The sequence below is a fragment of the Salvelinus sp. IW2-2015 genome, unplaced genomic scaffold (genome assembly GCF_002910315.2).
Source record: "Salvelinus sp. IW2-2015 unplaced genomic scaffold, ASM291031v2 Un_scaffold928, whole genome shotgun sequence".
NCBI classification, from domain to species: Eukaryota; Metazoa; Chordata; class Actinopteri; order Salmoniformes; family Salmonidae; genus Salvelinus; species Salvelinus sp. IW2-2015.
Window position 1 is genome coordinate 40,739 of NW_019942652.1, and position 72,089 is coordinate 112,827.

Here is a 72,089-nt window from a genome sequence, read left to right on the forward strand (position 1 = left end):
TAGGAAAAACCCCAAGGGGGATTAATACTTTTGCAAGGCACTGTATCTCTGTCMCTACTGTGGCAGCCTGGAGAAAAGGAACATGAGGGGAGAGAAATTAGGTTTCATATCAGTGCACTCAATGTAAAATGTGCTACCTGACGCTAGGGGGCAGTAGATACTAAAACAAGCTCGTGATGGTGGTTCAACGTGATGACAGAGCAGAAGAGAGCTCACATCATCACGCAAGCCATTATTTATAGGGATTATATATGTGTGTCTCTTCATTGGCCTGGGCTATTGTTTGCATTCAAGACCAGGTCGATTTTATTGCTCTCAGTTTGTCACTGTCAGAGTAGCAACTCATTTCTGTCATGTGTGTGGTATTGAAAAATATTCAGCTGATGTCTAATGTAAATGACATATAATTGCTAAAAGGCCAATTTTGTCTTTCCCAGACCCGGCTAAATAATGTTCCCCATGAGTGAAAATCCTAAAAACTTGACTGCTCAACTGTATGCCAGTACACATGCATTTATAGATGCATACAATGCTATATTGTAAAGGGGATTTTTTTGCACTCCCCTGGCAGCACCCCCAACAGGCCATGTATCTGTCTAAACGCAGCCAAAGAGACTTTTGATGTAACCCACGCATCCACACGTTTAGTCGTCCTTCAAATAGTTTCCCCCGATCCAATGCACAAACAACAATTGCCGACTACAAATACAGGGATACGGCAACATTTTAATTATAGAGCAAATAAGTTGCATTTTCCTATCTTCATCAGCCTAACTCACTTCATCTGGTTTGTGTGCATTCAACCTCATAGCAATTGAGCATCCCTGAGATTACAGTGCTTTCAGAAAGTATTCAGACCCCTCGACTTTTTCCACATTTTGTGGAGAAAGCCTCCACAGCCTTATTCTAAAATTGATTGAAAAGTTTTTTTTACTCACCAATTTACATACAGGATATGTCATAATGACAAAGCAAAAAATGGTTTTGACATTTTTGCTAATTTATATAAAAAAAACATTAAAAAAACATTTAAATAAGTATTCAGATCCTTTACTTAGTACTTTGTTGAGGCACCTTTGACAGAAATTACAACCTCGAGTCTTCTTGGTTATGACGCTATAAGCTTGACACACCTGTGTTTGGGGAGTTTCTCCCATTCTTCTCTGCAGATCCTCTCAAGCTCTGTCTGTTGGATGGGGAGCATTGCTGCACAGCTACAGTATTTTCAGGTCTCTCCAGAGATGTTTGATCGAGTTCAAGTCCAGGCTCTGACTGGGCCACTCAAGGGCATTCAGAGACTTGTCCCGAAGTCACTCCTGCGTTGTCCTGGCTGTGTAATTAGGGTCGTTGTCCTGTTGGAAGGTGAACTTTCGCCCCAGTCTGAGGTCCTGACTGCCCTGGAGTAGTTTTTCATCAAGGATCTCTGTACTTCGTTAATCTTTACCTCGATCCTAACTAGTCTCCCTGTCCCTGAAAAACATCCCCACAGGATGATGCTCCCACCACCATGCTTCAGCGTAGGCATGGTGCCAGGTTTCCTCCAGATGTGAAGCTTGGCATTCAGGACAAATAATTTAATCTTGGTTTCATCAGACTATGTGCCTTTTACTGAGGAGTGACTTCCGTCTGGCCACTCTACCATAAAGGCCTAATTGGTGGAGTGCTGCAGAGATGATTGTCCTTCTAAAAGGTTCTCCCATCTTCACAGAGGAACTCTAGAGCTCTGTCAGAGTGACCATTGGGTTCTTGGTCACATCCCTAACCAAGGCCCTTCTCCCCCGATTGCTCAGTTTGGCCGGGCGGCCAGCTCTAGGAAGAGTCTTGGCGTTTCCAAACTTCTTCCATTTCAAAATGATGGAGGCCACTGTGTTCTTGGGGACCTTCAATTCTGCAGAAATGTTTTGGTACCCTTCCCCAGATCTGTGCCGCAACACAATCCTGTCTCGGAGCTCTATGGACAATTCACTCGACCTCATGGCTTGGTGAATGCCTTTCCAAATCATGTCCAATCAATTGAATTTACCACAGGTGGACTCCAATCAAGTTGTAGAAACATCTCAAGGATGATCAATGTAAACAGGATATACAGTTGAAGTCAGAAGTTTACATACATCTTAGCCAAATACATTTAAACTCAGGTTTTCACAATTCCTGACATTTAATCCTAGTAAAAATTCCCTGTCTTAGGTCAGTTAGGATCACCACTTTATTTTAAAAATGTGAAATGTCAGAATAATAGTAGAGAGAATGATTTATTTCAGCTTTTATTTCTAAGTCAGAAGTTTACATACACTCAATTAGTATTTGTTAGCATTGCCTTTAAAATGTTTAACTTGGGTCAAACGTTTTGGATAGCCTTCCACAAGCTTCCCACAATAAATTGGGTGAATTTTGGCCCATTCCTCCTGACAGAGCTGGTGTAACTGAGTCAGGTTTGTACGCCTCCTTTCTCGCATACGCTTTTTCAGTTCTGCCCACAAATGTTCTATGGGATTGAGGTCAGGGCTTTGTGATGGCCACTCCAATACCTTGACTTTGTTGTCCTTAAGCCATTTTGCCACAACTTTGGAAGCTTGCTTGTAGTCATTGTCCATTTTGAAGACCCATTTGCGACCAAGCTTTAACTTCCTGACTGAGGTCTTGAGATGTTGTTCAATATATCCACATAATTGTCCACCCTCATGATGCCATCTAATTTGTGAAGTGTACCAGTCCCTCCTGCAGCAAAGCACCCCCACAACATGATGCTTCCACTCCCGTGCTTCACGGTTGGGATGGTGTTCTTTGGCTTGCAAGTCTCCCCCTTTTTTCCTCTAAACATAATAATGGTCATTATGGCCAAACAGTTCTATTTTTGTTTCATCAGACCAGAGGACATTTCTCCAAAAAGTACAATCTTTGTCCCCATGTGCAGTTGCAAACCGTAGTCTGGCTTTTTTATGGCCATTTTTGGAGCAGTGGCTTCTTGTTTACTGACAGATTAAACAGCATGATCATTACACAGTTACACCTTGTGTTGGGGACAATAAAAGTCCACTCTAAAATGCGCACACAACACAATGCCACAGATGTCTCAAGTTTTAAGGGAGCGTGCAATTGGCATGTTGATTGCAGGAATGTCCACCAGAGCTGTTGCCAGAAAATTTCTTATTCATTTTTCTACCATAAGCCGCCTCCATCGTCATTTTAGAGAATTTGGCAGTACATCCAATCGGACGACGTGTATGGCGTTGTGTTGGCGAGCGGTTTTCTGATGTCATTATTGTAAACAGAGTGCCCCATGGTGGCGGTGGGGATATTGTATGGGCAGGCATAAACTACGGACAACGAACACAATTTAATTTTGTTGATGGCAATATGAATGCACAAAAATACATGACGAAATAGGGAGACCCATTGTGAGGCCCATTTTTTTAAGGTATTTGTTACCAACATATACATATCTGTAATCCCACTCAAATAAAATAAAATAAAATTTTATTTGTCACATACACATGGTTAGCAGATGTTAATGTGAGTGTAGCGAAATGCTTGTGCTTCTAGTTCCGACAATGCAGTAATAACACAGCTATCTAACTAACAATTCCACAACTACTACCTTATACACACAAGTGTAAAGGGTAAAGAATATGTACATAAAGATATATGAATGAGTGATGGTACAGAACGGCATAGGCAAGATGCAGTAGATGGTATAGAGTACAGTATATACATATGAGATGAGTAATGTAGGGTATGTAACAAAGTGGCATAGTTTAAAGTGGCTAGTGATACATGTATTACATAAAGATGGCAAGATGCAGTAGATGATATAGAGTACAGTATATACATATACATATGAGATGAGTAATGTAGGGTATGTAAACATTATATTAAGTGGCATTGTTTAAAGTGGCTAGTGGTACATTTTTACATAATTTCCATCAATTCCCATTATTAAAGTGGCTGGAGTTGAGTCAGTATGTTGGCAGCGGCTAAATGTTAGTGGTGGCTGTTAACAGTCTGATGGCCTTGAGATAGAAGCTGTTTTTCAGTCTCTCGGTCCTGCTTTGATGCACCTGTACTGACCTCGCCTTCTGGATGATAGCGGGGTGAACAGGCAGTGGCTTGGGTGGTTGTTGTCCTTGATGATCTTTATGGCTTCTGTGACATCGGGTGTGTAGGTGTCCTGGAGGGCAGGTAGTTTGCCCCGTGATGCGTTGTGCAGACCTCACTACCTCTGGAGAGCCTTACGGTTGTGGACGGAGCAGTTGCCGTACAGGCGGTGATACAGCCACAGGATGCTCTCGATTGTGCATCTGTAGAAGTTTGTGAGTGTTTTTGGTGACAAGCCTAATTTCTTCAGCCCCTGAGGTTGAAGAGGCGCTGCTGCGCCTTCTTCCACACGCGGTCTGTGTGGGTGGACCAATGTCAGTTTGTCCGTGATGTGTACACCAAGGAACTTAAAACTTTCCCCTTCTCCACTACTGACCGCGTCGATGTGGATAGGGGGGTGCTCCCTCTGCTGTGTTCCTGAAGTCCACAATCATCTCCTTTGTTTTGTTGACGTTGAGTGTGAGGTTATTTTCCTGACCACACTCCGAGGGCCCTCACCTCCTCTGGTAGGCCGTCTCGTCGTTGTTCGGTAATCAAGCCTCCACTGTAGTGGTCCCCGCAAACTTGAATGATTGAGTTGGAGGCGGCATGCCATCCAGTCGTGGGTGAACAGGGAGTACAGGAGAGGGCTCAGAAAGCACCTTGTGGGGCCCCAGTGTTGAGGATCAGCGGGGTGGAGATGTTGTTACCTACCTCACCACCTGGGGGGGCCGTCAGGAAGTCAGGACCCAGTTGCACAGGGCGGGGTCGAGCCCAGGGTCTGAGCTTGATGACGAGTTTGGAGGGTACTATGGTGTTAAATCTGAGCTGTAGTCGATGAACAGCATTCTCACAGTAGGTATTCTCTTGTCCAGATCGGTGTTTAGGGCAGTGTGCAGTGTGGTTGCGATTGGCGTCATCTGTGGACTATTGGGTCGGTAGCAAATTGGAGTGGGTCTAGGGTGTCGGTAGGGTGGAGGTGATATGTCCTTGACTAGTCTCTCAAAGCACTTCATGATGACGGAAGTGAGTGCTATGGGATGGTAGCGTTTAGCTCAGTTTACCTTAGCTTTCTTGGGAACAGGAACAATGGTGGCCCTCTTGAAGCATGTGGGAACAGCAGACTGGGATAAGGATTGATTGAATATGTCTGTAAACACACCAGCCAGCTGGTCTGCGCATGCTCTGAGGACGCGGCTGGGAATGCCGTCTGGGCCTGCAGCCTTGCGAGGGTTAACACGTTTAAATGTTTTACTCACCTCGGCTGCAGTGAAGGAGAGCCCGCAGGTTTTGGTAGCGGGCCGCTAATCGTTAGCTGTCTTATCGGCTGCTATCTGAATAAGTCTATCGGACAATTTTTCTTGGGTCATTATAACTATATCTATTTTGCCAATTGGATTGATCCCCTCTAACACACGGAACCCCACTAATATACCGACGGAAACGCACAAGGTGGCTAAAAACAMACCTCCATCCTATACTAGCTTGCTACCGATGGCCCGGATAGCTGTCTGAATCGCTGTGACCCCAACCAACCTCTACTCACTGGACCCTTATGATCACTCGACTAAGCATGCCTCTCCTTAATGTCAATATGCCTTGTCCATTGCTGTTCTTGTTAGTGTTTATTGGCTTATTTCACTGTYGAGCCTCTAGCCCTGCTCACTATACCTTATCCAASGTTTCAGTTCCACCATCCACACATGCGATGACATCACCTGGTTTCAATGATGTTTCTGGAGAATATCTCTCTCATCATCACTCAATACCCTTTACCTTCACTGTATTCACATCCTACCATACCTTTGTCTGTACATTATACCTTGAAGCTATTTTATCGCCCCCAGAAACCTCCTTTTACTCTCTGTTCCAGATGTTCTAGACGACCAATTCTCATAGCTTTTAGCCGTACCCTTATCCTACTCCTCCTCTGTTCCTCTAGTGATGTAGAGGTGAATACAGGCCCTGCAGTGCCTAGCTCCACTCCTATTCCCCAGGCACTCTCTTTTGATGACTTCTGTAACCGTAATAGCCTTGGTTTCATGCATGTTAACATTAGAAGCCTCCTCCCTAAGTTTGTTTTATTCACTGCTTTAGCACACTCTGCCAACCCGGATGTCCAAGCCGTGTCTGAATCCTGGCTTAGGAAGACCACCAAAAACTTTGAAATCTCCATCCCTAACTACACCATTTTCAGACAAGATAGAACGGCCAAAGGGGGCATTGTTGCAATCTACTGCAGAGATAGCCTGCAGAGTTCTGTCCTACTATCCAGGTCTGTACCCAAACAATTTGAACTTCTACTTTTAAAAATTCACCTCTCTAAAAACAAATCTCTCACCGTTGCCGCCTGCTATAGACCACCATCTGCCCCCAGCTGTGCTCTGGACACCATATGTGAACTGATTGCCCCCCATCTATCTTCAGAGCTCGTGCTGCTAGGTGACCTAAACTGGGACATGCTTAGGTAACACCCCAGCCATACTACAATCTAAGCTTGATGCCCTCAATCTCACACAAATTATCAATGAACCTACCAGGTACCACCCCAAAGCCGTAAACACGGGCACCCTCATAGATAACATCCTAACCAACTTGCCCTCTAAATACACCTCTGCTGTTTTCAACCAAGATCTCAGCGATCACTGCCTCATTGCCTGCATCCGTAATGGGTCAGCGGTCAAACGACCTCCACTCATCACTGTCAAACGCTCCCTGAAACACTTCAGCGAGCAGGCCTTTCTAATCGACCTGGCCGTGGTATCCTGGAAGGATATTGATCTCATCCCGTCAGTAGAGGATGCCTGGTTATTTTTTTTTAAATGCCTTCCTCACCATCTTAAATAAGCATGCCCCATTCAAGAAATTTAGAACCAGGAACAGATATAGCCCTTGGTTCTCTCCAGACCTGACTGCCCTTAACCAACACAAACAGCATTCCGTGATGGCGAGGTCATCTAATATACCTATTAAGCATCTGAGAACAAGCCCCGAGTGGAAACAATGACAACTTTATAAGGTAAGCTTAGAAACCAATAATAACAACAGGCAGTTAGAAAAATGCACAAAGGGCCCCGATTAGCTTTTTCAGCAGAAATGTGCTTCCTGCACAATTAAATCAAAAAGTTGGGAATGGAAAGTCCATGGAGAATAAGAACACCTCACTTCCAAGCTTGCCCACTGCACTGAAGATAGGAAACACGGTACCTAGATAAATCCACTATAATTAAGAATTTCATAAGCAATTTTTCTGCGGCTGGCCGGCTTTCTACCTAGCTACCCTAACCCGCGTCACAGCCTGCACCCCCAAGCTACGTTCGCCAAGCCTTCCATCTTTCTCCTTCCCATATAGTTAGCTGATGGTCTGAAGCTTGCAAAATCTGGGACCCTACAATTCCAGCGGACAGATATATCTGCGGACCTTTTTCTAAATGATCTGCTAAAATTGTGTGCCCCCTTATTAATCTAGCTGTTCAACCTCTCGCTTGTTTGTCGTTGCAGATCCAAAAATTGGGAAAGCAGTGCGCTCAATCCCCTCTTCAAAGGGGGGGACACTCTTGACCCAACTGCTGACGGACGGCTTTATCTAATCCTACCCTGCCTTTCTACGGTCTCCGAAGCCAAGTCAACAAACAGGATTACCGCCATTCGATCCACCATACCTTCTCCGCTATGCAATTCTGGTTCAGAGTTCTGGTGATGTGCACCTCAGCCACGCTCAAGTCCTAATACATATCTTAACCGCCATTGATAACAAAACAATACTGTGCAGCCGTATTCATGGCTGGCCAAGGCTGTTGACTCTGGTCAATCACCACATCCTCATCGGCAGACTCGATAGTCTGGCTTCTCAAATGATTGCCTCCCGTGGTTCAGCAACTACTTCTCTGATAGAGTTCAGTGTGTCAAACGGAGGGTCTTGTGTCCGGGCCTCTGGCAGTCTCTAGGGTGCCACAGGGTTCAATTCTTGACCGACTTCTCTTCTCTGTATACATCATGATGTCACTCTTGCTGCTGGTGAGTCTCTGATCCACTCCTACGCAGACGCACATTCTGTATACCTTCTGGCCCTTCTTTGGAACACTGTGTTAATCAACCTCTCAGCGAGCTTCAATGCCAACAACTCTCCTTCCGATGCCTCCAATTGCTTCTTAAATACAAGTTAAACTAAAGCATGCTCTTCAACCGATCGCTGCCTGCACCTGCCCGACTGTTCAACATCACTACTCTGGACGCTCTGACTTAGAATATGTGGACAACTACAATATACCTAGTGTGTCTGGTTGGACTGTAAACTCATTCCAATCACACAAACATCTCCAATACAAAGTTAAATTAGAATTGGCTTGTCTATTCGCCAACAAAGCATCCTTCACTCATGCTGCCAAACATACCCTCGTAAAACTGACCGATACCTACCAATCCTCCGACTTCGCGATGTCATTTACAAAGTAGCCTCCAATACCCCTACTCAATAAATTGGATTGCAGTCTATCACAGTGCCATCCGTTTTGTCACCAAAGCCCCACTTATACTACCCACCACTGCGACCGATACGCTCTCGTTGGCTGGCCCTCGCTTCATACTCGTCGACAAAAACCCACTGGCTCCAGGTCATCTACAAGACACCTGCTAAGGTAAAGTCCCCTCTCTACTCCCGCTGGTCCACCATAGCAGCACCCACCATGTAGCACGCCCGCTCCAGCAGGTATATCTCTCTAGGTACACCCCCAAACAATTCTTCCTTTGGCCGCTCTCCTTCCCAGTTCTCTGCTCGCCAATGAACTGAACGAACTAATCGACATGACGTAGACCATGTCTCATTAATGGATGACATGTAGACCTTTTGTCTCATTAATGGATGACATGTAGACCTATTGTCTCATTAATGGATGACATGTAGACCTATTGTCTCATTAATGGATGACATGTAGACCTATTGTGTCATTAATTCACGGCATGTAGACCTATTGTGTCATTAATTCACGGCATGTAGACCTATTGTCTCATTAATTCACGGCATGTAGACCTATTGTCTCACTAATGGTGAGACAGCTGGTCGCCCCCAGGTGGAGAAGGTAGGAAGCAACATCTCCACCCCACTGATCCTCAACACTGGCTCCAGGGTGCGTTCTCAGCCCTCTCCTGTACTCCCTGTTCACCCATGACTGCGTGGCCATGCACGCTTCCAACTCAATCATCAAGTTTGCAGACGACACTACAGTGGTAGGCCTGATTACCAACAACGATGAGACGGCCTACAGGGAGAAGGTGATGGCCCTCGGACTATGGTGTCAGGAAAATAACCTCTCACTCCTCGTCAACAAAACAAAGGAGATGATCGTGAACTACAGGAAACAGCAGAAGGAGCACCCCCCCCCATACACATCGACGGGAAGTAATGGAGAAGGGGGAAAGTTTTAAGTTCCTCGGCATACACATCACAGACAAACTGAAATGGTCCACCCACACAGACAGCATGGTGAAGAAGGCGCAAAAGCGCCTCTTCAACCTCAGGAGGCTGAAGAAATTTGGCTTGTCATCTAAAACACTCACAAACTTTTACAGATGCACAATCGAGAGGATCCTGTTGGGCTGTATCACCGCCTGTTACGGCAATTGCACCGCCCTCAACTGCAAGGCTCTCCAGAGGGTAATGAGGTCTGCACAACGCATCACATGGGGGCAAACTACCTGCCCTGCAGGACACCTATACCACCTGATGTCACAGGAAGGCCAAAAAGATCATCAAGGACAACAAACAACTGAGCCACTGCCTGTTCACCCCGCTATCATCTAAAAGGCGAGGTCAGTACAGGTGCATCAAAGCTGGGACTGGGAGACTGAAAAACAGCTTCTATCTCAAGGCCATCAGACTGTTAAACAGTCATTACTAACATAGAGAGGCTGCTGCCAACATACAGACTTAAATCTCTGGCCACTTAAATAAATGGATTTAATAAAGGTATCACTAGTCACTTCAAATAACGGCACTTTAATAATGTTTACATATCCTACATTACACATCTCATATGTATATACTGTATTCTATACCATCTACTGCATCTTGCCTATGCCGCACGCCCTTGCTCATCCATATATTTATTGTATACCATGTACTGCATCTTGCCTATGCCGCACACCCTTGCTCATCCATATTTATTTATTATTTAGTTGTTGTGAATTTGTTAGATTACTTGTTGGATATTACCGCAATGCCGGAACTAGAAGCACAAGCCTTTTGCTACACTCGCATCAACATCTGCTAACCATGTGTATGTGACCAATAAAATTTGATTTGATTTGATAATGGATGACGTAAATCAAATCAAATTTGCTTTGTCATACGCTCCAAATACAACAGGTATACAACCTTACCATGAGATGCTTACTTATTAGCCCTAAACCAATAATAATTCAAGAAATAGAATTAATAAAATATTTACTAAATAAACTAAAGTAAATCAAATCAATCAAAAAGTAACAAGAAATGTACATACCAGTAACGAGGCTATATACCGGGGGTACCGGTACCGAGTCAATGTGCGGGGGTACAGGTTAGTGGAGGTAATTTGAAAAGGGGGGGGGTCAATGTAAATAGTCCGGGTGGCCATTTGATTAGTTGTTCAGCAGTCTTATGGCTTGGGGGTAGAAGCTGTTAAGGAGCCTTTTGGTACTAGGCTTGGCTTTCCGGTAACGCTTGCCGTGCAGTAGCAGAGAGAATAGTCAATGACTTGGGTGACTGGAGCCTTTGACAATTTTTTGGGCCTTCCTCCAACACCGCCTAGTGTATATGTCCTGGATGTCAGGAAGCTTGTCCCCGGTGATGTACTGGGCCCTATGCAATACCCTCTGTAGCGCCTTACGGTCAGATGCCGAGCAGTTGCCATACCAGTCGGTGATGCAACCGGTCAGCATATTCTTGATGGTGCAGCTGTAGAACATTTTGAGGATCTGGGAACCCATGCCAAAATCTTTTCAGTCTCCTGAGGGGAAAAAGGTGTTGTCGTGCCCTCTTCTCAACTGTCTTGGTGTGTTTGGACCATGATAGTTTGTTGGTGATGTGGACACCAAGGAACTTGAAATTCTCGACCCACTCCACTTCAGTCCCGTCGATGTTAATGGGGGCCTGTACGGCCCTCCTTTTCTTATAGTCCACGATCATCTCCTTTGTCTTGCTTACATTGAGAGAGAAGCTGTTGTCCTTGCACCACACTGCCAGGTCTCTGACCTCCTCCCTATGGGCTGCCTCAGTGTTGTTTCGTTAGCAAACAATGATGGTGTTGGAGTCGTGTTTGGGCCACGCAGTCATGGGTGAACAGGGAGTACAGGAGGGGACTAAGCAGGCACCCCTGACGGGCCCCAGTGTTGAGGATCAGCATGGCAGATATGTTGTTGTCTACCCTTGGGGGCGGCCCGTCAGGAAGTCCAGGATCCAGTTGCAGAGGGAGTTGTTTAGTCCCAGGGTCCATAGCTTAGTGATGAGCTTTGTGAGCGCTATGGGTTTGAACGCTGAGCTGTAGTCATTGAAAAGCATTCTCACATAGGTGTTCCTTATGTCCAGGTGGGAAAGGGCATTGTGGAGTGGGATTGAGATTGCATCATCTCTGGATCTGTTGGGGCTGTATGTGGATTGGAGTGGGTCTAGGGTTTCTTGCATGATGGTGTTGATGTGAGCCATGACCAGTCTTTCAAAGCACTTCATGGCTACCGATGTGAGTGCTACGGGGCTGTAATCATTTAGGCATGTTACCTTCACTTTCTTGGACACAGGGACTATGGTGGTCTTTTTGAAACATGTAGGTATTACAGACTCAGCAAAGGAGAGGTTGCTAATGTCAGTGAAAACTCTTGCCAGTTGGTCCGCGCATGCTTTGAGTACACGTCCTGGTAATCCGTCTGGCCCCGCAGCTTTGTGAATGTTGACCTGTTTAATGGTCTTGCTCACATTGGCTACGAAGAGCGTGATCACACAGTCGGCCGGAACAGCTGGTGCTCTCACGCATGCGTCAGTGTTGGTTGCCTCGTAGCGAGCATAAATGCATTTAGCTCATCTGGTAGGCTTACGTCACTAGGCAGCTCGCGGCTGGGTTCCCCTTTGTAGTCCGTAATAGTTTTCAAGCCCTGCCACATCCGACGAGCGTCAGAGACTGTGGAGTAGGATTCAATCTTAGTCCTGTATTGACGCTTTGCATGTTTGATGGTTTGTCTGAGGGCATGGTGGGATTTCTAGTAAGCTTCCGAATTAGTGTCCCTAACCTTTAGTTCGGTGCGGATGTTGCGTGTAATCAATGGCTACTGGTTGTGAAATGTACATACGGTCACTGTGCACTTATTGATGAAGCGGTGACTGAGGTGGAATAATCCTCAATGCCATTGGATGAATCCTGGATAAATCACGGAACATATTTCAGTCTGTGCGAGAAAAACAGTCCTGCAGCATAGCATCCGCGTCATCTGACCACTTCCGTATTGAGAAAGTCACTGGTACTTCCTACTTTAGTTTTTGCTTGTAAGCAGGATTCAGGAGGATAGAATAAATGTGTTGAGTAAAGGTGGTCTGGAGTTTTTTTGTCCTCTGGTTGAACATGTGACACGCTGGTAGAATCGGTTTGTGGTGGTAAATAGACGGCTACAAATAACATAGATGAGAACTCTCTTGGTAGTTAATGTGGTCTACAGCTTATCATGAGGTATTCTACCTCAGGCGAACAATACCTCGAGACTTCTTCAATTATAGATATCGAGCACCAGCAGTTATTGACAAATAGACACACACACCCACCACTTGTCTCACCAGACGTAGCTGCTCTCTCCTGCCGAAACATGGAGAAGCCAACCAGCTCTATATTATCCGTGTCATCGTTCAGCCAAGTCTCGGTGAAACATAATATATTACAGTTTTTACTGTCCAGTTGGTAGGATAGTCATAATCATAGATCGTCCAGTTACAAGGCATCCCGCCCTCTGCCCCCCTTTTTTCTCTGTCTGTCTTTTCTTCATGCTGATGATTGGCATTTCGGCCTTGTCTCGACAAAGCAGTATATCCTTTGTGTCGGACTCATTAAAGAAAAAGTCTGTGTCCAGTTTGAGGTGAGTAATCGCTGTTCTGATATGCCGAAGCTCTTTTCGGGCATAAGAGACGGTAGCAGCAACATTATGTACAAAATGAGTTACAAACAATGCGAAAAAACWAACAAAAAAGCACAGTTGGTTCGGAGCCTGTAAAATGGCAGCCCTCCCCTCTCAAATCAAATCAAATTTGCTGGTACCATTATTACCTTAATGGACCTATTGTCTCATTAATGGACGACATGTTGGCCTAAATCAGAGTTGCTAAATATAAAAAGTCTGATTCTTCTAAACCATATATCCCAATCTGACTGTGTAGGCGCCTCGTATTTATCCTTCTCAGCAAGAAAAAAATAAGCTTGACAATTTTCTGGGATTAATGCTCTGTACTGTATCTGGCAGACAAAAAGCTAACACAATAGATGAGATTATACAATGCACTCCCTATCAATACAGCTATACCAGCTTGTCTATGCTCATTACCAATGATCTGTATAGCAGTTATAATTTAAACTGAGGTTTATTTGGTAAGAAACACAGATTGGCTGTATTTTAATGTTGAATGGTATGTGAAGTGTGTGGACTTGATGGAGAGGAGCATCTCTGTCAACACTGAGTGTGAATACCAGCGTCTTACACAAGTTCCACCTCAGCCCCTTATGCTGCTACCTGCATAAATAAAACGTGAACTGACTTGTTCAAGTATTTTCTCTATGAAACAGGTTCCCATAGGGACAGATAGACAACATAACATAACACAGAATACGAAATAAGACACAACACCGCTCCAGGTAAAGATTACCAACTTTCTTTTTATTGAAAAATATTGCTGTTATTTCAAAGAGGAGGACGTGTGAGGGAGGTAAATACACTGAACAAAAACATAAACACAAAATGTAAAGTGTTGGTCCCATGTTTCATGAGCTGAAACAAAAGATCCCAGAAATGTTCCATATGCACAAAATGTCTCTCAATTTTGTGCACAAATTTGTTAACATCCCTGTTAGTGAGCATTTCTCCTTCGACAAGATAGTCCATTCACCTGACAGGGGTGGCATATCGAGAAGCTGATTAAACAGCATGATCATTACACAGATGCACCTTGTGCTGGGGAAAATAAAAGCCCATTGAAATGGGCACACAACACAATGCCACAGATGTCTCAAATTTTGAGGAAGCATGCAATTAGCATGCTGACTGCAGGAATGTCCACCAGAGCTGTTGCCAGATAATTGAATGTTAATTTGTCTGAAATAAGCCATCTCCAAAGTTGTTTTGGAGAATTGGGCAGTATGTCCAACCGGCCTCACAACCGCATACCACGTGTATGGCGTTGTGTAGGCGAACGGTTTGCTGATGTCAACGTTGTGAACAGAGTTCCCCATGGTGGTGGTGGGGCTATGGTATGGGCAGGCATAAGATACAGTTGAATTAATTTCATTTTAAATCGATGGAAATTTTTATGTACAGAGATACCGTGACGGCCCATATTGAGGCCCAATTTTTTCTTAAGGTGTCTTTGACCTTCGCAGTCATGAAATCCATAGATTAGGGCCTAATGAATATATTTCAACTGACTGATTTCCTCATGAACTATAACTCAGTGAAATCTTTGAAATTGTTGCATGTTGCATTCATATTTTTGTTCAGTATATATGTATACACAGTAGAATGAGAAAGAAAAAGAAAAGTAGCACATACCTGGCATAAAAACTAGCCTTGAGTAGAAAAAAATGAAACACTCTCCAGCTGAACCTTTAAGCCAGTTCTTTTTCACAATCCCTTCCCCTTGTATGACTCTCCCCCCCCCCCACCCCCCCCCCCACCCCCCACCCCCACCACACAGGCATTAGGCCAGGGCACTGAAATCTTCTTGTGGTTAAAACCCACTTTACTTTCTGATGTCTCTTCATTAGCATCACTATGCCATAATGCCTATAACAAACATAGTAATAGTCACTGTTTTTCATGGATGGCACAATTAGTATTTATCTACTTCACTTCAGTAGCAAATAAAATGGAGGTGGACAGGTATGAGTGTTTTGATAGAAAATGAAAAGGTTCTTTATAAAGTGTCCCGGCATTGGTGAAGAACAGCTAAGGGATTGCAGCAGTTTAACCCACTTTCCATAGACAGATTCTACAACAATGGAACAAGCAACTGAGTGTAAAACAATAAAAACATAACAAAGAAATCCCAAATTTGGCCCATTTACAAATGAACAGTGTGAGAGGCCTGAGATMTAAGTTCCCTGTACTGCTGTATCCCGTAAATGTTTCCTTCAGACATCAAGACTCAATATGACATGTCAGAGGATGATTACATACATACTTGGCACATTTCCACCTGGTCATTTTAATCTCTGAACCAATCTCTCTTTAATACAGACATGTACACATGGAACTCTAACAAACATAGCATGAACATATGGCTGAGTGATGTCACATCCTGCCTGGCATTAGGCTCCTCCCCTGACCTAATACCATTGGATAATTTGTTCCCCCCTCCAAACAACCAACCAACACCATAACAGGGAACAAAAACAGTGATCCCCAGTGTCACATATGGCACAAARGTAATTTTCTCTCACTCAAGCATAAAGTCAATAGATTAGGTACTTTCAAGACAACTGGGAACTCTGAGGAAAAAACTAGGTAAAATCGTGACGTCAGTGATCTTCCGGTCGGAACATAAAGTCAGTTTTACAAAGATGCCCGAGTTTCCGACTTGGATGACTGTTCAAAATGATTTTCCCAGTCAGACCTAGTTCAGAGATTCCCAGTTGTTTTGAACGCGACAATACTCAGGGATCCAGGAAGGCGTGAGCAGGGACTTCCTGCTTTACTTTAACAGATTAGATTTTTATCTGACCAAATTAATGAGAGGGAGGGGGGGACCTATAGTCACACTGTATTCATCCTAAATGGCACCCTATTCCCAATATAGTGCACTACTTTTGTCCAGAGCCTTATGGGCCCTGGTCAAAAGTAGTGCGCTATATAGGGAATAGGGTACCATTTGGGATGCAAATACTGTAGGAGGAATCTAAAGGGAAAGGGAACAGGCGCGCCTGCCATTTCCTTTCCCAAACATATGACTCATGAATGGATGAGTGGTTGGTTTGGTTACTGACCGATCAGCCAACTAAGTTCATGAATGAGAGGGTGGAGGGAAGGCAGAGGGTGTGCTGATTCAATCTGCTCCTACAGTATGTTTATGAATGAGAGGGAAGCCAGAGGGTGTGCTGATTCAATCTGCTCCTTACAGTATGTTTATGAATGAGAGGGAAGCCAGAGGGTGTGCTGATTCAATCTGCTCCTACAGTATGTTTATGAATGAGAGGGGGGCCAGAGGGTGTGCTGATTCAATCTGCTCCTACAGTATGTTTATGAATGAGAGGGTGGGGGGAAGCCAGAGGGTGTGCTGATTCAATCTGCTCCTACAGTAGCCAGGTCTGCGTGGCACAATGGAGAGAGGAGCGTAATATTGTCACTTATAACTAGTGTTCTCCTATTACTGATACCCTCCTCCCTTCAAACTCCTCTCTTTCTCCTGATCTTACAAGCCTGGGGTGTGTACGGGGGAAGAGATGACCACATAGATATGACAGTCTACTGTACGGTCACTACTCTTGTCCACAACCACCATCTCTGCTCCTGTGAGTTATGTATTTGTTTTCATCTGTTTCTAAACATTTGTACAATAAAAGCACTACTGGTCATGAAAGCTTCTACAAAAAGGCCATTTATTTTCAAAATGTTAATTTTTTTGTATTTAATAATAAGTCAAGTTAATTTAAAACATTTACATGGAAACATAACAAAGATTTTTTATGTACAATAGTGTTTTAGGGAGTGAGCTATGTTGCTACACCTTGGCAGTGTTTGCAGGGGATATATGACTGAGTCCATTGATCTAAGCTAAAGTGCCATGGACTCACGGCCAAACCCAAACCTAGCCTAATCAACTCCAAAGCTAAGGCTTAAGCTGGCTCACTGAGTAGGCTAGTACATTAGGCTTTAGAACAACTAAAGATCACCAAACTCCGACCTTTAACTAAATTCCTCCAATCAACATGGTGACTTAAAACAGTGCACAATATGATCTACCCCTTATTAGAAGTAGTTATTAGATAACAAATGAAACAAGCTAACTGATCATGTAGGACTTCAGAGTGTGTTGGGCTGTATAGAGTATGTCTAGTGAACAGGACAATAAAGCGGACTAATGGTTGGAATAATGAACAACCAAGTTGTGCCATTGTTTAAGAACCTGAAGACCAACTTATCAATTCTGTATGTAGTAAACATAGGAGAAGCCACCTTTATTTACCCTTTGAAAATTAACAAAACCAATATTTTAACTGCATCTCACCTCACTCAACACACACATACAATCCATTCAATGCCCCAAAGAATGCTGGGATACATTTCACTTCCTTTCTCCAAAGCAGTGTGGGAAATATACAGTTCAGTCCGTGACCTCACATGACTCTACACCTCACGCATTACACCTCCATCTGGGTGATCAACAGTTCATGTTTCGACCTCTGTGACCTCTGTCATCTCCATATGTCCACTTTCAAAGAATGTGACAATCAGTGTCATGACCGCTGGTTGGTTTTCCCTTACCTAATAATGCGCTATAAGGAATATGCTAGTACTGTAGCCAGGACTGTAGCTATGGTAACCATGAAGGGAAATCCTCTGAATGGAAAGACAATGGTGGCGTGACTGGGTTATGGTTCATGTTGAATATGAGTGGATATGAGTGGTTGATCCCCTTATAAGGAGAAACACACTTTAATGACATATTGGAACTGTGGGATTAGATCATCATAATGACAGATCATAGTTCAACAAAAATAATCCCTCAAACCAATAACTGGTGTCTCAGAGTTGCAGTGTGTGTGTGTGAGTGAGAGAGTTAGTGGTCGACACGGAATTCTGTAATGGGCTGGAGAAATGGACTCATGGGACAGGCATTTTCGTTTCCATTAACTATCGGACACACACAAACACACACACACAGGAGTAAATAAGGTTAAATAACAGATGGTGTATGGGTATTCCTGATCCAGGAGGTGTAGCAGAACAGGGTTGTCCCCGTATAGAGGTTCTCAGGATAGATCCATATGTAGGGATTTGTGCGGTCTTTATCGTGCTCCCAACCCCTCCCAGACTTATTATAGCTTCAAAACTCATGAAAAATAATTGTCTCCTTCGGTGACCTCACAAACCACGTTCTGGTGTCCTTATTAACCACGTTCTGTGGTGGTGACATTACAGCCCTGTTCTGTTTTACACCCTGATCTCATCATCATCCTCGTCCATGAAGGAGAAGTCTTTATCGTCCTCCCCTCCAGCCCCCCGAGAGCTATACTTGGCGCTGTCCGTGTCCCCCTCCTGCAGGTGGTGGAGTGGTTTCTCCTCAAGAGCGGCAGAGCCGGAGGAGGACACGGAGCAGCTGTCCAGGTGGCTGTGGGGGTGGTAGTTCCTGCGAGGGGTGTAGAGGGGGTCGGCCATGACCTTCTGCTGAGGATAGGTGCGTGGGGGCCTGACTGGAGGCTGTAGATCCACCTGGTCCTCGATCTCATCCTCCGTGGTGGGAGGGCTAAAGGGGGGTGACCCGCGGCCCTCGCTGCCCTTCCCCTCCTCATACCCCAGGTCGTCTTCCTCCCAGCTCTTCTTTTCCATGACGCTGAGGATGTCCCCCAGCATGGAGGGTCCCAGGTCAATGTGGAATGACATGATGGACTCCGCGTGCTTCATCCCGCCACCCCGAGGATGTGATGGGGGCAGGTCAGTCAGTTCTCCAAAGTTACGCTCGTCAAACTCCAGATCCAGCATCGCCATGGCCGAGGCACCGTTGACTGGTTTGCTGATTCCATCGACCTCGGGCAGCTTCTTCAGAGGGCTGGAGGAGACGCTCTTGGGCATCTGCTGACCACTGCCCATCCTGACCACGTCCTCGTCATTGAGGTAGGGCAGGGAGATGGCGTTCTTCACAAAGTTTGGCGAGCCACCGGGGGGCGCCAACGAGTTGTTCTTGTACATGTCACCGCGGTTCACCGACTGGGAGCGCTTGCTGCTCCTGAAGGTTCGGGACAACAGGCCTGGTTTGGGTCCAGGGGAGCTCTGCTGGACCTCTGGAACTTGTTCTTTAGGGGGCTCCCCAGACCGGGTACTTAGGAAAGAGGTGTCCCCGAAGGCGTCCCCACCACGACCCACATGCATGGTGTGTCTGAAGTCCCCCAGAGGGGCGCTGATCATCTCCGCAGTCAGGTCAGCCCGGGAGCGACGCTTGGACTGGTTCGAGGTTAGCTGCTTGAGAATAGGCATGGTGATGTCTGATGAAGTCTGATTTAATACGCCACAAGTCCAGAAACACCTGATTGGTGCTGAGTTATGTGATGTTTGTGTCTTTCTCACATTTAATTGTAAACTGTGTTGTCAAGGCAAGGATTGAACCAGGTCTCTAGAGTACCCAGCCATTGTGGTCCTTCAAACAGCTACGGTGAGTTCTGGTCCAGACAATCCACAAATCAAACCTAAGGGAAAAAAAGAAGAGATGACACATTAAAATCACATTGCAAGAACTTTACAAAGCTAATTACAAAGCTACTCTGTGTTATAGTTAGTTTCCATGCCAACTTTGAGGATCTGAGTTGGTTTGCATGGAAACTAACTATAACACAGAGTAGCTTTGTAATTTTATTCCTTCGGAGAATAAGCACATGACACATGACAGTAAACAATCTATTTCCAATAACTGCTGACTGCGTCTGCGGCCAGAATCAAGACAACTTTCTTCTTCTATGCCGCTCTGCCTCAAATGTGGAAACTTTTGTTGCCAGGCCGGGGCTTTGAAATTAAACCTCCAGTTGAGTGGTTCCAAACTCCAGGGGGACAAAAGGTAGGTATTCTGGAATGAAATAGAGGGGGTGGGGGTGGGACTTAAGTTCTTTCTCACTTAACTGGAACTCTAACCTTTCTCTGCCTGAACTAAAAGTACTTTTTAAAAACAGGGGAAACACACGTTTCAAGTCATCGGAATACATTTTTCGTGCAAATACTTGTCTTTAATAGAACTTCCAAGTTCCCATAAATGCTGAAATATTGTTTAAAAGCAGCAGCCGGAATATTAATCAGTTGGGCTTTTCAATATTTAGGAGACGGCTGTCTGTTGTCTGGAGTCCCTGCTTCCACTACAGTACTCTGTTCTACTGCCGCAGTTCTGCAATTCCCATTTGGGCCCGTGCCTGCCTCTCTCTCCCTCTCTGCGCCTCTCTCTCTCTCTCGCTCCTACATTACCATACAGTCATAGGATACTGGGAGCTTGAGGGGGCTCCAGCTGCCAGGAATAAAGAGCAGATGAAAAAAACTATGAAGACAGAAGGGTTGGAACAGAATGATACAGTTAGTTGTTGACAGTCGATACATTTCTTCTGCAGCTTGGATTAATTTAGAGCAACAGCTCAGAAGTATCGACTGTCAATAACTAAATGTATCGTTCTATTGCAACCCTTGTCACTGACTGACTGTATCATTCTGTTTTAACCCTTCTGTCAAAGACTGACTATCGTTCTGTTCCAATCCTTCGGTCAGTGACTATCGTTCTGTTCCAACCCTTCTGTCACTGGCTGACTATCGTTCTGTTCCAACCCTTCTGTCACTGACTGACTATCGTTCTGTTCTAACCCTTCTGTCACTGGCAGATTAAAACTCTGAGTCTCTCCTGCTTGATCTTGGATTTCTCGCTCTCTCACGATTTCCAGACATCTTTTAGCCAAGGGGACGTTTGAAGCTTGTACTCTTTTCACACAGCCGTTTTTCTGCAGGTACTGGTTTCTGTGTAAATAATGACCAAAAGAATCTCACGCCCATCAGAGCCTTCTTATATCTACCCCATTAAGCTACATATGGTCCATATGTCACCGGTCACTTGGATTATTGCAACACTCAAAGCATGCTGTGACTGATCACTGTGTTCAGAACTTAAGTTGTGATTAGAGTCAGGGGCCCTGATAAGTCTACAGCCCTGCCACGAGGATATCATTTACTGCTTACATGCTCTGGATTTCACAGCAGACACTTTGATCTGCAACCTGGCAGCATTTTGACCTATGACTCAATAAGCCTGATGATATGGGCCATTTCAGAAGCTGATGATACGGGCCGTTTCAAGAGTGTCTGCTTACCTAGGCCAATCTGTCTCCGTGTCACCATTGACCCCGCAATGAAATAAGATATCAAAACATAATGGTGTGGAGTGGACAGTAGCAAAGGTGGCAGCTTTTAATGGGATAAAAGTTACTGTCCCCAGATAGGCCAGCAGCCAGCCATAAGGCCCAGTAGGCACATGAGTAGGCCTAGGTGATGTCAACAAGGGCTTCAATGTGGCTGCTAGGCGCCATCCAATCATTCTCATGTTTTAAAACCACAGCGCACGCGTGCACGCGCACCACACACAACCACACACACACACACACACACACACACACACACAGGGCACACACACACACCACACAAACGACGACACACCCTCTAGTCTCTGTGTATTCGTGTATTCATACCCTCTGGATGAATGGGGCCTCAGGCAAAAATATTCCAAAGCAACGTCACCCTCGAAAACATTTACATCTCCGACAACAAAGGCCCATTCAACTGAAAAGGCAACTGTAGCAGCAGAGAGAACAGAGGGGGTTCTGAGAGATGATATGTTAACCCAGTTCTTCTCCTTTCAAAAGGACAGAACGTCCCTAAGGACATTTCAATGATCTTCTTGTCTGCCTAATGTGGTTTAACATCTTTATTCATTACCTTCAGAAAATCTGTCCTCAGTCATAAGGATTTGTTAGTGTGTGGGGAGAGGTTTTGCACCCTCAACAAAGAATTCCCCTTTAGACAAACACAAGGACAACTGTATTGACTAAAACTGAGCATGAATGACTGCACAAGGGGTTTGGAGAAGTAGAAACTTTATAATGGAATTTCCCATCTTCACCTTTTCACCAACAACTAAAACACTAGCCATTATGAAGCGCTAACTGCTCCAAAACAACCATACAAATTAGCTCAGCCATCACCGCTTTTAAGGGTCACAATTGTGCAACCACACATTGTGCTGTTGTGGCTAAGGAAGCCCTTAAGGAGGCCTAGCTTACTTTACTGCAGTGATCCATCATTACCTATTACATTATTACACAACTCACTATGCATGAGACCCGTCTGCCTCTCTTCTATATGCCAGCCCGTCTGCCTCTCTTCTATATGCCAGCCCGTCTGCCTCTCTTCTATATGCCAGCCCGTCTGCCTCTCTTCTATATGCCAGCCCGTCTGGGAGAGTGGCTAGACAGAAGCCACTCCTGAGAAAAAGGCACGACAGCACGCCTGGAGTTTCCAAAAATGCATGTGAAATTCTGAGTGCATAAGCCAAAAGATTATGTGGTCTGATGAGACAAACATTAAACTCTTTGGCCTGAATGACAGGCACAGCTCATTACCCGTCTAACACCATCCCTACCGTGAAGAATGGCGGTGGTAGCATCATGCTATGGTGATGCTTTTCAGCGGCAGCGACTGGGAGAATGGTAAGGATAGAGGGAACAATGAATGGAGCCAAATACAGGCAAACCTTGATGAGAACCTGCTTCAGAGTGCAAACAACTTTAGACTGTGGCTAAGATTTACGTTCCAACAGGACAATGACCCCAAGCATACAGCCAAAGCAATGCTGGAATGGCTGCCGAACAAGAATGTGAAAGTCCTTGAGTGGCCCAGCCAAAGCAAAGACTTGAATCCCATTGAACATCTGTGGAAAGACTTGAAGATAGATGTGGAGCAGCAGTGAACAGCAAACTTAAGAGGTTGAGCAAATCTGAAAGGAAGAAAATCCCCAAATCCAGATGTGCGAAGCTGATACAGACATACCTAAGATGATTCAAAAGGTGTAATCACTGTCAAAGGTTCTTCTACAAAGTGTTGACTCAGGGGTGTGAATACTTACAGTACCAGTCAAAAGTTTTAGAACACCTACTCATTCCAGGGTTTTATTTATTATTACTATTTTCTACATTGTAGAATAATAGTGAAGACATCAAAACCATGAAATAACACATATGGAATCATATAGTAAACAAAAAAGTGTTAAAACAAAATATATTTTATGAGATTCTTCAAAGTAGGCAACCTTTGCCTTGATAACAGCTTTGCACACTCTTGGCATTCTCTCAACCAGCTTCATGAGGTAGTCACCTGGAATGCATTTCAATTAACAGGTGTGCCTTGTTAAAAGGTACTTTGTGGAATTTCTTTCCTTCTTAATGCGTTTGAGCCAGTCAGTTGTGTTGTGACAAGGTAGTGGTGGTATACAGAAGATAGCCCTATTTGGTAAAAGACCAAGTTGATATCATGGCAAGAACAACTCAAATAAGCAAAGAGAAATGACAGTCCATCATTACTTTAAAACATGAAGGTCAGTCAATCCGGAAAATCTCAAGAAATTTCAAGTGCAGTCGCAAAAACCATTAAGCGCTGATGAAACTGGCTCTCATGAGGACCGATACAGGAAAGGAAGACCCAGAGTTACCTCTGCTGCAGAGGATAAGTTCATTAGAGTTAACTGCACCTCAGATTGCTGCCCAAATAAATGCGTCAGAGTTCAAGAAACAGACATCTCAACATCAACTGTTCAGAGGAGACTGCATGAATCAGGCCTTCATGGTTAAATTGCTGCAAAGAAACAACTARTAAAGGACACCAATAAGAAGAGACTTGATTGGGCCAAGAAACACAAGCAATGGAAACTAGACTGGTGGAAATCTGTCCTTTGCTCTGATGAGTCCAAATTTGAGATTTTTGGTTCCACCCGCCGTGTCTGTGTCAGACAGAGTAGGTGAACGGATGATCTCCACATGTGTGGTTCCCACCATGAAGCATGGACGAGGTAGTGTGATGGTGCTTTGCTGGTGACAGTGTCTTATTTATTTAGAATTCAAGGCACACTTAACCAGCATGGCAACGGCTGCATTCTGCAGCGATACGCCATCCCATCTGGTTTGCACTTAGATCCCATCTGGTTTGCACTTAGTAAAAAGTAAAAATAAAAAACAACTCTTGAATGAGTAGGTGTGTCCAAACTTGACTGGTGCTGTATGTAAATTAGATATTAATTCATTTAAATTTTCAATAGATTTGCTAACATTTCTAAAAAATAAGTTTTCACTTTGTCATTATGGGGTATTGTGTGTAGATGGGTGAGAGAAAAACATAATTTAATACATTTTGAGGCTGTAACACAAAATGGAAGTGGAATAAGTCAAGAGGTATGAATACTTTCTGAAGGCACTGTATGTCCTTGACTTTTCTCTCCTGCAGTATACCAACCCACTTATATAATCATAACACATTAAAACAACAAGTTGCTTGCCAATCCTACTGTTAAGATTATATACGTTGACATTTTCAGTAATGCTGAAAAAGCAAGGAATTACTCCTAATGGATAATGTCACTGTCAACAACAGCAGTTGAATGTACTACCTGGCAATAGCCTACACCGACACAGTGCCCATGCCCACAAGGCTAGGAGGCAGCAGCCAACCAGGGAGACTTGGCAGCATGGATCCACAACAGAGTGCCCTGTCCTGGACTACAGTCCAGAATACTCACGTGTCCCTTCCTAGCTAGTTCTCTGGCCACGTCTCCATGGCGACTTCAGCACTGCCTGGCTGCCCAGCTAGCTAACTTCTATCTGTCTGTAAGGCCCTTATCTCCCCCAGGGTGACATCACCTTTCACTAACGGATTCACACGGGCTCCCTTAGAACTTTCTCTCCGTCCCAAATGGAGCCCTATTCACTATATAGATATATGTCCATTAGCTTTGACCAGGATTCATACACACAATAACCCATTACCAAAGACATGGCATTGAGTAAAGCCAGTGTGTCTATGTATGCGGATGACTCAACACTATACATGTCAGCTACTACAGCAATTGAAATGACTGCAACACTTAACAAAGAGCAGCAGTTCGTTTCAGAATGGGTGGCAAGGAATAAGTTAGCCCTAAATGTTTCAAAAACTAAAAGCCTTGTATTTGGGACAAATCATTCACTAAACCCTAAACCTCAACTAAATCTTGTAATGAATAATGTGGAAATTGAGCAAGTTGACGTGACTAAACTGCTTGGAGTAACCCTGGATTGTAAACTGTCATGGTCAAAACATGTTGAAACAACAGTAGCTAAGATGGGGAGAAGTCTGTCCATAATAAAGTGCTGCTCTGCCTTTTTAACAACACTATCAACAAGGCATGTCCTTCAGGCCCTAGTTTTGTTGCACCTTGACTACTGTTCAGTCGTGTGGTCAGGGCCTTTACAAAAATTACAATTGGCTCAGAACAGGGCAGCACAGCTGGCCCTGAAATGTACACATGAATAATATGCATGCCAATCTCTCCTGGCTCAAAGTAGAAGAGATATTGACTTCATCACTACTTGTTTGTGTAAGAAGTGTTGACAAGCTGAATGCACCAAGCAATCTGTTTAAACAACTAGCACACAGCTCGGACACCCATGCATACCCCACAAGATATGCCACCAAGGATCTCTTCACAATCCAAGTCCAGAACAGACTATGGGAGGCGCACAGTACTACATAGAACCATGACTACATGGAACTATATTACAAATCAGATAACTGATGCAAGCAGTAGAATCAGATWWAAAAAAAAAAGATAAAATACACCTTATGGAAAAGTGGGGACTGTGAAGAGACACACACACAGGGACAGACACACGCACTCTACACACATACATTGTAATATTGTTGTATGGTAGTATTATACATTTTGTATTGTAGATATGTAGTGGTGTAATATTGTTGTATGGTAGTATTATACATGTTGTATTGTAGATATGTAGTGGTGTAATATTGTTGTATGGTAGTATTATACATGTTGTATTGTAGATATGTAGTGGTGTAATATTGTTGTATGGTGTATTATACATGTTTATTGTAGATATGTAGTGGTGTAATATTGTTTTAGTGTGGTATTATACATGTTGTATTGTAGATATGTATGGTGTATATTGTTGTATGGTGGTATTATACATGTTGTATTGTAGATATGTAGTGTGTAATATTGTTGTATGGTAGTATATATACATGTTGTATTGTAGATATGTAGTGGTGTAATATTGTTGTATGGTAGTATTATACATGTTTGTATTGTAGATATGTAGTGGTGTAATATTGTTGTATGGTTGGTATTATACATGTTGTATTGTAGATATGTAGTGGTTTAATATTGTTGTATGGTGGTATTATACATGTTGTATTGTAGATATGTAGTGTGTAATATTGTTGTATGGTGGTATTATACATGTTGTATTGTAGATATGTAGTTGTAATATTGTTGTATGGTGGTATTATACATGTTGTATTGTAGATATGTAGTGGTGTAATATTGTTGTATTGGTAGTATTATTACATGTTGTATTGTAGATATGTAGTGGTGTGATATTGTTGTATGGTGGTATTATACATGTTGTATTGTAGATATGTAGTGGTGTATATTGTTTATGGTGTATTATACATGTTGTATTGTAGATATGTAGTGGTGTAATATTGTTGTATGGTAGTATTATACATTTTGTATTGTAGATATGTAGTGGTGTAATAATGTTATATGATGTGCTGTGTTATATTTTGCTTTATATGTAATGTAAGTGCCTTAATGTGTTTAGACCACAGGAAGAGTAATGGGGATCCCTAATACATAGAAAGAGGGCTGTCAAACAGGGCTAACACAGAAATAGGGTTATACATAGAAATAGGTTTGGCAAAAGTATTGCACTATGTAGAGAATAGGGTGCCATTTGACAGTGGTTCTTAAACCTCTCCTTGGGGACCCCCAAACAATTGTGTTGTAGCCCCGAACTAGCACACCTGATTCACCTAGACAAAAGCTTGATGATTAGTTGAATTAGGTCTGCTAGCTGTGGAATAGATCAAATACATGGAACGGCTGGGGCTCCCTGAGGAGAGGGTTCAGAACCAGTGTCATATGGGACACAGTCTATGTCTCAGTCCCTGCCTATTGGGCTCAGAGGGGAAAACAATACAACTGCTACACTAGAGGGGGAATGGAATACATTAGAAAACATTCATACTCAGGATAAAAGACCTCAGTGTGTACTCCTTTAATAACAAATAGGCCCAAACCTCACACCTTGGGTCACTATAGGAAATGGCCCTTAAGGGCCCCAGTGTGTGTTTGGGAGAAGTGTCTTACCACTTGGCCCGAATTACAATTACATATTCAATTACATCCATTCAAATATGGTTCCCACTATCCATAGCCACAGTCAAAATTGTCTATATCGAAAAAATTCATGAAAACKAAAAATTATTTAAGGTTAGGGTTAGGCATAAGGTTAGCAGTGTGGTTAAGGTTAGGTTTAAAATCACCTTTTAAGATAAATTGTAGAAAAAGGCAGGGTTTATGACTTTGTGGCTGTGGTAACTAGTGACAACCTTTCATTACAGGTGTAGGATCTTAATTTGATCAATTTAGTTGCTGTGAATTTTCAGGAAATTAACATTTGTAGTGCATTTTAGTTTTAAAAAGGTGTCTAAAGTTATCAATATCCACTTTGAAAACATTGATTTGCCCCCCCCCCAAAAAGATCAACCCCTACAAATATTCCCACTTATTTAAATCAACATAATAATTCACATTTCCTGGTGCTGCAGGATTATATTCCGTAAATATAACGTAAATATAAATCATGCAAGCTATACGAAGCTACAGTACACACACAATCCACAAGCAATTCAAAAGAACCTTCCAAACGGCTTGCTTATTTATAGCCCCTTCATTAGGACGGCAGGTAGCCTAGTGGTTAGAGCGTTGGACTAGTAACCAAAAGGTTGCAAGATCTGCCTCTGAACATGGCAGTTAACCTACTAAATCTGTATGCCGTCATTGAAAATACAAATTTGTTCTGCCTAGTTAAATAAAGGTCAAATAAAAAAAGCTGTGCATTTTACTAGGGCCAGGACGATATTTTTTCCATGGTAAAAATCGTAAATGGTAATAATGAAAACACGAAGCAGACCCGACTCTTTGGCCATTTAAAAACCTGCTGTATGTAAAATATTGTGTGATATAGATTGACAAATAAATAAACATAATTATGTTTGTTTCCAACATAAGGGCTGCTTTCGATATTTATTTTCCATGTCGCGGCACTAATGAATATCACTGGTATCGTCCCGGCCCTTCAGTTTACGTTGAGCATTAACTAGACTGCAAGAAAAATACTAGTAAAAATGAAAGCCATTTGCTGCTTTGCCTAGGACGTCATGCATGGGTAAGAGTAGTCACTGGGGAATCCACTGAGCCCAGCTGTATGGACCATAATATGCTGTTCTACACACAAATACACAGTGGTTCTAAGAACACCGCTGGGAGCTGGATTATATCACAGTGATCTTTCAAATGCTGCTCACAGCTGGACTAGTCAAGAAGGCCAGGCAGCCCATGCTAGCTAGCATTCCACAGCTACACTCCAGACTTAAAGAAACACACATGACATCACAAATCTGTGTTTAACTTTAAATATGGTCTCCAAATTAATTTCAGCAACTACTTAAATGAGAGAATTAATAGGATGTGGGCTCTATTTTGCCCTTCTTCAATCTGTGTTTTGAATCTGAGCATCATGCCAAAGCATTAGCCTAGCCAGCAATGGTGTCTTTATGTAACAAACTTTAAGCACTCAAAGCATCATGACACCAGATCCAACTGGCAGTAAGGTCTATGAATGATTAACAACATCTTATTTCGCCCTCAGCCCCAGGGCACCGACAGAGAGGATATTTTCTCCTCATCGCATGGTTCCAGGAACTGTAGTGGATGCATAACGTGCAGGGCCGGCTCTAGCCTTTTGCACGACCCAAGCGAGACTTGGTGGGCAAAACATTTTAGTGCCCCCCACCCTTGATGGKGGAGAGAAAAACATATGTTTTAAAGTGAATTTCCTGCAATTCTACATAGCATAAGTCATTTTGCCATGACTTATGCTATGTTAATGATATCTGATTGAGAGTGACTAACAAAATCAATTGGGGGCCCCCCTGGKGGTCAGGGCCCTGTGTGCCTGGTCGGTATTCTTAGCGGGCTGGGTCCCTCAGTGACTGCTTATGCCAGGTGCCAGCTCTGGTAACGTGGCCAGACCAGTACAGCTAAGCGTGTCCCTATACTGTGAATCAGGCACATCTCCATCGACCTCTTACTCTGCTAATCCTCCTGGTTCACAATCCTCCAACTATGTTCCACACAGATTACGCTCTTCACACCCTCTCTTCCTCAGAGTATGTACACACATAAGAGGTTTTGGAAATGTCATCCATGTAGCCAAGTCAAGTCAATCTTCCATCGCTCCTTCCTTTCACAGCTAGACTACCTAGGAGAGAAACAAGCACACACTGCAGTCCAAAACCATGCTAGTTTTATTTTGGGGTCCTTTTAATTTTTCAAAAGAAAGACAGAGAGAGAACATTACTTATTCACTAGGCGGAAGGGAGGGTACTGGTTGTGTAATATAAATAGAGTTAGTGGATCTTACACAACTGCAGTCACTAACATACTGTATGCCCAGTTAGATATTCAAATTCTAACTGGGCATAGTCACATTTTAGTTTATATTAACAATGTCATAGGCTGTTAACTGTTAATAAGAAAGAAATAAACAGCTGACATGCTTGCGCCATAAGTTGTTAGCTTTATATCACCACAAAAATCAAGTTCCCTTTCAGTGTTCCACAACCATCACTCATGCCACATGTTCCCAATGTGTCAGACATGTTTGTGCAACTATTTCAAATCAAACTGTATTTGTCACATGCGCCGAATACAACAGGTGTAGACCTTACCGTGAAATGCTTACTTACAAGCCCTTAACCAGTTAGTTAAGAAAATATTTACAAAAAAATAAAATAACAACAAAATAACAATAACGAGGCTTTATACAGGACGTACAGATACAGAGTCAACGTGCGGGGGAACAAGTTAGTCCAGGTAATTGAGGTAACATGTACATGTAGAAAGGGGTGGGGTAAAGTGACTATGCATAATAAACAGCGAGTAGCAGCAGCGTAAAAAGGGGGGGAGGCAGTGCAAATAGTCCGGGTAGCCATTTCAATAGCTGTTCAGCAGTCTTATGGCTTGGGGGTAGAAGCTGTTGAGAAGCCTTTTAGACCTAGACTTGGCGCTCCGGTACCGCTTCTCTGCGGCAGCAGAGAAAACAGTCTATGACTAGGGTGGCTGGAGTCTTTGACAATTTTCAGGGCCTTCCTCTGACACCGTCTGGTATAGAGGTCCTGGATAGCAGGAGGCTTGGCCCCGGTGATGTACTGGGCCATACGCACTACCCTCTGTAGTGCCTTGCGGTCGGAGGCCGAGCATTTGCCATACCAGGCAGCGATGCAACCAGTTGGGATGTTCTCGATGGTGCAGCTATAGAACTTTCTGAGGAGCTGAGGACCTATAACAAGGCTTTATCGTCCCCTCTTCACGACTGTCTTGGTGTGTTTGGACCATGATAGTTTGCTGGTGATGTGGACACCAAGGAACTTGAAGCTCTCAACCTGCTCCACTGCAGCCCCGTCGATGAGAATAGGGGCGTGCCCGGCCCTCTTTCCTGTAGTCCACGATCATTTCCTTTGTCTTGATCACATTGAGGGAGAGATTGTTGTCCTGGCACCACACCGCCAGATGTCTGACCACCTCCCTATAGGCTGTCTCATCGTTGTTGGTGATCAGGCCTACCACTGTTTTGTTGTTGGCAAACTTAATGATGGTGTTGGAGTTGTGCTTGGCCACGCAGTCATGAACAGGGAGTACAGGAGGGGACTAAGCACGCAACCCTGAGGGGCCCCCATGTTGAGGATCAGTGTGGCAGATGTGTTGTTGCCTACCCTTACCAACTTGGGCGGCACGTCAGGAAGTCCAGGATCTAGTTGCAGAGGGAGGTGTTTAGTCCCAGGGTTCTTAGCTTAGTGATGAGCTTTTAGGGCACTATGGTTTTGAACACTGAGCTGTAGTCAATGAATAGCATTCTCACATAGATGTTCCTTTCTGTCCAGGTGGGAAAAGGCAGTGTGGAGTGTAATAGAGATTGCGTCATCTGTGGATCTGTTGGGGCGGTATGCAAATTGGATTGGGTCTCGGGATGATGGTGTTGATGTGAGCCATGACCAGCCTTTCAAAGCACTTCATGGCTACAGACGTATGCTACGGGCCGGTAGTCATTTAGGCAGGTTACCTTTGTGTTCTTGGGCACAGGGACTATGGTGGTCTGCTTCATGGGCTAACACTGTAATTCTGTTAGACATGGTATATTACATTATGCATGTTAAGTTATTATCACAGGTGCCTTGTTCTGTTCATGTGCTGCATTGTGCTGGTAGGGTCTGGAGGAACCAGGTTACCGGAGGATGACCAGTCCACTGTGAAGGCTAAAGTCCTGCTAAACTTTCCACCTAAAGCTTGTAAACTCAAGCCCAGGTGTTCATTACTGTTGATTTGGCCTCTCTATATTCCAAAAGACATATCCATGTATTCCTACTACTAGAGTGAAACACTACAACTAGACTAATCCATTTAACCACTGAGAGCATCCCTGTTTTGTTTAACTTTGAACTGGTAAATCCCCCATCCCTCCCCCATCGTTCACACGCCTTGAGAAACGTCTCACTGTGAACTCAATCCCACCCCCTTCAACTCACACCTCACAACACTGCATCCCTGTCTAACGTATTTACCCATCACCCTCTACTCTGAGCACAGTGTGAACTCATGACCTCCTCATTTCTTCACCAGGCCCTGGGCTAAAACCATGCAGCTTACACTACAGGTTAAGTATCTTCATGTTTAGATGCATAGACCTATTCCTTCCTGCAAGTTAAATACAAACCATCCAATTTCCAGGAAATGTCCAACCATATCCTATATATAGTGAATTCAGGGTGATGTGCGTAGGCAGCGTTGTAGAATGATGCCAATATCATTTCAATGATATTCTGATAATGGCCATGTAAACAGAACAGTCATTCTGGACACAGGCTAACCCACTGCTTCAGTGTCACATGTACAGAAATAATTATCATAGTCACCAAAACCCGTTGTTCCAGTTTCTCTTTATAACCAATGGGTTGGTATGTTATCTGATAGAGCAGCCTTCATATGACTAATGAGAGTGAGAAAGCGCTACGGAAGGAGAAAGAAAGAGAAATGGAGAGATACCCCTCCGTATATTGTGAAATGCTGTTGTTGTCAGATCCTGGTCCACACTGAAGCGTCTAACTATCAGCAAACAGACACTCCTGGAGGGAGGGAGGAGCGACGGTGGGAGGAGCGACGGTGGGAGGAGCGACGGTGGGAGGAGCGACGGTGGCATGGTACTACTTTGCCATCTCTCACTCCCTGCCCAGAAGGAGTGCATGCCAACGCTGTGAACCAACACAGGCTTTTACACAGGCTGTCCTCCAAGCCCTGCATGGAGCATTTCCAAACTGTCATTTGCCCCTACAGAGAGGCACAGAGGGGGATTTGTGTGTGTTATTAAATCAGTGAACCTCTCCCTCCCCCAGTCAGAGAGGCCTGATGGGCTCTCCTCTATCCCAGCAGCATCCAGGAGAATACAGGACAGGCTCAACAGGCTAACAGGCTAACAGCTGCTCCACAATAGATTGAGAGAGCTTCTATTGAGGATCATTTTATATGAAAGGAGAGGCTGTGCCCCAAATCTCATTACATTGGAACAGATGCCCATACCATTGCCAGAATTAGGCTACAGTTTCCATTCACTCCTGTAGTAGGAAAAACACCTTCATGACAATGTGCCATTTCCCTAAACCCTAGGTGTACTTTGTGCCTACAATATTACTGGACAATGGAACACTGATTGGAGCTCATTGTCGTAGAGCCATTCGCAAACAGAGTGCTCACCCATGATGGCTCTGCCTATCTGTACCCCACAGAGTGAGCGGAGCGGCAGCTGGAGAGAATGTGTCAAATCACCAGAAAGATTAGCAGATACCAGCGTAGCACAGGGCAGAATCTGTTCAGCCAACGCAGCAGTTACTGCTGATAAACAAACACACACAGTTACAGTGGAACTCACGGGATAGGGAGCTCTGACCAAGCAGCTTTCTCTCTCTAATTGACAAGATAATAAACAGCAAGGTACTCGCTTTTACAACACCAACAGCATACCACCCTGCATCCCACTGCTGCTTTTCTTCTGAAACTAAGCAGCATTGGTCCTGGTCGGTCCCTACACACTACACAGCCTCTCAAAAATATCTCTACACACACACACAGCCTCTCAAACATATCTTTACAACAGCCATAATACAGATTCACAAGCTGAAAAACACATCACAGTAAATAGACTGGTCTGAGTGAGAGGCTGGCACAAACACATCACAGTAAATAGGCTGGTCTGAGTGAGAGGCTGGCACGAAAACATCAACAGTAAATAGACTGGTCTGAGTGAGAGGCTGGTACAGAACACATACAGTAAATAGACTGGTCTGAGGTGAGAGGCTGGCACGGAACACATCACAGTAAATAGACTGGTCTGAGTGAGAGGCGGCACGAAACACATCACAGTAAATATGTTGTCTGAGTGAGAGCCTGGACACAACACATCACAGTAAATAGACTGGTCTGAGTGAGAGGCTGGCACGAACACATCACAGTAAATATGTTGTCTGAGCGAGAGGCTGGCAACACACACAGTCACAGTAATATGTTGTCTGAGTGAGAGGCTGCACAAACACTCACAGTAAATATGTTGTCTGAGGAGAGGCTGGCACAAACACATCACAGTAAAATATGTTGTCTGAGTGAGAGGCTGGCACAAACACATCAACAGTAAATATGTTGTCTGATGAGAGGCTGGCACAAACACATCACAGTAAATATGTTGTCTGAGTGAGAGGCTGGCCACAACACATCACAGTAAATATGTTGTCTGAGTGAGAGGCTGGCACAAACACATCACAGTAAATATGTTGTCTGAGTGAGAGGCTGGCACAAACACATCACAGTAAATATGTTGTCTGAATGAGAGGCTGGCACAAACACATCACAGTAAATAGACTGGTCTGAGTGAGAGGCTGGCACAAACACATCACAGTAAATATGTTGTCTGAGTGAGAGGCTGGCAAGAACACATCACAGTAAATAGTTGTCTGAGTGAAGAGGCTGGCACACAACACATCACAGTAAATATGTTGTCTGAGTGAGAGGCTGGCACAAACACATCACAGTAAATATGTTGTCTGAGTGAGAGGCTGGCACGAACACATCACAGTAAATATGTTGTCTGAGTGAGAGGCTGGCACAAACACATCACAGTAAATATGTTGTCTGAGTGAGAGGCTGGCAAAACAACATCACAGTAAATATGTTGTCTGAGCGAGAGGCTGGCACAAACACATCACAGTAAATATGTTGTCTGAGTGAGAGGCTGGCACAAACACATCACAGTAAATATGTTGTCTGAGTGAGAGGCTGGCACACAACACATCACAGTAAATATGTTGTCTGAATGAGAGGCTGGCACAAACACATCACAGTAAATATGTTGTCTGAGTGAGAGGCTGGCACAAACACATCACAGTAAATATGTTGTCTGAGTGAGAGGCTGGCACAACACATCACAGTAAATATGTTGTCTGAGTGAGAGGCTGGCACGAAACACATCACAGTAAATATGTTGTCTGAGTGAGAGGCTGGCACAAAACACATCACCAGTAAATATGTTGTCTGAATGAGAGCCTGGCACAAACACATCACAGTAAATATGTTGTCTGAGTGAAGAGGCTGGCACAAACACATCACAGTAAATATGTTGTCTGAGTGAGAGGCTGGCACAAACACATCACAGTAAATATGTTGTCTGAGTGAGAGGCTGGCAACAAACACATCACAGTAAATATGTTGTCTGAGTGAGAGGCTGGCACGAACACATCAAAGTAAATATGTGTCTGAGCGAGAGCCTGGCACAAACACATCACAGTAAATATGTTGTCTGAATGAGAGGCTGGCACAAACACATCACAGTAAATATGTTGTCTGAGTGAGAGGCTGGCAACAAACACATCACAGTAAATATGTTGTCTGAATGAGAGGCTGGCACAAACACATCACAGTAAATATGTTGTCTGAGTGAGAGGCTGGCACAAACACATCACAGTAAATATGTTGTCTGAGTGAGAGCCTGGCACAAACACATCACAGTAAATATGTTGTCTGAGCGAGAGGCTGGCACAAACACATCACAGTAAATATGTTGTCTGAGTGAGAGGCTGGCACGAACACATCACAGTAAATATGTTGTCTGAATGAGAGGCTGGCACAAACACATCACAGTAAATAACTGGGTCTGAGTGAGAGGCTGGCACAAACACTCACAGTAATATGTTGTCTGAGGGAGAGGCTGGCACGAAAACACATCAAGTAAATATGTTGTCTGAATGAGAGGCTGGCACAAACACATCACAGTAAATATGTTGTCTGAGGGAGAGGCTGGCACAAACACATCACCAAGTAAATATGTTGTCTGAATGAGAGGCTGGCACAAACACATCACAGTAAATATGTTGTCTGAAGTGAGAGGCTGGCACAAACACATCAAGTAAATATGTTGTCCTGAATGAGAGCTGGCACAAACACATCACAGTAAAATATGTTGTCTGAGTGAGAGGCTGGCACAAACACATTCACAGTAAATATGTTTGTCTGAATGAGAGGCTGGCACAAACACATCAAGTAAATAGACTGGTCTGAGTGAGAGGCTGGCACAAACACATCAAGTAAATATGTTGTCTGAGGGAGAGGCTGGCACGAAACATCACAGTAAATATGTTGTCTGAGTGAGAGGCTGGCACAAAACACATCACAGTAAATATGTTGTCTGAATGAGAGGCTGGCACGAAAAAATCACAGTAAATATGTTGTCTGAATGAGAGGCTGGCAACAAACACATCACAGTAAATATGTTGTCTGAATGAGAGGCTGGAACAAACACATCACAGTAAATAGACTGGTCTGAGTGAGAGGCTGGCACAACACATCACAGTAAATAGACTGGTCTGAGTGAGAGGCTGGCCACGACAAACATCACAGTAAATATGTTTGTCTGAGTGAGAAGGCTGGCACAAACACATCAAACAGTAAATAGACTGGTCTGAGTGAGAGGCTGGCAAAAACACATCACAGTAAATAGACTGGTCTTAGTGAGAGGCTGGCACAAACACATCACAGTAAATAGACTGGTCTGAATGAGAGGCTGGCACGAAAACATCACAGTAAATATGTTGTCTGAGTGAGAGGCTGGCACGAAAACATCACAGTAAATAGACTGGTCTGAGTGAGAGGCTGGCACGAAAACATCACAGTAAATAGACTGGTCTGAGTGAGAGGCTGGCACGAACACATCACAGTAAATATGTTGTCTGAATGAGAGCCTGGCACAACACATCACAGTAAATATGTTGTCTGAGTGAGAGGCTGGCACACACATCACGTAAATATGTTGTCTGAGTGAGAGGCTGGCACGAACAATCACAGTAAATATGTTGTCTGAGTGAGAGGCTGGCACAAACACATCACAGTAAATATGTTGTCTGAGTGAGAGGCTGGCACAAACACATCACAGTAAATATGTTGCTTGGTGAGAGGCTGGCACAAACACATCACAGTAAATATGTTGTCTGAGTGAGAGGCTGGCACGAACACATCACAGTAAATATGTTGTCTGAGTGAGAGCCTGGCACAAACACATCACAGTAAATATGTTGTCTGACTGAGAGGCTGGCACAAAACATCACAGTAAATATGTTGTCTGAGCGAGAGGCTGGCACAAACACATCACAGTAAATAGTTGTCTGAATGAGAGGCTGGCACAAACACATCACAGTAAATATGTTGTCTGAGGGAGAGGCTGGCACAAACACATCACAGTAAATATGTTGTCTGAGTGAGAGGCTGGCACAAACACATCACAGTAAATATGTTGTCTGAATGAGAGGCTGGCACAAACACATCACAGTAATATGTTGTCTGAGTGAGAGGCTGGCAAATACATCACAGTAAATATGTTGTCTGAGTGAGAGGCTGGCACAAACACATCACAGTAAATATGTTGTCTGATGGAGAGGCTGGCACAAACACATCACAGTAAATATGTTGTCTGAATGAGAGGCTGGCACAAAACACATCACAGTAAATGTTGTTTCTGAGAGAGCTGGCACGAAACACATCACAGTAAATATGTTGTCTGAGTGAGAGGCTGGCACAAACACATCACAGTAAATATGTTGTCTGAGGAGAGGCTGGCACAAAACATCACAGTAAATATGTTGTCTGAGTGAGAGGCTGGCACAAACACATCACAGTAAATATGTTGTCTGAGTGAGAGGCTGGCACAAACACATCACAGTAAATATGTTGTCTGAGCGAGAGGCTGGCACAAACACATCACAGTAAATATGTTGTCTGGAGTGAGAGGCTGGCACAAACACATCACAGTAAATATGTTGTCTGAGTGAGAGGCTGGCACAAACACATCACAGTAAATATGTTGTCTGAATGAGAGGCTGGCACAAACACATCACAGTAAATAGACTGGTCTGAGTGAGAGGCTGGCACAAACACATCACAGTAAATAGACTGGTCTGAAGTGAGAGGCTGGCACGAAAACATCACAGTAAATATGTTTGTCTGAGTGAGAGGCTGGCACGAAAACATCACAGTAAATAGACTGGTCTGAGTGAGAGGCTGGCCACGAAAACATCACAGTAAATATGTTGTCTGAATGAGAGGCTGGCACAAACACATCACAGTAAATAGACTGGTCTGAGTGAGAGGCTGGCACAAAACATCACAGTAAATATGTTGTCTGAGTGAGAGGCTGGCACGAAAACATCACAGTAAATAGACTGGTCTGAGTGAGAGGCTGGCACGAAAAATCAACAGTAAATAGACTGGTCTGAGTGAGAGGCTGGCACGAACACATCACAGTAAATATGTTGTCTGAATGAGAGCCTGGCACAAACACATCCCAGTAAATAGGCTGGTCTGAGTGAGAGGCTGGCACAAACACATCACAGTAAATATGTTGTCTGAGGGAGAGGCTGGCACGAAAACATCACAGTAAATATGTGTCTGAATGAGAAGGCTGGCACAAACACATCACAGTAAATATGTTGTCTGAGTGAGAGGCTGGCACAAACACATCACAGTAAATATGTTGTCTGAGTGAGAGGCTGGCACAAACACATCACAGTAAATATATGTTGTCTGCGTGAGAGGCTGGCAAAACAAACACATCACAGTAAATATGTTGTCTGAGTGAGAGGCTGGCACAACACATCAAGTAAATATGTTGTCTGAGTGAGAGGCTGGCACAAACACATCACAGTAAATATGTTTGTCTGAGTGAGAGGCTGGCACAAACACATCACAGTAAATATGTTGTCTGAGTGAGAGGCTGGCACAAACACATCACAGTAAATTTGTCTGGTGAGAGGCTGGCACAAACACACTACACAGTAAATATGTTGTCTGAGTGAGAGGCTGGCACAAACACATCCACAGTAATATGTTGTCTGAGTGAGAGGCTGGCACAAACACATCCAGTAAATATGTTGTCTGAATGAGAGCCTGGCACAAACACATCACAGTAAATATGTTGTCTGAAGTGAGAGGCTGGCACAAACACATCACAGTAAATATGTTGTCTGAGTGAGAGGCTGGCACAAAACACATCACAGTAAATATGTTGTCTGGTGAGAGGCTGGCACAAACACATCCACAGTAAATATGTGTTGTCTGAGTTGAGAGCTGGCACAAACACATCACAGTAAAATATGTTGTCTGAGTGAGAGGCTGGCACAAACACATCACAGTAAATATGTTGGTCTGAGTGAGAGGCTGGCACAAACACATCACATTAAATATGTTGTCTGAATGAGAGCTGGCACAAACACATCAACAGTAAAATAGACTGTCTGAGTGAGAGGCTGCACAAACACAATGCAAGTAAATTATTTGTCTGATGAGGAGTCCTGCAAAAACACATCAACAGTAATAGGCTGGTCTGAGTGAGGGCTGGCACGAAACATCACAGTAATAGACTGGTCTGAGTGAGAGGCTGGCACGAAAACATCTCAGTAAGATAGACTGGTCTTGAGTGAGAGGCTGGACAGGAAACACATCACAGTAATATGTTGTCCTGAATGAGAGCCTGGTCACAAACACATCACAGTAAATAGGCTGGTCCTGAGTGAGAGGCTGGCAAAACGAAAACATCACAGTAAATAGATGGTCTTAAATTGTTTGAACCTTATTTAACAGGAAGTCAGTTAGGAACAAATTCTTATTTACAATGACGGCCAAACCCCGGGCCAAACCCTAACCCGGACATGCTGGCCAATTGTGCACCGCTCTATGGGATCCAATCATGGCCGGGTTTGTGTTACAGCCTGGATTCCTAAACCAGTGTCTTTGTAAGTGATGGCCTCTACGCAATGAGATGCAGTGCCTTAGAGCCGCTGCGCCACTCGGAGCGGTGATCTGAGTGTACAATCACGTCACAGTAAATGTGTTGTCTGAGCGAGAGCTGGCACAACACATCACACAGTAAATATGTTGTCTGAGTGACGAGGCTGGCAACGAAACACATCACCAGTAAATATGTTGTCTGACTGAGAGGCTGGCACAAAACCCATCACAGTAAATATGCGTTGTCTGAAGTGAGAGGCTGGCACAAACACATCACAGAAAAATATGTTGTTGAAATAGAGGCTGGCCAAACACAATCACAGTTAAATATGTGTCTGAGTGAGAGGCTTGGCACAAACAACATCACAGTAAATATTTGTCTGAGTGAGACTGGGCAGACACATCACAGTAAATATGTTGTCTGAATGCAGAGCTGGGCACAAACACATCAACAAGTAAATATGTTGTCTGAGTGAGAGGCTGGCACAAAACACATCACAAGTAAAATATGTTGTCTGAGTGAGAGTCTGGCACAAACACATCACAGTAAATATGTTGTCTGAGTGAGAGGCTGGCACAAACACATCACACAGTAAATATGTTGTCTGAGTTGAGAGCCTGGCAAAACACAATCAAAACAGTATATGTTGTCTGAGTGAAGAGGGCTGGCACAAACACATCACAGTAAATATGGTTGTCTGAGATGAGAGGCTGGCTACAAAACACATCACAGTAAATAAATGTTGTCCTGAGGAGAGGCTGGCACAAACACATCAAGTAAATATGTTGTCTGAATGAGAGGCTGGCACAAACACATCACAGTAAATATGTGTTGCTGAGTGAGAGGCTGGCACAAACACATCACAGTAAATATGTTGTCTGAGTGAGAGGCTGGCACAAACACATCACAGTAAATATGTTGTCTGAGTGAGAGGCTGGCACAAACACATCACAGTAAATATGGTCTGAATGAGAGCTGCACAAACCAATCACAGTAAAATGGTTGCTGAGTGAGAGGCTGGCACGAACAGCACATCACAGTAAAATGTGTGTCTGAAGTGAAGGCTGGCCACGACACATCACAGTAAATATGTTGTCTGAGATGAGAGGCTGGCACGAAAACACATCACAGTAAAATATGTTGTCTGAGTGAGAGGCTGGCACAAAACACATCACAGTAAATTATGTTGGTCTGAGTGAGAGGCTGGCACGATAACACATCACAGTAAATAGTTGTCTGATGAGAGGCTGGCACAAACACATCACAGTAAATATGTCTGTCTGAGTGAGAGGCTGGCACAAACACATCACAGTAAATATCGTTGTCTGAATGAGAGCTGCACAAACACTCACAGTAAATATGTTTGTCTGATGAGAGGCTGGCACAAACACATCACAGTAAATATGTTGTCTGAGTGAGAGGCTGGCACAAACACATCACAGTAAATAGTGTTGTCTGAGAGCGAGGCTACATCACAGTAAATATGTTGTCTGAGTGAGAGGCTGGCACAAAACACATCACAGTAAATGTTGTCGAGGTGAAGGGCCTGGCACGAACACATCACAGTAAATATGTTGTCCTGAGTGAGGGCTGGCACAAACACATCAACAGTAAATATGTTGTCTGAGTGAGAGGCTGGCAACAAACACATACAGTAAATATGTAGTTGTCTGAGTGAGAGGCTGGCAGACCGAACACAATCAAAGATGTAAATATGTTGTCATGAGTGTAGAGTCCTGGCAACAATCACACTACACAGGTATATATATTGTTGCTCTACGAGTGAGAGCTACAGGAGCCAAACACATCACTAAGTAAATTGTTGTCCGTGCAAATGGAAGAGGCTGGTCCACAACTAACTCACAGTATAAGATTATGTTGTTATCCTGAATGCGAGAGCTGGCACAAACACACTCACTAGTAAATTTTTGTCTGGAAAGTGAGAGGCTGGCACAAAACATCAACAGTAATATGTTTGGTCTGAGTTGAGAAGCTGGCACGAACAATCACAGGCACCGTAAAACACGATCGTTATGTTGATGTACATCTCCTGTTAAAATTTAAGCAGGATTCACTGACTGGTGTCTATTTTCACGGCTGTGAACTGAGTCAGTTTTGTTGTGTGAAGAGGAGAGAACTCTGTCCCAGCAACTTTACAGGAACGCCAGTTCAGGCATTTTGCTAGGGGAGGACGGGGGCATAGGAGCCCATTGCTAAAGGACGGACAGGGGCATAGACACACAAGGGATGGAAATTGCCTAAAGGGGGAAGGGGCGATAGGACACATTTGCTAAGGGGGACGGGGCATAGGACCATTTGCTAAAGGGGGACGGGGGATCAGGACCCTTTGGCTAAAGGAGGACGGGGGCATAGGACACATTTGGCTAAGGAGGAGGGGGCATAGGATACATTTGCTAAAGGGGAACAGGGGATAAAGGACCCATTTGCTAACGGAGGAACGGGGCATAGGACAATTTGCTAAAGGAGGACGGGGGCATAGATGACATTTGCTAAAGGGGAACAGGGGGCATAGGACCCATTTGCTAAGGAGGACGGGGGCATAGGACACATTTGCTAAAAGGGGAGGGGCATAGGACACATTTGCTAGGGGACGGGGGCATAGGACACATTTGCTAAAGGGGGATGGGGGCATACGGAACCATTTGCTAAAGGGGGCGGGGGATAGGACCCATTTGCTAAAGGGGACGGGGGCATAGGACCCATTTGCTAAAGGGGGAACAAGGGGCACTAGGAGCACATTTGTCCTAAGGAGGACGGGGGCATAGGACAACATTTGCTAAAGGGGGCGGGGGCATAGGAAACATTTGCTAAGGAGGACTGGGGGCATAGGACACATTTGCTAAAAGGGGGACGGGGGCATAGAACACATTTGCTAAAGGAGGACGGGGGCATAGGATACATCTTGCTATGGGAGGACGGGGGCATAGGACGCTATTTGCATAAAGGAGGACAGGGCCATAGAGACAACCATTTGTAAAAGGAGGACCAGGGGGCATAGGCACCCATTGCTAAAAGGAGGACGGGGGCAATAGGACCCCATTTCTAAAGGAGGACGGGGGCATAGGACCATTTGCTAAAGGAGGACGGGGCATAGGACCCATTTTGCTAAAGGGGGAACGGGGCATAGGACCATTTGCTAAAGGAGGACGGGGGCATAGGACCCCATTTGCTTAACCAGGGGGACGGGGGGCAATAGAACCCTTTGCCTAAAGGGGACGGGGCATAGACCCAATTGCTAAAGGGGGACGGGGGCATAGGACACCATTTGCTAAAGGGGGACGGGGGGGCATCGGTAGAAACATTTTGCTAGGGGAGGACGGGGGCATAGGACTATTTGCTAAAGGAGGACATGGCATAGGACCCATTTTGCTAAAGGAAGGACAGGGGCAATAGGACACCACTTTGCTAAACAGGAGGACGGGGGCATAGGACCCATTTGCTAAAGGAGGACGGGGCATAGGACCATCTTGCTAAAGGAGGACGGGGGCATAGGAGAACCCATTTGCTAAAGGGGGACGGGGGCATAGGACCCATTTGCTAAAGGAGGACGGGGGCATAGGACCCATTTCTAAGGGAACGGTGGGCATAGAGACGCCATTTTGCTAAAGGGGGACGGGGGCATTAGGACCCAATTGCTAAGGGACGGGGGAAGAACACATTTGTAAGGAGGACGATGGGCGTAGGACACATTTGCCTAAAGGGGGACCGGGGGCATAGGAACATTTGCTAGAAAGCGGGGCATAGGACACATTTGCTAAAGGGGAGGAGCATGGGGCATAGGAAAGCATTTGCTAAGGGGTGACCGAGGGGCATAGACACATTGCTAAAGGAGGACAGGGCATATGGCCATTTGCTAGAAGGGGAGCAGGGCATAGGACATTTGCTAGGGGAACGGGGGCATAGGAATATTTGCTAAGGAGGCATGGCATAGGACCCATTTGCTAAGGAGGACAGGGGCATAGACCCATTTGCTAAAGGGAGGACGGGGGCATAGGAACCATTTGCTAAAGGAGGACGGGGGCATAGGACCATTTGCTAAAGGAGGACGGGGGCATAGGACCATTTGCTAAGGGGACGGGGGCATGGACGTCCTTGCTAAGGAGGACGGGGGCATAGGACATTTGCTAAAGGGGGACGGGGCATAGGACCATTTGCCTAAAGGAGGACGGGGGCATAGGAAATTTGCTAGGGAGGACGGGGGCATAGGACACATTTGCTAAAGGGGGACGGGGGGCATAGGACACATTTGCTAAAGGGGAGGACGGGGGCATAGGATATTTGCTAAGAGGACATGATGGACCTTGACTAAGGGACAGGGGCATAGGACCCATTTGCTAAAGGAAGGACGGGGGCATAGGAACCCATTTGCTAAAGGAGGACGGGGCATAGGACCATTTGCTAAAGGAGGACGGGGCAATAGGACCCCATTTGCTTAAAGGGGGACGGGGGCATAGGACCCATTTTGCTAAGGAGGACGGGGGCATAGGACCATTTGCTAAAGGGAGGACGGGGGCATAGGAACCCATTTGCTAAAGGGGGACGGGGCATAGGACCCACTCTGTAAAGGGGGACGGGGGCATTAGAAGCATTTGCTAAAGGATGAGGACGGGGCTAGACCATTTGCTAAAGGGGGACGGGGGCATAGGAACACATTTGCTAGGAGGACGGGGGCATAGGACACAATTTTGTAAGGAGGAACAAGGGGCAATAGGACACATTTGCTAAGGAGGACGGGGGCATTGGACACATTTGCTAGGAGGACAGGGGGCAATAGGACACATTTGCTAAGGGACAGGGGGATAGGACACATTTGCTTAAAGGGGACCAGGGGCATAGGACACATTTGCTAAGGAGGACAGGGGATCAGGACACATTGCTAAAGGGGACGGGGGCATAAGGATACAATTTGCTAAAGGAGGACACAGGGGAAATAGGACCACTTTGCTAAAGGAGGACGGGGGCATAGGATACATTTGCTAAAGGGGACGGGGGCATAGGACACATTTGCTAAAGGAGGACGGGGGCATAGGACACATTTGTAAGGGGAGGGGCATAGGAACATTTGCTAAAGGAGGACGGGGGCATAGGACACATTTTTGCTAAGGGGGACGGGGCATAGGAACATTTGCTAAGAAGAGGACGGGGGCATAGGACACATTTGCTAGAGGAGGACGGGGGCATAGGACAACATTTGCTAAAGGAGGACGGGGGCATAGGACACATTTGCTAAAGGGGGACGGGGGCATAGGAACATTTGAACTAGAGGGGAGGACACTAAAGGGGGCATAGGACCCCATTTGCTAAAGGAGGACGGGGGCAATAGGACCCATTTGCTACAAGGAGGACGGGGGCATAGGACCCATTTGCTAAAGGAGGACGGGCGATAGGACCATTTGCTAAAGGGGACGGGGGCATAGGACCATTGCTAAGGAGGGGCAGCATTTGCTAAGGGGGACGGGGGCAATAGGACCATTTGCTAAGGAGGGACGGGGGCATAGGAACCCACATTTGCTAAAGGAGGACGGGGGACATAGGACCATTAATGCTAAAAAGGGGGACACGGGGCATAGGACACATTTCGTAAGAGGAAGGAGGGGCAATGGAAGTACATTTGCTAAGGAGGACGGGGCATAGGACACATTTGCTGGGAGCGACGGGGCATAGGACACATTGCTAGAGACGAACGGGGCATAGGACACATTTGCTAGAGGACAACGGGGCATAGGACACATTTGCTAGAGGACAACGGGCTAGGACACATTTTGCTAGGGGGAGGACGGGGGGATAGGACACATTTGCTGAGGACGATGGGGGAATAGGAAAACATTTGCCTAAAGGGGGAACGGGGGGCTAAGGACACATTCTAAAGGGAGGACGGGGGCATAGGTCAACATTTGCTGGAGGACGAATGGGGGAATAGGAAAACATTTGCTAAATGGGGACGGGGGCAATAGGATACATTCTGCTAAAGGGGCGACGGGGGCATAGGACACATTTTGCTAAACAGGGGAACGGGGGTCATAGGACACATTGCTAGAGGAGGACAGGGGCCTAGGACAACATTTGCTAAGGAGGACGGGGGCATAGGACACATTTGCTAAAGGGGGACGGGGGCATAGGATACATTTGCTAGAAAGAGGACAGGGCCAATAGGACCTCCATTTGCTAAAGGGGGACACGGCGCGGCACTAGGACACATTGTTGCTAAAGGAGGACGGGGCATAGGACACATTTGCTAAAGGGGGACGTGGGCATAGGAAAGATTTGTAGGGGAGGAACCGGGGGCATAGGACCCATATTGCTAAAGGAGGACAGGGGCATAGCGACCCATTTGCCTAAAGGAGAGCCGGGGCATAGACCCATTTGCTAAAGGAGGACCGGGCATAGGAGCCCATTTTGCTAACGGATGGACGGGCATAGGACCAATTTGCTAAAGGGGACGGGGCATAGGGACCCATTTGCTAAAAAGGGGACGGGGGCATAGGACCATTTTGCTAAAGGAGACGGGGGCAGGACCCATTTGCTAAAGGGCACAGGGGCATAGGACACTTTGCTGAGGGGAGACGGGGCATAGGACTACATTGTCTAGAGGACAAACGGGGGAATAGGACACATTTGCTAGTATGTGTATCCAACAGGGCCATAGGACACATTTGCTGGAGGACAACGGGGCATAGGACACATTTGCTAGAGGACAACGGGGCATAGGACACATTTGCTAGAGGACAACGGGGCATAGGACACATTTGCTAGAGGACAACGGGGCATAGGACACATTTGCTAGGGGAGGACGGGGGAATAGGACACATTTGCTGGAGGACGATGGGGGAATAGGATCCATATGAGCCAGTGGCCTTGGTCAAGCCAGCCGCTGCTGAACAGATACATTGTACACTCAGACACAGTGTCACCTCTAATTGATAGAGACAAATACTGAGTCTGCAGCTGTTCAGAGAGCACTGTGGTAGTTAATACCAAATCTATGCCAGCCATGTTATTGCAACCCTCGTCTACCTGCATACCTCTCTTACCACTGTCTCTTTCTGTTTCCCTGTCACTATCCTCCTGTCTTTCTCTATGGGGGTTTGGCATTCAACTAACGAGCAGGTCTGATTTCCCAGAAATAATGAACAGTTTATTTTTTACTTAAGACAGCGAGTTTCCATGCAGAAGAGCCTTGGAAGAATGTCTTCATGTGTGTTCACTAGTATGTAGGCCAGGGCTATTCTAGTATATTCTTACGGGGGGCAGACTTTAAACATTTTATTTATTAGGGGGTCCAGACATTTTCTACATGGGATAACTTTTCCAAAGACCGTTATAAAAAGCAATGCACAAAAAGACAATTATAATCTTATGAAGCCCTTTTATTTTATTAAAATGTAATGTTGCTAAAAGTTCCATTTTAAGTGCTTTAAGATTAGCTTAATTCAGGGCATCAAATGGTTTAAATAATGGAACATATTTGTACTTAGAACACAGTTGACCTGCATCATATTAATTAATTCCTACTTCCCTTTCTGTTTTACATTCATATTTTGTTTTTATTTAAACATAGGGAACCTTTATGGATGGCATATCTCAGTTGACCAGCATCACATTCTGTTTTCTATTTCTTTATTTTCTGTCTCTTTTTTTTTAACACATAGAAACCTTACGTACAGTGGGGAGAACAAGTATTTGATACACTGACGATTTTGCAGGTTTTCCTACTTACAAAGCATGTAGAGGTCTGTAATTTCTATCATGGGTACACTTCAACTATGAGAGACGGAATCTAAAACAAAAATCCAGAAAATCACATTGTATGATTTTTAGTATTTAATCTTGTGCTTTTATTTGCTGATAATATTTGTCATCCTACCAATCCGAGTTTTAAGTATTTCGGCGTCTACAGAACCCTGTTTTAGTTTTTCTTTAAGAGGCCCCCTGTTCTCCACTCCATTACCTGATTACTGCACCTGTTTTGAACTCGTTACCTGTATATAAACAACCTGTCCCAACACACTCTACATCAAACAGACTCCAACTTCTCATCAATGGCCAAGACCAAGAGAGCTGTATAAGGACATCAAGGATAAAATTGTTAGACATGCAACAGGCTGGGTGGGCTATCAGGACATATAGCAAGCAGCTGGTGAGGAAGGCAACAATCTTGTTGGCGCAATTTATTAGAAAATGGAAGAGTGTGAAGTGACGGTCAATCTGACCCTCGGTCTGGGGCTCCATGCAAGATCTCACCTCGTGGGGATCCTCAATGATCATGAGGAAGGTGAGTTATCAGCCAGAACTACACGGCAGGACCCTGGTCAATGACCTGAAGAGAGCTGGGACCACAGTCTCTAAAGAAAAACCATTAGTAACACACTACACCGTATGGATTAAAATTCCTGCGCGCACGCAAGGTCCACTACTTGCCATGCCATCCGCACTGTCCGGGCCGTGTTGAAGTTTGCCAATGACATTGGATGATCCAGAGGAGGAATGGGAGCAGGTCTATGTGGTCTGATGAGACAAAAATAGAGCTTTTGGTCTAAACTCCACTCGCCGTGTTTGAGGAAGAAGAACGTGATGAGTACAAGCCCCGCATAGAACCACATCACCATACCGTGAAGCATGGAGTGGAAACATCATTCTTTGGGGATGCTTTTCTGCAAAGGGTACAGATGAGCTGCACCGTTATTGAGGGAGGATGGATGGGCCATGTATCGCGAGATTCTTGGCCAACAACCTCCTTCCCTAGTAAGAGCATTGAAGATGGGTCGTGGCTGGGTCTTCCAGACTGACAACGACCCGAAACACTCACAGCCAGGGCAACTAAGGAGTGGCGCCGTAAGAAGCATCTCAAGGTCCTTGAGTGGCCTAGCCAGTCTCCAGACCTGAACCCAATAAAAATCTTTGGAGGGAGCTGAAAGTCCGTATATCCCCGCGACAGCCCCGAAACCTGAAGGATCTGGAGAAGATCTGTATGGAGGAGTGGGCCAAATCCCTGCTGCAGTGTGTGCAAACCTGGTCAAGAACTACAGGAAACGTATGATCTCTGTAATTGCAAACAAAGGTTTCTGTACCAAAATATTAAGATCTGCTTTTCTGATGTATCAAATACTTACTGTCATGCAATAAAATGCAAAATTAATTACTTAAAAATCATACAATGTGATTTTCTGGATTTTTGTTTTAGTCCAGTCTCTCACAGTTGAAGTGTACCTATGATAAAGATTACAGACCTCTACATGCTTTGTAAGTAGGAAACCTGCGAAATCGGGCAGGTATCAAATACTTGTTGTCTCCCCTGTATATGCATGACATCTCTGCTCCACTGAGATAAATTCCCCCCCTCCCCCATCAGTTAGAGAACTAGGTCCCTATAACAAACTGCTCACCTCCCCCTCAGTAGAGAGACAGGTCCCTTATAACAACAACTGCACCCTCCCCCATCAGTGAGAGAACAGGGTCTTATAATCAAACTGCACCCTCTCCCCCCATAGTCAGTAGGAACAGGGTCCCCACAACAAACTGCAGCTCCGTCCTCACCATTCAGTAGAAACAGGTCCCTATATACAAGACCTGCAGCCCTCCTCCCATCAGTAGGAGAACAGGTTCACTATAACAAACTGCACCGTCCCACCATCAGTAAGAGAACAGGTCCTACTAAGCAACTGCACCTTCCCCCATCAGTAGGAACAGGTCCCTATAACAAACTGTCATCGCTCCTCCCATCAGTAGAGAAATTGGTCCCTACAACAAACTGCACCCTCCCCATCAGTAGAGAACAGGTCCTATAACAAACTGCATCCTCCCCATCAGGAGAGAACAGGTCCCTATAACAAACTGCACCCTCCCCATCAGTAGAGAATAGGTCCTACAACAACTGCACCCTTCCCCCATCAGTAGAGAAAGGTCCTAAAACAACCTGCACCTCTCCCCATCAGTAGGAGACAGGTCCCGTATAACAAACTGCACCCTCTCCCCATCAGTAGAGAACATCCAGGTATTAACAAACTTGCACCCTAACCCGATCAGTAGAGAACAGGTCCCTATAACAAACTGCACCCTCCCCAAGGGGACTTCAACTCAACAAATCTCATTGCAAATCTAGCTTTCAGTTTATCTAAAAACTCAGACATTTTGGGAGTGATCTGTACTGATGACTGAATATAGTTGCACAATCTAGGGAAATTGAGCATTTTGTTTGGGCTCAAATCAGGAGGAGAAAATAACATTTATTTAGAAAATAAGTACATTTTTCTATTGTGTCAAAAACTGTTTTATCCCTCCCCTGTAGTCCCAAATTAAGTCCATTCAATTGACTGAAGATGTCACTAAAAACCAACATCTGATATGAACTCCTAATCAAGCATTTCTGCTAGATGTGTTGTATTTCTTGTGGCGGCAGTCGAGGAGCAGAGCAACTATCTCCTCCCTAAGCTCACATAAGCTGCTGCTCTTGAGAGCACTATTACCCTTGCTTAGCCACCGAACATCCGTATGTAAAAGTAGATCATGATGCTCAGCAGACTACGAAACATATATAGGCCCTGACGTAGCCTATAGGAGAGCCATAAAGGCTTGGCACAGTTCCCTCCCTGGCAGTAGCGAACACACACAGCACGGAGTGTGAGTGTGTTTGAGCAAAGCGAGAGCCAGAATCGCTAATCTTGAACACATAACACAGTTGAAGTCGGAAGTTTACATACACCTTAGCTAAATATATTTAAACTCAGTATTTCACAATTCCTGACATTTAATCATAGTAAAAACTCCCTGTTTTAGGTCAGTTACGATTACCACTTTATTTAAGAATGTGAAATGTCAGAATAATAGTAGAGAATGATTTATTTCAGCATTTATTTATTTCATCACATTCCCAGGGGGTCAAAAGTTTACATACACTCAATTAGTATTTGGTAGCATTGCCTTTAAATGGTCTAACTTGGGTCAAACGTTTTGGGTAGCCTTCCACAAGCTTCCCACAATAAGTTAGGTGAATTTTGGCCCATTCCTCTTGACAGAGCTGGTAAAACTGAGTCAGGTTTGTAGGCCTCCTTGCTCGCACACACTTTTTCAGTTCTGCCCACACATTTTCTATGGGATTGAGGTCAGGGCTTTGTGATGGCCACTCGAATACCTTGACTTTGTTGTCCTTAAGCCATTTTGCCACAACTTTGGAAGTATGCTTGGGGTCATTGTCCATTTGGAAGACCCATTTGCAACCAAGCTTTAACTTCCTGCCTGATGTCTTGAGATGTTGCTTCAATATATCCACATCGTTTTCCACCCTCATGATGCCATCTAATTTGTTAAGTGCACCAGTCCCTCCTGCAGCAAAGCACCCCCACAACATGATGCTGCCACCCCCGTGCTTCACGGTTGGGATGGTGTTCTTCGGTTTGCAAGCATCCCCTTTTTCCTCCAAACATAACAATGGTCATTATGGCCAAACCATTCTATTTTTGTTTCATTAGACCAGGGGACATCTCTCCAAAAAGTATGATCTTTGTCCCCATGTGCAGTTGCAAACCGTTGTCTGGCTTTTTGATGGCGGTTTTGGAGCAGTGGCTTCTTCCTTGCTGAGCGGCCTTTCAGATTATGTTGATATAGGACTCGTTTTCCTCTGGATATAGATAATGTTGTACCTGTTTCCTCCAGTATCTTGACATGGTCCTTTGCTGTTGTTCTGGGATTGATTTGCACTTTTCGCACCAAAGTACGATCATCTCCAGGAGACAGAACACGCCTCCTTCCTGAGCGGTATGACGGCTGCGTGGTTCCATGGTGTTTATACTTGCATATTAATAATAATACCTTCAGGCATTTGGAAATTGCTCCCAAGGATGAACCAGACTTGTGGAGGTCTACAATTCTATTTCTGAGGTCTTGACTGATTTTTTTTGATTTTCCCATGATGTCAAGCAAAAAGGCACTGAGTTTGAAGGTAYGCCTTGAAATACATCCACAGGTACACCTCCAATTGACTCTAATTATGTCAATTAGCCAATCAGAAGATTCTAAAGCCATGAAATCATTTTCTGGAATTTTCCAAGCTGTTTGAAGGCACAGTCAACTTAGTGTATGTCAACTTTTGACCCACTGGAATTGTGATACCGTGAATTATAAGTGAAATAATCTGTCTGTAAACAGTTGTTGGAAAAATGTACTTGTGTCATGTACAAAGTAGATGTCCTAACCGACCAAAGAAATGTGTGGAGTGGTTGAAAAACTAGCTTTAACGACTCCAACCTAAGTGTATGTAAACTTCCGATTTCAACTGTAGGTAGTTACAGTGCCTTCAGAAAGTATTCACACTCCTTTACTTTTTCAAAATGTTGTGTTACAATTTGGGATTAAAATTGATGTAAGTGTCATTTTTTTGTCACCAATCTACAAAAAACACACAAAGAAAATCTAACATTTGTAAAAAMAAATATGAAAAATAAAACAGTAATATATCTTGATTACATAAGTATTCAATCCCCTATGTCAATACATGTTAGAATCACCTTTGGCAGCGATTACAGCTGTGAGTTTTTCTGGGTAAGTCTCAGAACTTTGCACACCTGGATTGTACAATATTTGCACATTATTCTTTTAAAAAAGTCTTCAAGCTTGTCAAGTTGGTTGTTGACCATTGCTAGACAGCCATTTTTAAGTGTTGCCATAGATTATCAAGCCGATTTAAGTCAAAACTGTAACTAGGCCAGTCAGGAACATTCAATATCGTCTTGGTAAGTAACTCCAGTGTATATTTGGCCTTGTGTTTTAGGTTATTGTCCTGCTGAAAGGTGAATTTGTCTACCAGTGTCTGTTAGAAAGCAGAATGAACCAGGTTTTCCTCTAGGATTTTGCCTGTGCTAAGCACTATTCTGTTACTTTTTGTCCTAAAAAACTCCCTAGTCCTTGCCGATGACAAGCATAACATTGTGTTGGACTTGCCCCAAACATAACGCTTTGTATTCAGGACAAAGTTAATTTCCTTGCCACATTTTTGCAGTTTTACTTGAATGCCTTATTGCAAACATGATGCATGTTTTGGAATATTTTTATTCTGTCAAGGCTTCTTTCTTTTCACTATGTCATTTAAGTTAGTATTGTGGAGTAACTGCAATGTTTTTGATCCATTCTCAGTTCTCCCCCATAACAGCCATTAAACTCTGTAACCATTGGCCTCATGATGAAATCCCTGAGCGGTTTCCTTCCTCTGGGACAAATCACTCACTCAATGCTAAACCTAGATTAGATCTATTATTGAATAATGCAGCTATTGAGCAAGTTGAGGAMACTAAACTGCTGGGTGTAACCCTAGATAGCAAGCTGTCAAAGTTAAAACAGACTCAATCGCTGCTAAAATGGAAATAGGTCTGTCCATGATAGGTTGTTGCTCTGCCTTCTTGACACATCAGTCGACCAGACAGGTCCTACAGGCCCTAGTTCTCTCACGCCTGGACTACTGCCCAGCTGTGTGGCCATGTGCGGCAAAGAAGGACATAGGTAAATTGCAGTTGATCCAGAACAAAGCAGCACGTATCACACTTAGATGTACACAGAGGGAGTGTCAGTAACATGCATGTCAATCTCTCATGGCTCAAAGTTGAGGAGAGATTGACTGCATCACTATTGGTCTTTGTGAGAGTGTGTTGAAGGTACAGTACTGAACTGTCTGCGCAAGCAGTTGGCACACAGTACAGACACTCATCGGTACAACACAAGACATGCAACCAGAGGTCTCTTCACAGTCTCCAGGTCAGAGGCTGGGAAACACAGTATTAAAATAGAACCATGACTACATGGAACTCTGGTAACTCAGACTAGCAATAAAAACAGATAAAAAAACATAAAATAACACCTTACTGCACAAAGGTGACTTGTATTATATATATTGTATTGTAATTTGCACTGTACTATGTATTAGACCTCGATATTGTGTGTATCTACTGATATATAGGCTGTGTGAGACATTTTAAATTGATGTATTTCGGTCCTTGACTAATAATGTTCAGTACTTTGTATTATGACATGTTTCATGTGGACCCCAGGAAGAGTAGCTGATGCTTTTGCAGCGGCTAATGGGGATCCTAATAAACACCAATACCAATTCAAAAATCATGTTCAACACTTATTGCACACGAAGTGAGTCCATGCAACTTATGATGTGACTTGTTAAACACATTTTTACTGCTGGACTTATTTAGGTTTGCCATAACAAATGGATTTAATACTTATTGACTAAATACATTTCAGCTTTTCATTTTTTCATTTGTAAAATGTTTCAAATAAACATAATTCCACTATGACATTATGGGGTATTGTGTTCAGGCCAGAGACACAAAATCATTTTAAATTCATACTGTAACACAACAACATGTGGAAAAAGAAGTGTGAATACTTTCAGAAGGCACTGTATTTGTAGATGAGTGATTCATCAGTCAGACTAAAATGTAAACACACACTTTCTCTCACGGTTCACACACACACATCCAGTCTGTCCCTATAGACTTAGACTAGCACAAAGCCAGCAGAACTGAAGAACCAACAACGTCACAGATTACAATGGACCCAGATCAACAAGAAACAAAGCAGTGCTTTCAGTGTAAAGAGGGACGGAAGCCAAACCCTAAAAGGGTTCCACACACACAGCACGTTGGGGCCATCTCCTGAGAACTGACCCAGTAGACATGGCAGGCCAGTCCAGCCCAGAACACCCTCTACTCACCCAGAGTAAAAAGGACTGCATGGCCAGGATACTGCTGACAGACAAAGGACTATTAGAGGTATGACTCTCAGGGTATTATGTTACTTCTATAGACCAGACCAATGGTCTAGGAGGCACAGGATGGATCAGCCCTCTAATGGAGTGGCCAAGGTTAACACAGAGGAGGTCGCTGAAAAGACAAAGAAGGAATGCCGTCATCTCTCCCCAGTGGCCGTAGGCTTGAGAGATACAGATCGGAGGGAGAGAACAATGGAGAACCACTGAACTGTGAACAGGCCAGAGCATTTCTCTCTCTGACAGACAGACCAGCTGCACACTACACATCACTCAGCACAATGTGTTTTGAATACATAGGACTGCTCTAGTGAGTAGTCTACAGTATTGCCCAACTGCCCAACTACTAGGCCAGTCAAAGTAGTGGTGGTGTGTCAGAGCCAGAGGTGAAGGGAATTAATGCAATCAGGCTTAATTGTTAACCATGTCTCCATTGAAACGTTTATCAAAGCAGACGAGGGACAATCAGACAGAAGGAGGYACAATTCAACTTGCAATCCAATATCTACGAAGTGTAAACACTGCAACCTCATTTACATATTGTAAACAAGAACACTCCCCTAAAACATTGTTCYATTTGGTTGAAGAGAAAAGCGACTGAAGATGACCTCAGACTGTACCTTGGGAATGTGACTCACCATGAGAAAATTACATGATTTCTAGTCATTTCTTTTGAGTTCAGACATGCTAATTAGGTATTATCAGGTAGTATTATCTGAAATTTCACAGCTTTTCCACGTCCATTGTCTAAATGCTTGTCTCTAAACGCTTGTCAATTAAACCCAGGCTTCTGGGTAAAAACTGTACTGTAGAAGCTATTTGTGCAAAATGATACAAGATTGAAAGTGCTTCAGTGGGGTTGAGCGATTTTTGGGGAGACCTCTTCTACAATATGCTACTCCAAATATTGTGATATCCAATATAATCGTTTTGCTCTGGTACTGACTAGATCATCCTAGACTGTGCCATTTTTGTTTTTATTTAATATATTAGTTGCATTCTCATTAAATAATCTTAGTATGGAGAGAAAAAAAGGCTTAGTTAATTAAATTAGACTTGATATTCAACATATTGATACAGACTAATAAAACTGCACAGTTTGGATTCGTAGAGTTTAAATAGAGTACAGTCTCACACTTCACGATATCATCAATGTCAAATATCACAATATTCAACTGAATTCTATAAAATCGGCCCAACCCTATGCTACAGTACAACAAATCCATCTTGTCAAGCAGAAGCTGAACATATCAGCCTGGAGTGTTGTTGAACCACAGATGCATACGTTCACCAGGCTCCCGAGTGGCGGAGCTGTCTAAGGCACTGCATCTCAGTGCTAGAGGTGTCTTACAGACCCTGGTTCGAGTCCAGGCTGTATCACAACCGGCTGTGATTGGGAGTCCCATAGGGTAGCGCACAATTGGCCCAGCATCGCCGGGGTAGGCCGTCATTGGAAATAAGACTTTGTTCTTAACTGACTTGTCTAGTTAAATAAAAAATTGACAGCAAAACCGGTTATTTATCTCTGCATTTGTCAAATTCTATGGAAAGTAACCAACACAGGTATGCTTTTGGAATGCACAGTACAGTATCAGATGCATCTCAACACAGCAAGAACTAGCTTTTACTGAGTATCAGCCTACTTATCCCTGGCTAAACACTGTCCTTTAAGGCATGGCCCAAGCCATTTGATGGGGTTGTAACCCACTCCACTAGGGTTACAGATCAACAGGAGAACCCTGTAGGTAGCTCAGAGGACGCTCATAGGATTACAACCTAGCGACGACAAGAGCTGAAATGCGGACGCCTTTCAGCGTTAGGTAGCTACAATATCAGCTAACAGGGTCCAGGCCACTTCAGAAACACTCATTCAAATTCTAGCAGGTGAAGTCAGCTAAGGCCCATAAAACAATAAAGTTCAACAGGTAAAGTTCAAACCTCAAGAAAGTATAAAGATGTCAATTTTCAAGTTCAACTGCTTCTTACTTCCATGTTGAAAAGGTTTCAGATAAGTTCATGTCCTCAGCAAGACGTGTCTAACTTAAAAGGCATCTGCTTCCCGTTCAGGAGAAAGGTAGTTCCTGTAATTTTGCCAGACACATTATCCCTTCTCTGGGACTCCAGTACTATCCAAGATCAACAGGAGGGAAAATAACCAAGACGAGTAACCTGCTATCAACCACAAGAATGTGCACACACACACACTAAGTGATACAGCAGGGGTATTCGACACTTCCCCAAGGAGGTCCTCCTGAGTACTGCTGGGTTTCTGTTCTACCTGATCATTAAGATGCATGCACCTTGTGTCCCAGGTCTAAATCAGTCATTGATTAGAGGGGAAGAATATAAAAAAGCAGTGGAACTGACTTCAAGGTCCAGATTTATATTTGAGGGGCCTATAACCTAAACTGGCTACTCAAGTCACAAGGTTTCAACAGTTTAGAAAGTTTGAATAATTCATATTGAATTACCGAAGAGAGTTTAGACCTCATCACCCACTGACACCCAATCCAGCCAACGTGTGTATAAAAATATCTCTAGATTTATGTGTCTTGAGTTCTGCGTGGCTATAAAGGTCACTGGGTTGAATGTTCACCTGGGGGTCAAAGGTTTGCATCACGTGAGGACTGATTGAGCCAACACCCTTGGGATAATACTTCATTCATTACGTTATCCAAAATACTTAATGAAAAATGGCATAATTAAAATGTATTGTTAAAAGATTGAATGGCCATTAAAATCATATTTGTGATTATGAGACTTATGGGCCTACATTGCATTGTGAGCCTCAGGCAGAGAGGTCAGACCCATTGGTTCTGATGTGCTGCAGAGTCTGTAGACAAAGTAAGTGGACCCTTCAAGCCCAAAATGGCAAGTCTTCCTCTAATCATACCCAGTCTCCTATAGGCAGTCACTGGGGTGAAGGTAGGTAGGTAGGTGGACTTTACATTTGCATTTCCTGCCTGGTTTAGAGGGGAACAGGCAGATCTACACATTGTCCACACAAGAACACTACATGGTCCACACAAGTAGGAAACCTTTAGTCAAATTGGGCGTATGAGGCAGCTGATGATTATGGGCTATGGGTGTACAGCCCTAGAAATCATCCTGAGGACTTGCCACTTTAACTTAACTCCCTGTTGAGTCGCTGGGGAATTTGTTTGGCACCTCTAGAAATTCGACACAATCTGACTGTGAAATACGCCTGAAGTCAGCTGTTTTTACAAGAAGCAGCCTCTCGTCAGTGTGTCTGAATCCACCCTCCCTCCAATGCTGCAGACTGTAGGGAGAGCATGATCTCAGAGTAGTGCAGAGCAGAACCGGGCAGGTAGCCAGCAGGAGCCTCTGCCTTCACAATACCCAGGCAGCAGTTACCATCAATCACACTGCTTCAATTAAAGTACAGTCAGAGTCCCAACATCTGAGGGCAAAGGTCAGAGGCTGTATGCTCTGCAGTGCAACCCAACACAAAGCCAAGCTCATGTCACCATGTCTCAATCATTTTGTTTAGGATAACAGTTGCTACAAGAAGGGGGGTATAATCACTGAACTTTGAGAAAAGTATTGACAAAATAAATGGAAACCCTAGCAGAAGTTAGAGGCTTTACTCGTGGTCGATGCTGTTTACAGTACTTGGCCTACACATGATGACTCAATTGCCTAGATGCAACACAATACCATGTCCTGTAATTATCCATCAGGTCCAATCAAAATCACTCGGCTGATGCGATACAGTGACACCCATCTACTGAGGAACAAGTGGCGTGCCAAATATGATAACAAGCTCAGGGCACAGAGGTAATGAACTGGAAAATAGACAATTTGGCAAGGAAAGAGGAGGATGGGGGTGAGAGAGAGTGAGAGATATGAGGGAAGGGGGGTGGGATAGAGAGAGAGAGGGGGATAGAGAGAGAGGGATAGAGAGAGGGATAGAGAGAGAGAGAGAGAGAGAGAGAGAGAGAGAGGGGGGAATGCGAGAGATGGGAGGAAGAGATAAAGAGAGGGGATAGAGAGAGAGAGCAAGAGAGGGGAGAGAGAGAGTGGGAAGAGAGAGAGAGAGAGGGGGGAAAAGAGAGATGGGGAAGAGAAAGAGAGAGTTGGGGAAGAGAAAGGAGGGGAAGAGAAAGAGAGAGAGAGGGGAAGAGAAAGAGAGAGAGGGGAAGAGAAAGAGAGAGAAAAAAGAGAGAGGGTGAGAGAGAGAGAGAGATGAAGAGAGAGAGAGAGAGAGAGAGAGAGAGAGGGAAAGAGATAATCTGTGTAAGTTTTTAATAGTAAACACAAGCATTAACTCAGTACTGTCAGACAGAATAACTCCAGGCTAGTTTGTTAGCTTCAGTAAACTTCTAATCATGCTAAAATGCCATGGGATGGATGATGATGCTCAAGGTTTTCCCATGTAGAGTAATGTTAAAATAACCTGTCTTGCTATTGGAGCACTGACGCATTACACCCCATCTGCCATTTCTAAGTCCTACAGGACATTCTATCTACTGTATTAGGGAACTAGTTATTTGGAGCATTTATGTTTTTCCCCCCAGTAAACCACTTCATAATCGCAAATAAATATTGCATTTAAGCCTATTTTATGCTCAATTAAAGTCCATAAAAAAAAAAAATGAATGAAAAGTGGAGGAAAGTACCTCAAATTTCTTGTCTCTCTCGCACGCGATGGCAGAACTCACAACAATAACTTTTTACTAGTCACATATTTTCAACTTCAATGAATGCAACCAGCACACGCTACAATAGAAGTAACAAAGATGAGCCTAAGCAATACATACATTAACCCTGTAGGTCATTGATTTAAAGTGGCAGGCAACAACTTTCAGACGGGCAGATCATCTAAGGTGATGTTCAATTGTTGTAATGATGGGGGTCTTAATCAAAACTAACCCAGCTGATAAGACCTTTTTAAACACAATGAATATATCTTCATCGGCGGTGGGTTGAGTTACAGACACGATAAACAAAGAGGGGAAGACTAGGCTGTATGGTTGTGAGTTAACGCACAATAGACTGCGCTCTCCTATATTGAGGAACCAGCCAACTAACTGCCCCTAACACGACGAGAGTGCAAGGCGCTGAGATTGTTCCACAAACATATTTTATATTCAAATGAGATGTACATTTTTATTTTTCCTTTTACCAATGTTGTTCCCCGATTCAAAGGTATTTGAACGTTGTATGAAATATGTTTAAGCGTTATGATCGTCAATAATAATTCAATATATATATATATATATATGTTAAATGTAATCAAGATAAATGTAATCAAGCCAATACTCAGCAGTTCAAATCACACAATTACAAATATGTCCAAAATGTTACCTTGATTTCTGGTAGTCCAGACTGGGAAATTGAATATGAGAAAGTTGAATTTCAAAATTGAGTTCTGAACAGAGCAGGATTAGTCTAAATATACAACCGCTTTTAAAGGACAAAGGATACCTTCCTTTTACAGAATACGATATCGCTAAAATCGTTTTTGAATCTGACTACTTCATCTCCAAAGTGTTATGAATTTCCCACGAGTCCAACAATAAGGTAGGCTATGATATCGGTCCCACAGTCCTAATGAAGCCTACGTCCGTCAAGTTTGCAGTGCAGTGGCGCACAAAACACTGAACAGTCAGAGAGAAAGAGGCGAAGCGAGAGGGATAAGGTTAATTTCTCCCTAAATATTTTTCTCCAGGAGGTGGCGTTTTTTCCCGCTCACCAATCCTAGAGTTTTAGTATGGAGGTTAACGAGAGTTTCGAATTTGGTCAACACAAATATAATAGTTTATTCGCTCCGTGTGGCTTATTTGATAGAATATACGTTTCGTAATGGTTAGGTTGCCACGAGTGTACTGATATAAGTAGGACACGTAACATCCCGGCAACTTTGAGAAAAAAACATTTGATTGTAGTTGTGCCTGTTGTTCACACGCGTAACTGCCCTCTCATTGGCTAAATTAGTCCCACCTGATCTTGCCTCCGCCTGACCGCGTTCCATTTTTGAAGACATTTCTTTCCATTATTAGAGCGGACACTAGAGAATCTTGTCAATATAATGGATAATCTGTGGCGCAGTCCTTTCCACTACTTTCTCTGCGCTCACCACCCTCCCATCTCCTGTCGCGGTTTAAAGGGCCAGTACACAATTTCCTGACTGTCACAAAGGAATATATGTGTATCAAGTTACCATGGGTATTCAACCTGAGGTGAAATACTGCAGCAGGTCCGTGAAAATATATAGAAAATAAAAAAATAAGAGGAAAAATAAGTATTTTATTTCAAGGTTTTTATGAATACTGCTAGCAGCAACATAATTATAATTCCATGCCTACTGTACAAAAGAGGAGAATAACTAATACCTAATACCAGTGCCACCGGCTGCTGCTAAACTTTCTTGACTTGAAAGCACATTTTTGCCAACACATGGCTAACCTCTGTTTAACCAGCTAAACGGCTGCTATTAGCAGAAATCACAGTAGGTTGGTGGAACCTTAATAGGGGAGGATGGGTCCCTGTAGCAACAAAAGGTTCATCATCTTCATATTCACCAACATCACCATCACCATTATTATCACCATCATCATCATCTTCTTCATACTCATCATATTCACCAGCATCACCATCATCATACGGGGTGGCAGGTAGCCTAGTGGTTAGAGCGTTGGGCCAGTAACCGAAAGGTTGCTGGATCGAGTTGACAAGGTAGAAATCTGTCATTCTACACCTGAGTAAGGCATTTCCCCAGGCACCGAAGATATGGATGATAATTAAGGCAGCCGCCTGGCACCTCTTTGATTCAGTGGGGTTGGGTTAAATGCGGAAGACACATTTCAGTTGAAGGCATAATTATTGCCATATTACAGAAAGCAGGTTACCAGAAAAGTGATTTTCTTTTTTAATTTAGAAAGTAATGTATTTTGGTCATCATCACATCAGGTCAACTGACCATGTGGTGCAAGGACAACAACCTCTCCCTCAACGTGGTCAACGTGATCAAGACAACGGAGATGATTGTGGAAAAGGTCGACCGAGTACGCCCCCATTCTCATCAACGGGGCTGTAGTGGAGCAGATTGAGAGCTTCAAGTTCCTTGGCGTCCACATCACCAACAAACTGACATGGTCCAAGCACATCAAGACAGGCGTGAAGAGGGCACGACAAAACCTATTCCCCCTCAGGAGACTGAAAAGATTTGGCATGGGTCCTCAGATCCTCAAAAGGTTCTACAGCTACACCATCGAGAGCATCCTGACAGGTTGCATCACTGCTTGGTATGGCAATTGCTCGGCCTCCAACCGAAAGGCACTACAGAGGTTAGTGAGTACGACCCAGTACATCACCTAGGCTAACCCTCTTGCCATCCAGGACCTCTATCCCAGGTGGTGTCAGAGGAAAGCCCGAAAATTGTCAAAGCCTCCAGCCACCCTAGTCATAGACTGTTCTCTCTGCTGCCGCACGGCAAGCGGTTCCGGAGCGCCAAGTCTAGGTCCAAGAGGCTTCTAAACAGCATCTACCCCCAAGCCATAAGACTTCTGAACATCTAATCAAATGGCTACCCAGACTATTTGCATTGCCCCCCCCCCCCCCCCCGTATTTTACGCTGATTCTGGTCTCTGTTATTGTCTATGCATAGTCACTTTAATAATTCTAACTACATGTACATATTACCTCAATTACCTCGACTAACCGGTACCCCCGCACATTGACTCTGTACTGGTACTCCCTGTATGTAGCCTCGCTATTGTTATTTTACTGCTGCTCTTTAATTGTTTGTTACTTTTATTTCTTTAAATTTTTAGGTATTTTTCTTAAAACTGCATTGTTGGTTAAGGGCTTGTAAGTAAGCATTTCACTTTAAGGTCTACTTTAAGGTCTACACCTGTTGTATTTGGCGCATGTGACAAATAAAAATTTATTTGATTTGATTTGATATTATGCCCAGAGCCAGTAAAGCATCACAACACCGTCAAGTGATTTTGTTTATCTCAGCATAGTCTAATAAAGAATATATTTAATCACACAGAATACATCCTTCGCACTAAAACACACAATATATTAAAATAAGTCCTGGTAGATACAATGCGTGCCATTTGGGTCGTTCTGAAGGTCCCACAGTCAGATCCACCACTGTGTTTAGTAGCTGATTGAAATTGCGTTTCCACTGGCACAGTACGACAACATGATAACAAAAATATATTCTGAGAGAAAATTGATCATCTCTAAAGGCTTGATATCATCAACATGATTTATGTTGCATTGTTCCATAACCTTCTGTCAAATCGATCAGCATAATTTTTAAATCAATCGTAAGTGAATCATAAAAAAAATCGAATTCATATAAGAGAAGTAAAAACAAAATGTGGCACTGTTGGTTTAATCACTTTTCCATTGAAATACATTATTACTTCACAGCAAAACGTCTGTCCTCCTAATATAAAGGTTTGTTTTCACAAAGGTAGTGCACTGGGCTTTACTAGTCCTGTATTAGCAGACTGATAGCCATCTGTAGTGTGTGCATTTTTTAAAAAATCTGCCACTACTAACTGCCCCCCCCCCTCCCCCACGTGAAAAAAAATCTCCGCACTCCACCCCCAAACATCTTCCAGCAGCTATAGACGGTGCCTGGACACAATGCTTTGATGGTGGTACCACTACCCTTGGATATATTATTACTTTATTGTGTGCCCTCTGTTATGTTTTGTAATCAGAAATGGGCTGTGTGTGTGTCAAATCAAATCAAATGTTATTCGTCACATGCGCCGAATACAACAGGTGTACCATGAAATGCTTACTTACAAGCCCTTAACCAAGCCCTTTGCTGATTTTTATAAAAATAAAATGTTTGCTAAAAATGTATAAAAAATTAAACAAAGTAACGGAATAAAATAACAATAACGAAGCTATATAAATGGGGTACCGGTACCGAGTCAATGTGGGGGGTACAGGTTAGTTGAGGTAATTGAGGTAATATGTACATGTAGCTAGGGGTAACGTGACTATACATAGATAATAAACAGTGAGTAGCAGCATCTTTAAAAAAAGGGGGTCAATGCAAATAGTTGGGGTAGCCATTTAATTACCTGTTCAGCAGTCTTATGGCTTGGGGGTAGAAGCTTGCACCCCCTTTTTCTGTAGTCCTCGATCAGCACTTTTGTCTTGCTCACATTGAGGGAGAGGTTGTTGTCCTGGCATCACACTGCCAGGTCTCTGACTTCCTCCCTGTAGGATGTCTCATCATTGTCAGTGATCAGGCCTACCACCGTTGTGTCATCGGCAAACTTAATGATGGTGTTAAAGTTGTGTGTGAACACGCAGTCATGGGTGAACAGGCAGTACAGGAAGGGACTTAGTGATGAGCTTTGCGGGAACTATGGTGTTGAAAGCTGAGCTGTAGTCAATGAACAGCACTCTCACGTAGGTGTTCCTTTTGTCCAGGAGGGAAGGGCAGTATGGAGTGCAATGGAGATTGCATCATCTGTGGAACTGTTTGGGCATTATGCGAATTGAAGTGGGTCTAGGGTTTCTGGGATGATGGTATTAAAACCTCTTAGCGCTAGGGGTCAGAATGTTTTMTTTTTTTCAAATAACGTACCCAACGTGAACGGAAATTTTCTCTGGCCCAGATCGTAGAATATGCATATAATTTACAGATTAGGATAGAAAACACTCCAAAGTTTCCAAAACTGTCAAAATATTGTCTGTGAGAAAAACAATACTTATTCTGCAAGCGAAATCCTGAGAAAAATTAACCCGGAAGTGATATAAAAATAAAAATAAAACTTTGTTTCCTGGGCTGTCTAACCTCCATTTAAAGGGGTATCAACCAGATTCTTTTTCCAATGGCTTCCTCAGGCTGTGACCAGGCTTTAGACATAGTTTCAGGCTTTTATTTTGAAAAATGAGCGAGATGTTTCAAAAGAGGTCAGGTGTCCTCTGAATATTTCCTGCGCACGCGGGAGGAGCTCACCATTTTCATTTTCTCTCTTAATGAATAGGTTATGCTCCGGTTGAAATAGTATCGATTATGTTTGCTAAAGACAACCTGAGGTTTGATTATAAAAAACATTTTAAATGTTTCTACGACCATTTCGGATACTTTTTGGGATTGGTCGAACGGAACACGGCTTTTGTTTTTTCATCATAACGCGCAACTCAAATGGTGTTTTTTTGTGATAAAAGTAATATTTATCGAACAAAAATAACATTTGTTGTGTAACTGGGTGTCTCGTGAGTGGGAACACCCGACGATTATCAAAGGTAAGCGATTAATTTGATTGCTTTTCTTACTTTCGTGACCAAGCTAGCCAAGCTAATATAAGGCTAAGCTGTTATAGCATTGAAAGCTACACTCACAAAAGCTTGGATTTCTTTCGCTGTAAAATATATTTTCTAAATCTGACACGATAGGTGGATTAACAACAAGCTAAGCTGTGTTTTGGTATATTTCACTTGTGATTGCATGATTATAAATATTTTTTGTGATATTTTTTAATCTGATACGTTTGGAAATTTCCATCTTCCTTTCAGGACCGGAACGAGGCTGTAGTTTTTTTCATCATAACGCGCAACCCAAATGGCGTTTTTTTGTGATAAAAGTAATATTTATCGAACAAAAATAAGATTTGTTGTGTAACTGGGAGGTCTCGTGAGTGGAAACGTCCGAAGATTATCTAAGGTAAGCGATTAATTTTATTGCTTTTCACACTTTCGTGACCATGCTAATTTGGGGCTAGCTGATGTAGCATTGAAAGCTACACTCACAAAAGCTTGGATTTCTTTTGCTGTAAAATATATTTTCAAAATCTGACACGATAGGTGGATTAACAACAAGCTAAGCTGTGTTTTGGTATATTTCACTTGTGATTAAATGATTATAAATATTTTTTGAAATATTTATGCATTTGGCGCCCTGCAATTCTAGCGGTTGTTTAGGAAAGTGATCCCGTATTAGGGATGCGTAGCGCAGAGAAGTTAATGTGAGCCATGACCAGCCTTTCAAAGCACTTCAGATGTCTGTGCTATGGGGCGGTAGTCATTTAGGCAGGTTAACTTGGCATTCTTGGGAACAGGGACTATGGTGGTCAGCTTGAAACATGTAGGCATTACAGACTCAGTCAGGGAGAGGTTGAACATGTCAGTGAAGACACTTGCCAGTTGGTCAGCGCAAGCTCTGAGTACGCATCCTGGTAATCCGTCTGGCACTGGAGCCTTGTGAATGTTGACGTGTTTTAAGGTCTTACTCACATCGTTTACGGAGAGCGTGATCACATAGTCGTCCAGAACAGCTGGGACTCCATTGCATGGTTCAGTGTTGCTTGCCTCAAAGCAAGCATTGAAGGCATTTAGATCGTCTGATAGGCTCGCGTCATTGGGCAGCTTGTGGCTGAGTTTCCTTTGTAATCTGTAATAGTTTGCAAGCCCAGTCACATCCGACAAAACGTCAGAGCCAGTTTAGTAGGATTCAATCTTAGTCCTGTATTGAAGCTTTGCCTGTTTGATGGTTCATCGGAAAGCGGGATTTCCTATAAGCGTACGGATTAGTATCCTGCTCCTGGAAGGTGGCAGCTCTAGCTTTTAACTCGATGCAGATGTTGCCTGTAATCCATAGCTTCTGGTTGGGATATGTACGAACGGTCACTGTGGGGTCGACATCATCGATGCACTTATTGATGAAGCCAGTGACTGATGTGGTAAACTCCTCAATGCCATCGGATAAATCCTGGAACATATTCCAGTCTGCGCTAGCAAAACAGTCCTGTAGCGTAGCATCCACGTCATCAGACCACTTCCGTATTGAGCAAGTCACTGGTACTTCCTGCTTGACTTTTTGCTTGTAAGTAGGAATCAAGAATTTGAAAGGCTGCTCAGACCACTTCCGTATTGAGCAAGTCACTGGTACTTCCTGCTTGACTTTTTGCTTGTAAGTAGGAATCAAGAGCTTTGAAAGGCTGGTCAGACCACTTCCGTATTGAGCAAGTCACTGGTACTTCCTGCTTGACTTTTCGCTTGTAAGCAGGAATCAAAAGCTTTGAAAAGCTGTGTGTGGAGTAAAGGTGGTCTAGCAGTTTTTTTCCTCTGGTTGCACATGTGACATGCTGGTAGAAATGAGGTAAAACGGATTACTAGGTAAAATTGCCACTAGAAGCGCCGCTTCTGAGTGAGCATATTCTGTTTGCTTAACTTCTTATGGCTGCAGGGGCAGTATTGAGTAGCTTGGATGAAAGGTGCACAGAGGTGCCCATAGTAAACTGCCTGCTCCTCAGTCCCAGTTGCTAATATATGCATATTATTATTCGTATTGGATAGAAAACACTCTGAAGTTTTTAAAACGGTTTGAATTATGTCTGTGAGTATAACAGAACTCATATGGCAGGCAAAAACCTGAGAAGTTCCACTTCCTGTTTGGATTTTTTCTGAGGTGGCAGATTTTCAACCAAGCTCTCATTGAAATTACAGCGAGATATTGATGAGTTTTCACTTCCTACGGCTTCCACTAGATGTCAACAGTCAATAGAACTTTGTCTGATGACTATAATGTGAAGGGGGGGAGAAGGAGACAGGAATTAGTCACCACTGCCACGAGCTGACAATGCTTTGACCATGCTTTCACCATGCGCGTTCACATGAGGAGGACCTCCGTTCCACCGCTCATCTGAAGTCAATCTAATTCTCCGGGTTGGAACGTTATTCAAGATGTATGTTAACAACATTCTAAAGATTGATTCAGTACATCGTTTGACATGTTTCTACTGACTGTTACGGACCTTTTGGACATTTCGTCACGTTATAGTGGACGCGCTTTGTGACTTTGGAATTGTTTACCAAACACGCTAACCAAAGTAGTTGGTTAATTGGACATAAATAACAGACATTATCGAACAAATCAAGCATTTATTGTGGACCTGTGATTCCTAGGACTGCATTCTGATGAAGTTCATCAAAGGTAAGGAAACATTTATCATGTATTTTCTGGTTTCTGTTGACTCCAAAATGGCGGCTAATTTTATTATATTTCTGAGCGCCGTCTCAGATTATTGCATGGTTTATTTTTCCATAAAGTTTTTTTGAAATCTGACACAGCGGTTGCATTAAGGAGAGGTATATCTATAATTCCATGTGTATAACTTGTATTATCATCTACATTTATGATGAGTATTTCTGTTGAAACGATGTGGCTATGCAAAATCACTTGATGTTTTTGGAACTAGTGAATGTAACGCGCCAATGTAAACTCAGATTTTTTTATATAAATATTAACTTTATCAAACAAAACATGCATGTATTGTGTAACATGAAGTCCTATTAGTGTCATCTGATGAAGATAATCAAAGGTTAGTGATTAATGCTATCTCTATTTCTGCTTTTTGTGAAAGCTATATTTCGCTGGAAAAATGGCTGTGCTTATTGTGGTTTGGTGGTGACCTAACATAATCGTTTGTAGAGCTTTCGCTGAGAAGCATATTTGAAATCAGACACTTTGGTGGGATTAACAACAAGATTACCTTTAAAAGGATATAAGACACATGTATGTTTGAGGAATTGTAATTATGAGATTTCTGTTGTTTGAATTTGGCGCCCTGTACTTTCACTGGCTGTTGTCATATCGATCCCGGTAGCGGGATGTAGCCATAAGAAGTTTTAAGGCCTTATACAGCTCGTTGAGTGAGGTCTTAGTGCCTGCATAGGCTTATGGTGGTAAATAGACAGATGAAAAATATAGATGAAAACTCTTTTGGTAAATAGTGTGGTCTACAGCTTATCATGAGGTACTCTACCTCAGGCGAGCAAAACCTTGAGACTACCTTAATATTTTGATTGCGCACAAGCTGTTATTGACACAGACACAGACCACCACCCCTCATCTTACCGGAGGTTGCTGTTCCGTCTTGCAGATGGACAGAAAACCCAGCCAACTGTATATTATCCACGTCGTCGTTCACCATTACTCGTTGAGACATAAGATATTACCGTTTTTAATGTCTCGTTGGTATGATCGTTTTGAACGGAGCTCAATCTGTGTATTCTCTAGTGATTGCGCGTTCGCCAGTAGGAACTAGGGTAAAGGCGGATTATCCACTCACCGACACATTCTCACCAAGCACCCGGATCTGCCCCCCTGTATCGGTTTCTCCTCTTCATACAAATGATGGGGATTTGAGCCTGGTCTGGGAGGAGCCGTAAATATTTCACCTCAGATTCGTTAAAGAAAAATAATTTGTCCAGTCCGAGGTGAGTAATTGCTGTTCTGATGTCCAGAAGCTATTTTCTGTCATTAGAGACGGTGGCAGAAACATTATGTACAAAAAAAGTTACAAACAATGCAAAAAACCCCACACAACAACACAGTCGGTTAGGAGCCCGTAAAACGGCAGCCATCCCCTCTGGAGCCATTGTGTGTGTGTGTGTGTGTGTGTGTGTGTGTGTGTGTGTGTGGTGTGTGTGTGTGTGTGTGTGTGTGTGTGTGTGTGTGTGTGTGGTGTGTGTGTGTGTGTGTGTGTGTGTGTGTGTGTGTGTGTGTGTGTGTGTGTGTGTGTGTGTGTGTGTGTGTGTGTGTGTGTTTGTGTGTGTGTTTAGGGATACAGGGACTTTGATCCAGAAGGAGGGGACATCTTATCTTTGTTCCCCTACTGTATGTGCTAAGTTACTCCAAACCAATAACCTGGCTAATCAATTTTAAATGGGCAGATTGAGCCTTAAGTGCAAAGCAATAACCTGGATAAGTAGTTATAATGGCAGATTGAGCCATAAGTCAAAGCGATACCTGGTAATAATTTATAATGGCAGATTGAGCCATAAGGTCATACAAAAACCTGGATAATTAATTTATAATGGGCAGATTGAGCCATAAGGCATAACAATAACCTGGATAATTAATTATAATGGCAGAATGAGCACAAGGGAAAACAATAACCTGGCTAATTCTGTATAATGGCAGATGAGCCATAAGAGAAACACTTGTGGAGAGCTGTTTCATAGGCACCTGCAGCATGTTGTGACAAAAATATACAATTGAGAGAAAAGGAGAAAAATAGTAAAAATATTTCAATTTTGTGGGCTTTGTCAAGCAACTTTTCCCTTTTGTGGAGTCTCTTGTTCCCACAGTTCTGGCAGGAGCCACAGCCCACCTACACCCTAGTCCCTCTGTCCCAACTCCCCAGCCAGGCATTAGGAGAAGGAGAGAGGCCTATTCCATCATGAAGGATCGCTTTTTGAAAAGGCAACAAGCTACGGATGGAAAAATAGTGGAGCAGTTCCAAACTGGTTACCATGACTAAGACAGGCTCAGACATACCGTACAACGCCAGGCCAATCCAGTCGGATGGTTTTTCCACAACATATAAATCATAACTCCAAGTTTAGCTCCTTCCGAATATCCCAGTATCCCAATAATATGAGCAGCTTTACTGACTGTCTATACAGAGTTTTACATGTATTCTGGAATCATTAATATTCAGAGATTGCCTCCACCACCAAAGGCCATGTATCCCGTCACCGACTTCCGCGAAGTCGGTCCCTTCTCCTTGTTCGGCGGCGTTCGGTGGTCGACGTCCCGGCCTTCTAGCCACCGCCGATCCACTTTTTCATTTTCTATTTGTTCTGTCTTTTGTCTTTCACACCTGGCTTTCACCTCAACCAATTACTTGTTTATTTTTAACCACTCTGTTCCCCATGTTTTGGTTTGTGAGTGATTGTTTCTTTGTACATCGGTCCGTTTTTGTGGGCTCGCTGTGTTGCTTTATATTTTTGTAATTTTGAGTAAGTACGTTGATTACTCATTCTCTGCTGTCCTGCGCCTGACTCTCTACATCAGCTACACACAGGACCTTACAATCCACTTAGGGTTCCCAACATCCTGTGGTTTCTCAGAATCCATGTTGGGGATTTCTGGAATCAGCATGCAAATAAGCTACGAGGGAATTCTCCAACCGGGAAAAACATGGCATTCGGGAAAGTTTCTGGAATTTTTGTAACACTGTATCCCACCAATCCCCACAGTTCCTCTGCCTGAGCCCGACCATTAGCAGCAAAATAAACAAATTACAACAATGTAGAATTTCGCTTGGAAAGACATTTGAACTTCAACGTTCTATCATACTGTTTGCATTTCCTTTTCAGGGCTCTGAGAGGCCCCTAATCCCCATTTAATGTGTTTAGCTCCTGCCTCTATCCCCGGTCCCCTGTTCTCCCTCAAAGAGATGTTTCAACAAAATTATTAATGAATGGTGTAGGCCAGTCCATTCCAATCCTTGTCTCTATCCTTTCTATCCTCTATCCTTAACCAATCATAACCTCCTTGTTCCTGCTCGGACACGTTAGTTGTTAGGTTGGATCCCATTGCTTCATCACCCATCTGACATACAGTTACCGTTCAAAAGTTTGTGGTTCAACTTAGAAATTGTCCTTGTTTTTGAAAGAAAAGCATTTTTTGTCCATTAAAATAACATCAATATATCAGCAATACAGTGTATACATTGTATATGTTTTGTAAATGACAATTGTAGCTGAAACGGCAATTTTTTTATGGAATAATCTACATAGGTGTACAAGGCACATTATCAGCAACCATTCATTCCTGTTTCGCAATGGCGCATTTGTGTTAGTATCTCCAAGTTTATACTTTATTTTTTGTAAAAAAAAATTGCTTTAAAAAAAAAAAATCTATATCCTTTCTCCCCAATATTTCGTCGTATCCAATTGTGTAATACTATCATTGTTCATCCAGCTACAACTCCCGTACGGGCTCGGAGAACGAAGGTCGAAAGCCATGTGTCCTCCGAAGCAAACCCAACCAAGCCGCAACTGCTTCTTAAAACCAGCGCGCGTCCAACCCGGAAGCCAGCCGCAACCATATGTGTCGAGAAACAACGTGCACCCGCCCCCTCGGTTAGCGCGCACTGCGCCCGCCCGCCACCAGGAGTCGCTGGAGCGACTGAGACAGGATATCCCTACCGGCAAACCCTCCCTAACCCGGACGACGCTGCCAATTTGTTGCGTCCGCCCCACGACCTCCCTGGTCGCCGGCCGCGCTGCGACAGAGCCTTGGTGCGAACCCAGAGTTCCTTACAGGATCAAAATGGCCAGAAACAAAGACTTTCTTCTGAAACTTTTGTCAGTCTATTCTTTTCAGACGAAATGAAGCCTATTCCATCGCGAGAAATTGCCAAGAACAGAAGATCTCGTTCAACGCTGTGACTACTGCCTTCACAGACAGCGCAAACAGCTCTCACACCAGACATAGAAAGAGGAGTCGATGCCCCGTGCACAACGAGCTAGAGGAAAAGACATTTAGAGTGTCTAGTTTGAGGAACAGACGCCTCACAAATCCTCTACTTGCAGCTTTCATTAATTTGTACCCCAAAATACCAGTCTCAACGTCAACATGAAGAGGGACTCCGGGATGCTTGGCCTTTCTTAGGCAGAGTTGCAAAGAAAAAACCATACCTCAGACTGGCCAATAAACATAAAAGATGGCCCAAAAGAACACAGACACTGGAAAGAGGAACCATTTTATTCCTGTAATCGAACGCCAAAAATGCTGATGCTCGTAATCTCAATCTAGTCTAAAAGTAAGG

General features: G+C 43.8%; 1 protein-coding gene across 2 annotated transcripts; it reads right to left on the minus strand.

Moving 5' to 3' along the window:
• Positions 1 to 16,314: 16,314 nt before the first annotated feature.
• Positions 16,315 to 60,602, minus strand: LOC112069194 (cdc42 effector protein 4-like). Of its 2 annotated transcripts, none has more exons than XM_070438448.1 (2): positions 60,484 to 60,602; positions 16,315 to 19,697 (listed from the first exon to the last, which is right to left on the minus strand). In XM_070438448.1, exon 2 carries the CDS (start codon positions 19,486 to 19,488, stop codon positions 18,448 to 18,450), a length of 1,041 nt encoding a protein of 346 aa, XP_070294549.1. In that variant the 5' UTR covers positions 19,489 to 19,697; positions 60,484 to 60,602; the 3' UTR covers positions 16,315 to 18,447. The 2 variants fall into 2 exon arrangements, with proteins under 2 accessions (XP_070294549.1, XP_023992257.1); XM_024136489.2 differs by lacking the exon at positions 60,484 to 60,602 and adding an exon at positions 59,848 to 60,448.
• Positions 60,603 to 72,089: the final 11,487 nt, after the last annotated feature.

Excerpts from the sequence above, each read along its gene's own strand:
- LOC112069194 (XM_070438448.1), bottom strand. The coding sequence starts at position 19,488 with ATGCCTATTCTCAAGCAGCTAACCTCGAACCAGTCCAAGCGTCGCTCC.